The sequence below is a fragment of the Aquarana catesbeiana genome, linkage group LG06 (genome assembly GCF_042186555.1).
Source record: "Aquarana catesbeiana isolate 2022-GZ linkage group LG06, ASM4218655v1, whole genome shotgun sequence".
NCBI classification, from domain to species: Eukaryota; Metazoa; Chordata; class Amphibia; order Anura; family Ranidae; genus Aquarana; species Aquarana catesbeiana.
In genome coordinates, this window is record NC_133329.1 from 1,223,813 (window position 1) to 1,295,901 (window position 72,089).

General features: G+C 52.0%; 3 protein-coding genes across 3 annotated transcripts in view; all 3 read left to right on the top strand.

Moving 5' to 3' along the window:
- Nucleotides 1–2,137: 2,137 nt before the first annotated feature.
- Nucleotides 2,138–2,483, top strand: LOC141148114 (helicase SRCAP-like; the record flags this gene model as incomplete). The annotated part of the gene is given in 2 exon segments (XM_073635277.1): nt 2,138–2,299; nt 2,387–2,483. Coding segments are annotated over 2 exon segments (190 nt in total), but the record flags the coding sequence as incomplete, so codon positions are not given.
- Nucleotides 2,484–3,253: 770 nt separating this feature from the next.
- Nucleotides 3,254–17,766, top strand: LOC141148108 (uncharacterized). The gene is made up of 10 exons (XM_073635265.1): nt 3,254–5,325; nt 5,409–5,644; nt 5,866–6,069; nt 6,175–6,344; nt 6,857–7,053; nt 11,079–11,193; nt 13,214–13,339; nt 13,442–13,603; nt 13,687–13,770; nt 14,744–17,766. Exons 3-10 carry the CDS (start codon nt 5,937–5,939, stop codon nt 17,072–17,074), a joined length of 3,318 nt encoding a protein of 1,105 aa, XP_073491366.1. The 5' UTR covers nt 3,254–5,325; nt 5,409–5,644; nt 5,866–5,936; the 3' UTR covers nt 17,075–17,766.
- Nucleotides 17,767–70,155: 52,389 nt separating this feature from the next.
- TMEM265 (transmembrane protein 265) overlaps nt 70,156–72,089 on the top strand; it is an 11,157-nt gene continuing 9,223 nt past the window's right edge. Inside the window, exons 1-2 of the mRNA XM_073635278.1 lie at nt 70,156–70,688; nt 71,673–71,846. Coding sequence (XP_073491379.1) covers nt 70,632–70,688; nt 71,673–71,846 — 231 coding nt within the window. The 5' untranslated portion in view covers nt 70,156–70,631. The remainder of the gene's footprint in view (nt 70,689–71,672; nt 71,847–72,089) is intronic.

Consider the following 72,089-nt stretch of genomic DNA (forward strand, 5'->3'; position numbering starts at 1 on the left):
CCGGTCTCTCTCTCTCTCAGTAGTGAATGATCTCATTGCCGGTCTCTCTCTCTCTGTATTGAATGCTCTCATTGCCGGTCTCTCTCAGTAGTGAATGATCTCATTGCCGGGTCTCTCTCTCTCTCTCAGTATTGAATGCTCTCATTGCCGGTCTCTCTCAGTAGTGAATGCTCTCATTGCCGGTCTCTCTCTCAGTAGTGAATGCTCTCATTGCCGGTCTCTCTCTCAGTAGTGAATGCTCTCATTGCCGGTCTCTCTCTCTCTCAGTAGTGAATGAATCTCATTGCCGGTCTCTCTCTCTGTAGTGAATGATCTCATTGCCGGTCTCTCTCTCTGTAGTGAATGCTCTCATTGCCGGTCTCTCTCTCTCTCAGTAGTGAATGCTCTCATTGCCGGTCTCTCTCAGTAGTGAATGATCTCATTGCCGGGTCTCTCTCTCTCTCTCTCTCTCTCTCTCTCTCTCTCTCTCTCTCTCTCTCTCTCTCTCTCTCTCTCTCTCTCTCTCTCTCTCAGTATTGAATTCTCTCATTGCCGGTCTCTCTCCGTAGTGAATGCTCTCATTGCCGGTCTCTCCTCAGTAGTGAATGCTCTCATTGCCGGTCTCTCTCAGTAGTGAATGCTCTCATTGCCGGTCTCTCTCAGTAGTGAATGCTCTCATTGCCGGTCTCTCTGCAGTAGTGAATGCTCTCATTGCCGGTCTCTCTCAGTAGTGAATGCTCTCATTGCCGGTCTCTCTCTCAGTAGTGAATGCTCTCATTGCCGGTCTCTCTCTCAGTAGTGAATGCTCTCATTGCCGGTCTCTCTCTCAGTAGTGAATGCTCTCATTTCCGGTCTCTCTCTCTCAGTAGTGGAATGATCTCATTGCCGGTCTCTCTCTCTGTAGTGAATGCTCTCATTGCCGGTCTCTCTCTCTCTGTAGTGAATGCTCTCATTGCCGGTCTCTCTCTCTCTCTCTCTCAGTATTGAATGCTCTCATTGCCGGTCTCTCTCAGTAGTGAATGCTCTCATTGCCGGTCTCTCTCAGTAGTGAATGCTCTCATTGCCGGTCTCCTCTCAGTAGTGAATGCTCTCATTGCCGGTCTCTCTCTCAGTAGTGAATGCTCTCATTGCCGGTCTCTCTCTCAGTAGTGAATGCTCTCATTGCCAGTCTCTCTCAGTAGTGAATGCTCTCATTGCCGGTCCTCTCTCAGTAGTGAATGCTCTCATTGCCCGGTCTCTCTCTCAGTAGTGAATGCTCTCATTGCCGGTCTCTCTCTCAGTAGTGAATGCTCTCCTTGCCGGTCTCTCTCAGTAGTGAATGCTCTCATTGCCGGTCTCTCTCAGTAGTAAATACTCTCATTGCCGGTCACTCTCTCTGTAGTGAATGCTCTCATTGCCGATCTCTCTCAGTAGTAAATGCTCTCCTTGCCGGTCTCTCTCTCTCAGTAGTGAATGCTCTCATTGCCGGTCTCTCTCTCAGTAGTGAATGCTCTCATTGCCGGTCCTCTCTCTCAGTAGTGAATGCTCTCATTGCCGGCTCTCTCTCTCAGTAGTGAATGCTCTCATTGCCGGTCTCTCTCTCAGTAGTGAATGCTCTCATTGCCGGTCTCTCTCTCAGTAGTGAATGCTCTCATTGCCGGTCTCTCTCAGTAGTGAATGCTCTCATTGCCGGTCTCTCTCAGTAGTGAATGCTCTCATTGCCGGTCTCTCTCAGTAGTGAATGCTCTCATTGCCGGTCTCTCTCAGTAGTGAATGCTCTCATTGCCGGTCTCTCTCAGTAGTGAAATACTCTCATTGCCGGTCTCTCTCAGTAGTGAATGATCTCATTGCCGGTCTCTCTCTCCTCTCTCTGTAGTGAATGCTTCTCATTGCCGGTCTCTCTCTCTCTCTGTAGTGAATGCTCTCATTGCCCGGTCTCTCTCCAAGTATTGAATGCTCTCATTGGCCGGTCTCTCTCCAAGTATTGAATGCTCTCATTTGCCGGTCTCTCTCTCTCTGTAGTGAATGCTCTTATTGCCGGTCTCTCTCTCTCTGTAGTGAATGCTCTCATTGCCGGTCTCTCTCTCTCTGTAGTGAATGCTCTCATTGCCGGTCTCTCTCAGTAGTTAATGCTCTCATTGCCGCCTCTCTCTCTCCCGCAGTAGTGAATACTCCCGGTTGTGATGAAGATTGTGGTCAGACAAGCACCTAGAGAAGTTCAGTCCTCTCCTCAGCGCCCTCCACTGGCTCCTCAGGTACGGCCAGTTTCTCCCGGGTTCTGCCTAGTTGTGCACACCGGTGAGCAGATGACCCCCCCGGGATGGATCGGTGGACAGAGCAGGTATATATGTGATCTTCGGTGATGGATTCCAGCATAGCGTTCTCTTCTGTCTTTTTTATACTGATCCGGATTCTTCTCTCCTTACAGCTCCAGCTGTTGCCACCCTCTAACATAACGTTGGCCTCCAGTCCTCTCCTAATGGTCTCCAGCCCAACGATGACCTCAAGGCTTTCCTTCTCCGTGTTACCATTGTCCCGAGTACTGAGGATTCCCCCACCCCCCCTCTGTCTGGTGTTGCCTTACGCCTTGTGACAACGGGCCCATCCCCCACGGTACAACTGACAAACCACCACTCATCCCCCTACTGGACATTCTGCAATTCCAGCAATGACAAACTGCTCCCCCTTTTCCACCCTCGCCTCTGCCCCTTCTAATGGCGCTACCACCCAGCCCACGGTTTGGTTCAGACTCCTCCCCTATATTTCTGAAATCCTCCCAGAATCCGGAATTTGCCCTCCTGGATAGTCACCCCGTGCAGAATGGAAATGGCCTCCAGAACCAGTTGTCTGACCTCCTTACCACCTGCAGTACCCATGCCCAGTGTGCCTAGTACGGTGAACTCTCCTTCCCCGCCTGCCGCCAACATCCCCAAAGTGTCTCCTCCCACTTACAACCTGAGCTTAGTGCCGGCCCCTCATCGCCAACTCCGCCTCCTCCAATGCTGCTCGTTTCCTGACCAGTCCTCTCTCCCTCCTGGCTTTGTCTCCTCTGGCTTCTACGAACGCTGGCCCCACCCCAGTCATTTATAACCCCCCCAATGCAGCTGCCTTTCCCGCTCTGGCCGCCTCTTCCTTATCTGCCCCGTTACCCTCTGCCTCTGTGTCTGCCTCTCTGCCATTACTGCCTCCCCCGTCCTTATCCTGCCCCGCTACCATCTGTGTCTGCCTCTCTGCCCATTACTGGGCCGCCCCATCCTTATCGGCCCCGTTACCATCTGTGTCTTGCCTCTCTGCCATTACTGGCCGCCCCCATCCTTATCGGCCCCCGTTACCATCTGTGTCTGCCTCTCTGCCATTGCTATCTGCCCCGTTACCCTCTGCCCTCTGTGTCTGCCTCTCTACCATTACTGGCTGCCCAATCCTTATCTGCCCCATTAACCTCTGCCTCTCTGCCATTTCTATCTGCTCCTTCCTTATCTGCCCCATTGACCTCTGCCTCTCTGCCATTTCTGTCTGCCCCATTACCTTCTGCCTCTGTGTCTGCCTCTCTGCCATTTCTGTCTGCCCCATTACCCTCTGCCTCTCTGCCATTACTGGTTGCCCAATCCTTATCTGCCCCGTTGCCCTCTGCCTCTGTGTCTGCCTCTCTGCCATTGCTGGTTTCCCAATCCTTATCGGCCCCGTTGCCCTCTGCCTCTGTATCTGCCTCTCTGCCATTGCTGGCTGGCCCTGTGTCTGGCCAGCTGGCTTCATTTGCAGCTCCCTTACCCATTTCATCTGCCAGCCAGAACCCATTGACGGTGCCGCACCCGTCGGTAGGGATGCCATCCGCGGTCCCTGTGCTTTCATCTCCTGTATCTGCTCCCCTGCCGGCCCCTACTTCCAGCCCCTTACCGGTGCTGTCCACTCCGACTCCAGGAACCCTGCTGGCGGCCACCGCTTCTATGCTGGAGGCGTCCGGTAACCAGCCATTACTTTTGTCTCCGGACTCAGCCCCCATGCCTTTGCTAGACACTTCATTAGACACACTGCCCCCCCTTGTACTTAACACAGCTCTCAAATTACCCCCCACGGCTTCGGCTCCAATGCCCATACTGCCGGCTCCTGTATCTAATGCGTTTCCTTTATTGGCGGCAGCATCCGGTAAAGTCCCATTACTTTGTGTAACGTCTGCCTCTACCAACGTGCCATTACTTCCTGCATCCACTGCCACTCAGGCATCTTCTGTTCTCACCACCTGTGTCCCCAACCAGCCCACCGCAATGAGGGCCCAGGGGGCTGTGGCATCAGTAATGTACACCACGTCCGTGTCCTCTTTCACCAATTCCCCCCTCCCCCCTGCTGTCCACCTCCACTTCCTTTCCCTCTTTGCTGCCTAAACCATCAGCCCCTTTACTTACTGTCCAGGTCAAAGCCCCAACTCTGCTACCATCTGGATTGGTGGAAGCCCCCACCTCTATGGCTTCTGTACTCCCCGAGGTCCCAGCTTCGTGTTCCCTGTCTGCTGAGACCCCAGGGGCCATTACTCCCCGTCAGCTGCTTTGAAGCCAGCTGTGGTTTCCACATTGGTAGCGTCAGTGCCAACCCCGGGTTCAGCTCAGCCTGTCATGCCCATGGTACAAATCAAGGCACCAGCCCCCCTGCCTTCTCTTCCAGCCTCCACAGTAATCCCATCAATGCCCGCCTCAGCTCCGGCTCCTCTCCCATCACTGCCAGCCTCCACTCCTATTCCTTTACCTTTACTAACTGCCTCCACCCCCGCCCCTGTGTCCTCTCTGCCAGCCTCCTCACCAGACCCTTCATCTCTCTTACTGGTGTCGGGTCCGGCCCAGGCACCTGACTTATCTTCACCCATTCTGGCTTCGTCTGTGGACCATGCTCCGGTCTCACTGCTGCCCTCCTCTGGCACCAATCCCTTGGTCATCTCTGTGTCTGCTCCCTTAACGCTCACCGCTTCTTCCCCTTCCTTAGTGCTTTCTGCTCCCTCTCACATGCCTCTTCTCCCTTCTCAGCCAATGGATGCACAGCCCCCCGGGATAACTGTTCCTAAACCTGCCCCATCGCCCTCCCCTTTTACATCACATTCCAACCTATCAACCTCCCTGTCCCCCCTGACCAACACCCCAGACACGGCTTCCACACTTCCCACATCTGTCAATAGCCAGGAATCCAAGAATTTCCCAGAGTCCTCTCTGTCCCTCTCCATTGCTGGTCCTCCACCGGTCAGTGTCACCTTCAGTACAGCGTCCGAGTCAGAGATCACACTGGAAGGAGACGAGTCCCGTATTACTCACAGCGCCGCCATCAACACATGCGTCAGGCCGAGACGACTGCTGCCGCCCACCACCCCGCTCTCCCTTCTACTTGGTGAGAAATCTTAGGAGGCATTTACCAATGCTGAGCCTGTACCAGGAGAGATGTCTCTTCTTACATGTATGATCTTCCTGTAGGAACCTCTGGAGGAACGACGGAAAAAGCAGAAGATGGAGAGATTGGAACGGATATTCCACCTGAATGAGAGACGATGCAGCCTATCCCCGGTGTATGGCACCGAAGTCCTCAGTGTCTGTACTCTGCAGACGTCGCTTTCTGGGACTTACTGTACCTACCCTCAGACAGATGCTTTGAGGAGGTGTATCTTCACCCCAGAACAACGCCTGGAGCAGTTGCGTCAGACCATTGAGAGGTATGATGGTGATTGGGAGGAATGACGGCGTTTGAAGATTGGGTGGGGGGTTGATAGTGCAGTCAGGGTATGAGTTGGGGGGGATTGGAACCTTTGGTGTTCGTGCAGTTTGGGTATCAGGGGGGTGAAGGGAGTGTATTGTAATCTGGGAATTAGAGAGGGTATTATAGACTCGTGTAGGAGGAGCCCCCCCCTCACAGGCATCTTCTGTCTCCTCCCAGGTTTATCATCGCTATGCCTCCTGTGGAGGCCCCCCCAGATCACTCTGCACACCTCGCACCCTCCCCCCTCCATGCTTCTTCAGGAGTCCCTGTTCAGAGAGACGTTGTCCCGGGAGCTGACCTCTCACACTCGCTGTCTACATCGAATCATCTCCAACATGAGGACTCAGTTCCCAGACCTACGGCTCATACAGTATGACTGTGGTAAGTCTTCATTCCCAACCTTCAGTACGTATTCCGTATATTCCCATCCATAGAGTCGGTTGGTGCCGAGTCCGGGATCTTTGTAATACCCTGTGTCCCCAACAGGAAAGTTACAGACTATGGACCGCTTGCTGCGGGAGCTGAAATATGGAGGCCATCGTGTCCTCTTATTTACTCAGATGACCCGAATGTTGGATGTCCTGGAGCAATTCCTCAACTACCACGGACACATCTACCTGCGACTGGATGGATCTACACGTGTGGAACAGAGACAGGTAATAAGAGGGAGATGAGATCCCATCCCTCCTCCGCTGTGCTTTCTATTTCCCCTCCTCCGCTGTGCTTTCTATTTCCCCTCCTCCGCTCTGCTTTCTATTTCCCCTCCTCCGCTCTGCTTTCTATTTCCCCTCCTCCGCTCTGCTTTCTATTTCCCCTCCTCCGCTCTGCTTTCTATTTCCCCTCCTCCGCTCTGCTTTCTATTTCCCCTCCAACACTAATGAGCTGGGCAGATGTAAGCTTTCTTTTCTTTCTTTCTTTCTTTCTTTCTTTCTTTCTTTCTTTCTTTCTTTCTTTCTATCTATCTATCTATCTATCTATCTATCTATCTATCTTTCTTTCTATCTTTTCCCCTTACTCCTTCCTTCCCTCCCTCTTCCCTTTCTCCTCTTCTCCCTTCCTCTTCCCTTTCTCCTCCCTCTCTCTCACAGACTCCCTGTAGCCCCCCCCCCCATATATCTTCATCTCCTACATGTAGGTTCAGTCTTCATATATGTCTCTTTATTTATAGGTTTTGATGGAACGGTTTAACATGGACAAGCGCATTTTCTGTTTTATTCTGTCCACACGCAGTGGGGGTGTGGGTGTCAATCTGACCGGGGCAGATACAGTCATCTTCTATGACAGTGACTGGAACCCCACTATGGATGCACAAGCACAGGACCGCTGTCATCGCATTGGACAGACACGGGACGTACACATATACAGGTAATCAGTACACCCCGCTTCCTGTCATCCTACCCCACCCAACCCCATTCCTTCTTATCCTCTCACCATATTGGACAGACACGGGACGTACACATATACAGGTAATCAGTACACCCCGCTTCCTGTCATCCTACCCCACCCAACCCCATTCCTTCTTATCCTCTCACCATATTGGGCAGACACGGGACGTACACATATACAGGTAATCGGTACACCCTGCTTCCTGTCATCCTACCCTACCCAACCCCCCATTCCTTTTTATCCTCTCACCATATTGGCCTGGCTCTCGTTCCATGGCAGACTCTGAAGGGCAACTTGAATTATCGCTCTGTGGAGAACCGTGGTTGTCCAAGGGTGGGGTGGAGGAGATGATGCACCATTTCTTGCTTCAATGCCCCTTCAATATAGAAGTCTATAAGCGGGTAGGTGGGGCTCTGGGTATCTCTTTCCCACTGAAGTTATGCAGAATGGTTGTACAGGGGTTTTCAGACTCACCGGTGTTGTGATTTGCTGACACTTTTTCTACTCGGTTTTGTAGTCCTGTTTCTTCACATGAAATGCACAGTGTCAGATTTCTGCTTGGAAATAAGTCATTCCTGTGGAGCAGATGGTGCACGACATTCTGGTTAGCTTAGGAAGATTCGGGGGTCTTGAGAAGGACAGGTGGAGGAATGTCAGTCTGGGTGAGGTTGGGAAGATTGGGGGGGTCTTGAGAAGGACAGGTGGAGGAATGTCAGTCTGGGTGAGATTGGGGGTCTTGAGAAGGACAGGTGGAGGAATGTCAGTCTGGGTGAGGTTGGGGGGGTCTTGAGAAGGACAGGTGGGGGAATGTCAGTCTGGGTGAGGTTGGGGGGGTCTTGAGAAGGACAGGTGGAGGAATGTCAGTCTGGGTGAGGTTGGGAAGATTGGGGGGTCTTGAGAAGAACAGGTGGAGGAATGTCAGTCTGGGTGAGATTGGGGGGGTCTTGAGAAGGACAGGTGGAGGAATGTCAGTCTGGGTGAGGTTGGGATGATTGTGGGGTCTTGAGAAGGACAGGTGGAGGAATGTCAGTCTGGGTGAGGTTGAGATGATTGGAGATCTTGAGAAGGACAGGTGGAGGAATGTCAGTCTGGGTGAGGTTGGGATGATTGTGGGGTCTTGAGAAGGACAGGTGGAGGAATGTCAGTCTGGGTGAGGTTGAGATGATTGGAGATCTTGAGAAGGACAGGTGGAGGAATGTCAGTCTGGGTGAGGTTGGGAAGATTGGGGGGTCTTGAGAAGGACAGGTGGAGGAATGTCAGTCTGGGTGAGGTTGGGGTAGATTGGAGGTCTTGAGAAGGACAGGTGGAGGAATGTCAGTCTGGGTGGGGTTGGGAAGATTGGGGGGTCTTGAGAAGGACAGGTGGAGGAATGTCAGTCTGGGTGAGGTTGGGGTAGATTGGAGGTCTTGAGAAGGACAGGTGGAGGAATGTCAGTCTGGGTGGGGTTGGGAAGATTGGGGGGTCTTGAGAAGGACAGGTGGAGGAATGTCAGTCTGGTGGGGTTGGGAAGATTGGGGGTCTTGAGAAGGACAGGTGGAGGAATGTCAGTCTGGGTGGGGTTGGGAAGATTGGGGGGTCTTCAGAAGGACAGGTGGAGGAATGTCAGTCTGGGTGGGGTTGGGAAGATTGGGGGGTCTTCAGAAGGACAGGTGGAGAATGTTGGTCTGGATGAGGTTGGGAAGATTTGGGGGGGTCTGGAGAAGGACAGGTGGAGGAATTTCAGTCTGGGTGGGGTTGGGAAGATTGAGGGTCTTGAGAAGGACAGGTGGAGGAATGTCAGTCTGGATGAGGTTGGGAAGATTGGGGGGTCTTGAGAAGGACAGATGGAGGAATGTCAGTCTGGGTGAGGTTGGGAAGATTGGAGGTCTTGAAGGACAGGTGGAGGAATGTCAGTCTGGGTGTGGTTGGGAAGATTGGAGGGTCTTGAGAAGGACAGGTGGAGGAATGTGAGGTTGGAGTAGATTGGAGGTCTTGAGAAGGACAGGTGGAGGAATGTCAGTCTGGGTGGGGTTGGGAAGATTGGGGGGTCTTGAGAAGGACAGGTGGAGGAATGTCAGTCTGGTGGGGTTGGGAAGATTGGGGGTCTTGAGAAGGACAGGTGGAGGAATGTCAGTCTGGGTGGGGTTGGGAAGATTGGGGGGTCTTCAGAAGGACAGGTGGAGGAATTTCAGTCTGGGTGGGGTTGGGAAGATTGGGGGGTCTTCAGAAGGACAGGTGGAGAATGTCGGTCTGGATGAGGTTGGGAAGATTTGGGGAGTCTTGAGAAGGACAGGTGGAGGAATGTCAGTCTGGGTGGGGTTGGGTAGATTGGGGGTCTTGAGAAGGACAGGTGGAGAATGTCAGTCTGGATAAGGTTGGGTAGATTGGGGGTCTTGAGAAGGACAGGTGGAGGAATGTCAGTCTGGGTGAGGTTGGGAAGATTGGGGGTCTTGAGAAGGACAGGTGGAGGAATGTCAGTCTGGGTGAGGTTGGGAAGATTGAGGGTCTTGAGAAGGACAGGTGGAGGAATGTCAGTCTGGATGAGGTTGGGAAGATTGGGGGGTCTTGAGAAGGACAGGTGGAGGAATGTGAGGTTGGAGTAGATTGGAGGTCTTGAGAAGGACAGGTGGAGGAATGTCAGTCTGGGTGAGGTTGGGAAGATTGGGGGTCTTGAGAAGGACAGGTGGAGGAATGTCAGTCTGGGTGGGGTTGGGAAGATTGGGGGGGTCTTCAGAAGGACAGGTGGAGGAATGTCGGTCTGGATGAGGTTGGGAAGATTTGAGGGGTCTTGAGAAGGACAGGTGGAGGAATGTCAGTCTGGTGGGGTTGGGAAGATTGGAGGTCTTGAAGGACAGATGGAGGAATGTCAAGTCCCCGTAGCTGCTGTCTGTCAGTTTCTGGGGGTGCAGCTTTTCTTTCTGTCCTTTCACGTCCCCCAAAATTTTCACATAAGAGCGGATTATTGGAAAAAGGCCGCATGCATGGATTACATGTGTGATCGTTCTTTAGCCTGAGGGCGTGGTTAGGTGTGGGGGGGGGGGGGGGGGTTGTGTTGAGGTGCATTGTAATAATATTATTAGTAAAATAGATTTTGTTTGGTATATTTTTAGTTCTGGTATTTTCAGAAACAGCGGGCGGTCCTCTTTGAGATAAAAGTGGTCTTTGTGGTGGAATTGTCGCAAGATCACTTCTATCAGCGGCGGGAGAGTTGTTTCCCGTCACACTCCGGTCGTCTCCGCCGCTAACCTTAGCCATCGGTAGCGGGGGAGACAAACCGATCCTTTCCCGTGAGAGACATGGAGCAGAGTGAGGCAATGACGGCCCCACTTGGCTCCATAACATTGGATGATGGAAGCGACGTTAAAGGGGACATTTTTTATTGCATTTAAGTGTAAATGTGATTTGAGGTCTTTTTGATCTCACATTTAAAAGGTCCTGTGATGTTTTTTTCCTATTACAAGACGCTTTAATAAACAGATTGTATCAGGAGACCCCAGTATCAGGTTGGTTTTAGCTGATCATATTAACATCTTCTCTGAGTCTCATAGTCTAAAGCAGTTATTGCTGGTTTTGGTTATAAGGCCCCAAATCTGTATGCAGGTCCTAGATTCCCAGAGTCTGTGTGTCTTGGGGAGTCATGGACCCGAATCCAAAGCAAGACCACTCTAAGGAACTCCCAGGCACACACCTCCCAAGAATAGAGCCCCGTCAAAAGCCAGGACCCATAGTCAGTAGGCAATAGGTTCCCCTCCAAAAGCCCCCCCTGTCCTGGTTGGGACGGTCGCATGTCTTATCCGCTCACCATATTGGACAGACACGGGACGTACACATATACAGGTAATAATGGCTTCCTTCCCTCATCTACACCTCCCCACCCAGCTACCAAGGCTCGCTTGGTTCAGTATTTTCCCTTCCTCTAATTGGACAGACTTGGGATTTATAGGTAATTGACTCCTCCTACACTCCCACTGTGTGGTGTAGTCTCCGACCCCCTGACATCCCATAATTCCTATTTATTGATCTAGGCTGGTGAGCGAGCGGACGGTTGAAGAGAACATCCTGAAGAAAGCACAGCAGAAGAGGATGCTGGGAGATATGGCGATTGAAGGTGGAAACTTCACCACAGCATATTTCAAGCAGGTAATTCACTAGATTATGGAGCTGTATGTGATGTACCATGCTCTGCCTGACCTTCTGTCCCATGGTGGTATTGTCCCCCTACAACAGCTCTTATCAGCCTTTAGAACATGGAGAAATCCAGGAAATAACGTTTTCCTTTCGGGGAACCCCTTCTAATAATTACTGTATTAAGAACTCATGGGATGTAAACCTGATGGGCACTGGGAAGATTGTTTCCTATGTTGGTCTTCATTAAGGAACCCCCCCCCCCAATTACCGATGGCTAAAAAGATCAGCACTGATTGGTGTCAGCGATTTTACTTATCGGAGAGGCAGAAATTGCTCAAGTAGTCCCAACAATCTCTAGTGGAACCCCGAGGTTCTGCAGAACCCTGGATAAGAGGCTGATCTGGAATGTTAGCCCAGATATGTATGTGATTACTAACTAATCTTAAAGGAGTCAGATGTAGCCTGTCATGCGTTCTATTAGTCCAGAATTAAAAAATGTGTAGAAAACTGCGCCTATTCCCGTAGTCCCTAATACATTGCAGCTCAATTTCCGTGGGATTGTCCAGAAAAGAGTTCAGTTTCTGCCTGCAAGATGCTAGGCTATCACCATCACCAACCCCTCCACACGTGTAGAAGCGGGGGGGGGGGGGACGACTCACATACCCCCCTAATCCCCCCTTCAAATTGAACTCTTACCGAAATCAACTGAGTTACAGGCAAAAAGAAAACACGCACTGGTTTGATATCGGTTTCTAATCTTCTAGGGAAAGCTGCACAGGAGGGTCACACAGTGATCGGCTCCATTCAAAAAGAAAATGAACTCCATAGTCTAATCCCATTTTAAAACTATTTATTAGTTTCCACAAAAACACCCCCTCTTAGGAATTGCACTTACATCAACAAAATGGCAAACCAGCATAACATTAAACAAGGTCGTAGCAGCAGACCATACGGGGATAGTGCGGTGTCTCCTACCACATTCAGCTGCCTTTTCCAGCGGTGGTCAAGGCTGTGTCCCCGAGCGCAACACATGTATGTATGTGTATATATATATATATGTGTGTGTGTGTGTATATATGTATGTGTATATATATATATATATATATATATATATATATATATATATATATATATATATATATATATATATATATATATATATATACTCCTTTTAGTAATTTAATATTGTAATATTTATATCATATTATTAGAGTTTATGACACTGCCAGTGTTTGTGTGTGTGTGTGTGTGTATATTTGTTCTATTAGTCCAGTTGAGGAGAGAGACCCTCAAAGGTTTAGTCTTCCCCGTTCTGGGTTCTATACATCTCAGAGGTTTAGTCTTCCCCGTTCCGGGTTCCTTACATCTGAGGGGTTTAGTCTTCCCCGTTCCAGGTTCCTTACACATCAGAGGTTTAGTCTTCCCCCTTCCAGGTCCCTTACATCTGAGGGGTTTAGTCTTCCCCGTTCCAGGTTCCTTACACCTCTGGTTTAGTGTTCTCCATCCCAAGCTCTTTACACCTCAGTGGCTTAGTCTTATGTCCCATCCGTGTTCCTTACACCTCAGAGGTTTCGTCTTCCCCCTTCCAGGTTCCTTACATCTGAGGGGTTTAGTCTTCCCCGTTCTGGGTTCCTTACACCTGAGGGGTTTAATCTTCCCCGTTCCAGGTTCCTTACATCTGAGGGGTCTTTCCTGTTCCGGGTTCCTTACATCTGAGGGGTTTAGTCTTCCAGGTTCCTTACACCTCAGAGGTTTAGTCCTTCCCGTTCCGGGTTCCTTACATCTGAGGGGTTTAGTCTTCCCCATTCCGGGTTTCTTACACCTCAGGGGTTTGGTGTACTCCATCCTGAGTTCTTTACACCGGTGGCTTAGTCTTCTGTCCCATCCGTGTTCCTTACACCTCAGAGGTTTAGTCTATCACATTCCGGGTTTCTTGCACGTGCTCCGAAGTATGCGATGTGGTTGGCCCTTGTTCCATGCTGACCTGTGGGTTGCGTTAGTATCGGGGTTCTCATCTCTTTCTGTCTTCCAGCATACTATCCGGGAGCTTTTTGACATGGAAGATATTCCTCGCAAGGAAAGTGAAACGCGTGCAGTGTCGCCTGCGCAGAGCACGGAGGAAGGAGCGTCATTGCGGCAGAGTAATATCTTGGAGCAGGTACTAGCACTTTGTACTTCTCTGACCTCTTTGACCCAGGACCTTAGTCTATAGACTGTGTCCTGGTCTGCTCCCCCCTTCTCATATGGACGTGTTTTTCAGGCGCTGGGCCGAGCAGAGGACGAGGAGGACACCCTGGCTGCCTCTCTGGTCAAGGCTGAGCAGGTTGCTGATCTTGCAGAGTTTAATGAGAATGTTCCCCTGGAGCCAGAGGAAGAAGAGCAGAACCGGGTGGAGCAGGAGATCTCGGCACTAGTGGAGCAGGTAATGTGTGTTCAGAGTTACCATGATGTGTAGTCTGAGCTACGTCCAAGCCAAAACATTAACCAATAACATTGTCTTCCTAGCTGACTCCAATTGAACGATATGCCATGTACTTCCTGGAAGCCTCTCTGGAGGAAGTCAGCAGAGAGGAACTGAAACAGGCCGAGGTAAGGATTGCTCTACCATGGGAATCTCTGCAAACACCTGTGTGATAAAGCCAGAATGGAAGCTTGGGTTTCAAGTACTGGCTCTGGGGCAATGAAATGTTTGCTATTCACAGTCTTTGCATTCCACAAGGCAGGCTTCCACACTACATGGTCAGATTTACAATGAACCACCCCCCCCCCCCCCCCCATTGATGGAGTTCAGGTGTCTCCAGTGAAGGGTCCTGGTAATACTCCATCCTACAAAGACATTGTAGACAAAGATAATTGTGTTCTTCCAACCTTGTGGTAACAGTTTGAAGACCTTTTTCTGTTCCAGTATGACTGTGCCCCCCCGTGTACAAAGCCAGCTCCATAAAGACATGGTGTGACCAGTTTGGTGTGGAGGAACTCCAGTGTCCTGCACAGAGCTCTGACCTCATCCCTACTGATCACCTTTGGGATGAATTGGAATGGCGATTGTGAGTCAGGTCTTTTTTCTTTGGCGCCCAACATGTGAGTCGGATCTTTTTTTTTGGTGCCCAACATGTGAGTCAGGTCTTCTCATCCAACATCAGTGCTTGACCTCACAAATTCCCACAGACACCCTCCAAAATCTTGTGGAAAGTCTTCCCAGAAGAGTGGATGAAGGGGGACGACTTCATATTAATGGGGGAGTGGTAACTCTGTTGGTTATTGGAGGGAGGTGTGGCAATTCTGTATTCATGTCCATAGATCAGGAATGGGATGTCCAACAAGCTCATAGGTGTGGTGGTCAGGGGCACTCCCAACTTTTAAGCTCATAGGTGTGGTGGTCAGGGGCACTCCCAACTTTTAAGCTCATAGGTGTGGTAGTCAGGGGCACTCCCAACTTTTAAGCTCATAGGTGTGGTGGTCAGGGGCACTCCAACTTTTGGGTATGTGGTGTATTTTTTTTTTTCACATGGGTACATTTTAAGTGTGGTTGTCACCCCTTTCCAATCTGTCTTCATTGCAGGAACAAGTAGAAGCCGCCCGCAAGGATCTGATCCTAGCCAAAGACGAGAGTGGTCAGAGTATTGAAGAAAAATGGGATGAAGAAATAAGAAAAAACCGCAGGGTGCGAACACCCACACCGGCCCGAACACCTGGAGAACGTGTCGGCATTAGAATGAGCGAAAGACTGAGAGGAAACAAGGCGGCTGAGCCCACAGACATCGCAGAGAGCTTAGCCGTTTCAGATGTTCCTCTCTCTGCCCAAGAGGACCATTGTGAAGTCTCCACCCAGACACTTGAAGTGCCCCCCGTTCCGGATGTGGAAGACGGCGGCCATGATGCGGAGACATCTTGTAGTACTGCTGTCACATCAGAATCCACCATGTCCCCTATAGCGCCCCCAGTCCCTCAGACAGAGGAAAGTACCACAGAGACTGTTAAACAAGAAGCAGAGGATGAAGGCCCAGCTCCGGTGGAGGAGGAGGAAACTGTGTGTGCGCCAAGTACAGAGCTTACTCCAGGCAGCCCTGTGACTTGTGGACAGGCCCCCGGCAGCCCTGTGACTTGTGGACAGGCCCCCGGCAGCCCTGTGACTTGTGGACGGGCCCCCGGCAGCCCTGTGACTTGTGGACGGGCCCCCGGCAGCCCTGTGACTTGTGGACGGGCCCCCGGCAGCCCTGTGACTTGTGGACGGGCCCCCGGCAGCCCTGTGACTTGTGGACGGGCCCCCGGCAGCCCTGTGACTTGTGGACGGGCCCCCGGCAGCCCTGTGACTTGTGGACAGGCCCCCGGCAGCCCTGTGACTTGTAGACAGGCCCCAGGCAGCCCTGGGACTAGTCCGCAGGAAGAACCCACTCCACCCCGCACACCTCGGAGGAAAGTCACTGCAGACTGTGAGATTCTGCTGGCTGGAGCTAGTGACAACTCCCCAGCCGCGAAAGTGCTGAGGCGATTGCCTGGACGTCTGGTTACTGTGGTACAAGAGAGGCTTCCTGCTGCTCGCCGCCACACTAAGGTAAAAGGAGAGCAAGCTTCTTTAGACAATGGAGTACTCAGTCCAAATGTTCCTGAGTATCAGAGTCCTCCCCGTGATCTCCTGTCTGAGGACTCCTCTGAGACTGGAAGTCCCCCACCAAAGAGAAAAAGAGGAAGACCCCCCAAGATTAGTGTAGACATATCCTCCCCCACTGCAGTCCCTGACCTGCCTCTGGAAGACAAGCCTCCTGAGCCCCATCCTCCTCCTCCCCCGGCAGTCATTTCTGAGTTATCTCCCCCCTGCCCTGGCCAGACTCCCGCTAGTCCCAGCTCTTCCTCCAAGTTGAATTCAGAGAGTGAAAACAGTTCTGCTGAGAAGAGGAAGAGAGGACGACCCCCAAAGCGACGAGAATCCTCTCCAGCTGCCTCGTCTACGTCCCCTGCGGCCTCACCCCTTAGAGTTTTGCGGTCCCCGATTGTAGTCTCTCCAGTTGGTGTGCTGCCTCCATCTCCCATTTGTGCATCACCAAGGTCTCCTGTTATAGCTTCACCTACACCCCCTGCCTCTGTTGTTGGAGATGCTGCACGCAACCGTTCTCAGGTGCACACTACAGAAGCAAAATCCTTCTCTGATGATCGAAGACGCAGCGATACCCTTTTGTCAGCTCTTTGTGATCCCACCACTAAATCTACCATTCCTGTTGTTTCTTCCAACATTCCCTCAGTGGGCGGGGAGGCCACGAGCAGCAGTGGTGCTGATGAGCCAGTCACACCGTCTAAGCGTAGACGTGGCCGGCCACCCAGGTCACAGATGGTCCCTAAAACGAACTGTAGTCTGACATCGCACAATTACAAATTGGACAGTTCTCCTGACAGGAGTCCCAGTCCTCAGATGACTACAAGGGCCTGTCAGAGGAAGCCACTGAAAGCAGAAACCACCGATTCTAAGGAGCAGAATTCTTCTCTCGCTGACACCGATGACTCCTCAGAAGACGAGCAGATAAGGACTCCTTTAACCCGCAGCGCCAGGACTCGATTGGAGACCAGCCAGACTCCTCTTCTAGTCTCCAAAAACTCTGGAGTATCATCTCCCAAAGCCCAGCGTGGGCGTTCTCCCCGTGTTACTCCTACTTCAGAAAAATCTGCCACCAAAAAACGCAAACCCCCCAGTGAAAGCTCCCCCAGCCCAACCTCCTCCTCCCCCAATGGTAGCTCCAGTGGCAAACAAAAAGGGGCAAGAAAAAAACGTCATTGTTCCCCAGCAGAACGGGTTTTGCGCAGTTCCCTTACTGCCAACCCCGCCAGTAACACACGCTCGTCACGCAGTCAACTTCAATATTTTCCCAGCAGCAACAGAGGTAGAAAGGCCAAAACGTGAGGTGGAGCTCGTGGAGAGCAGGCTTTTGTCCTTGTCAGGATGGGGAGCAGGGCGCTGAGGACTGTCCCAACCATTCCGGGGGCTAGCTAGGGGCCCCAATATTGAGACACACAATCTATGCAAAGAGAACCGAAAGAACAGCAGTCGGCATCCGCTAAAGGTGGAAGGGATGTTTCTGCTGAGGAGCCGAAGGATTTCCTGCTGGATTGGCTGAGTATTGGATGGGAATCCGCAGGAGTGACCTAAGCCCCGAGTTCCTGGACATTAGACAGGAATCTGCAGGAGTGACCTGAGCCCCGAGTCTCCGGACATTAGACAGGAATCTGCAGGAGTGACTTGAGCCCCGAGTCTCCGGACATTAGACAGGAATCCGCAGGAGTGACCTGAGCCTGAGCCCCGAGTCTTTGGACATTAGACAGGAACCCACGGGAGTGGCCTGAGCCCCGAGTCTCCGGATGTTTCTACACAAGTTCCTGTAATTCTTTCATGAAAATAAAGTGTTAAGTGTATAACGTTTAATGAGACGCGTCTGTACGAATGAGTGGCATGGCTGGAGCACACAGCGTCTTGTTAAAGGGAATCTATCATGAACTGTTTGTATAGTTTTATTATTATTATTTTAGCTAGCAATGCACATAAAGCTCTCTATTTTTGTCTTGTATTGTTGGAATAAAGCTCTTAATAGTGTTGCATTTCTCTCACCATCCTCTTCTGTGAAGTGCTGGAAGCCATCAGCTGGCTGAACGTGTCCACTATTGGTATCGGCGTCACCTCTGGGCAGTGCTGGGAACCGATGATTGGGTGAAGAGAGAGTAGGGCGGTGGAGCTGCTGGAATCTGCAGTGACTGTGATTGGCCCTTCAGTCTCCTTGTGCTAAATACAGGACACGTGTTTGACCCTTAGGCCTTGTTTATATGGGGCCTATCAATGTGTGCGCCATGGGAGGGCCGTGTTTACCTGCACAGGTGTTCTGTGCATCCCCATGCGGGTAGCCAGTTGGGATGCAGCGGCTGCACATACTCGGAAGCTCTGACATCTGTGCGGGTGCAAGGCCCTCTATGGCCCCATGAGAGCGAGGCTTAAGAAGCACATTCTGTGCTAGGAACTCAGCATTGCTTTCATGATAGATTCCCTTTGCCCGTGATATTAAACCTGCTTCATGTTCCATCCTAACATTTCATGAGAGTAAAGTGAAGGGACCATATGGCTGAGATATGGCCACCTCCCTATTGCTCTAATTAAAGGGTCACTTGATGGCAAACCTTGGCTTCACCCATGCAGCACAATGCAACCCTTCCCCCCCCCTCCCTCGTAGCACATGCTGTACTCCCCTTTTCTTTTCCCCCCCTTGCTCCATTCAGCCACCAGGAGAAATGACCTGGGTATGGTGGAGGATGCCATTCTCTCCCGTGCCTGTCATGTGACAATGTAGTGATTGGCTCAGCACTGTCCACTGGGTTCAGGAAGTGAGTCTTCCAAGTGGCTCCAGCTGTGTTTCTCTCTCCCAGTGGCTGAATGGAGCAGTGAGTGAAAAAACGGTTCAAGAAGGGGCATTACAGTGACCCTGTATAGGGCAAATCTAAAAAGAAACCAAGTGTACTTCTTACAGCCGAATGACCTTGAGCAATGGTGGGTGGTTAAGTGAAGTAACAGATGGTGACATCAATCATACAGTCCAAAATCCAAGACCTCACCAGCACACTGCTTTAGAAAAAAATATTTTATACATTGATTCCCAAACACATATATGGCAGAAAGGCAGAGGAAATGTATCACATATGTGATGGCAAATAAATGTCTGACTTCTGTTTTCTCACCGTACTGTGCTGGCGGGATCTTGGTGTGGGCAGTATCTTTGTCACAGTGGCATGTTGGGGGCATCTTGGGTTTTGTCTTGTATAGGGGCAAGCACAGGTTTGCTTCAAAGGACCCCCTGTGTCAAAGAGCAGACAGAGTTAAGGCTGCACTAAATTACGTGATCTGGGATACTAATGGATAGAATTGGGATTTCGTTCTCGTTCATTGAGGGGCATGGGTCAATCCAGAAAAGATTTTCACTCCTCCGAAAAATCCTTTGTGACCTCTTGCCAGTGGGAAATTTGTTCACAAAGAAATGGTCTGTTCTGGTAGTAGATCTTGCAGTCTCGCTCCTAACACTCACTGTGCCAATAGAAGATGTTTATACTTTTAAAGATTCTGCTGATGGAAAGTTTGCTCTTTAAGGCTTGCCTTTATTGGCAGGCCCAGCTCTGCAACCAGCTATTGCTGCAATTTCTAACTGCAGCTAACTAGATGGGGACAATGAACAGCCAAAGTGAGCCTGTCTTCCAGGGCTGTTATTTAACTGAGTAATTACAGCAGTTACTTTCTGCTTTGTTCTTCTGGTGTTGATGCTCTAGAACAGCCTTTCTCAACACACAGGAATCCTTGAAATAAATTTCCGGTCTCAGTGAGCCCTGCTAAAAATGACTATCTACATCTCATGACACATTAGTGTGATGGTCAGTGGGAAGAATTCTCCCTTTACAGAGAGTTACATAGTTACATAGTAGGTGAGGTTGAAAAAAGACACAAGTCCATCAAGTCCAACCTATGTGTGTGATTATGTGTCAGTATTTCATTACATATCCCTGTATGTTGCGGTCATTCAGGTGATTATCTAATAGTTTCTTGAAGCTATCAATGCTCCCCGCTGAGACCACCGCCTGTGGAAGGGAATTCCACATCCTTGCCGCTCTTACAGTAAAGAACCCTCTACGTAGTTTAAGGTTAAACCTCTTTTCTTCTAATTGTAATGAGTGGCCACGAGTCTTATTAAACTCTCTTCTGCGAAAAAGTTTTATCCCTATTGTGGGGTCACCAGTACAGTATTTGTATATTGTGGGGTCACCAGTCCGGTATTTGTAAATTGAAATCATATCCCCTCTCAAGCGTCTCTTCTTCAGAGAGAATAAGTTCAGAGCTCGCAACCTTTCCTCATAACTAAGATCCTCCAGACCCTTTATTAGCTTTGTTGCCCTTCTTTGTACTCGCTCCATTTCCAGTACATCCCTCCTGAGGACTGGTGCCCAGAACTGGACGGCATACTCCAGGTGCGGCCGGACCAGAGTCTTGTAGAGCGGGAGAATTATCGTTTTATCTCTGGAGTTGATCCCCCTTTTAATGCATGCCAATATTCTGTTTGCTTTATTAGCAGCAGCTTGGCATTGCATGTCATTGCTGAGCCTATCATCTACTAGGACCCCCAGGTCCTTTTCCATCCTAGATTCCCCCAGAGGTTCTCCCCCCAGTCTATAGATTGCATTCAGATTTTTGCCACCCAAATGCATTATTTTACATTTTTCTACATTGAACCTCATTTGCCATGTAGTCGCCCACCCCATTAATTTGTTCAGATCTTTTTGCAAGATTTCCACATCCTGCGGAGAAGTTATTGCCCTGCTTAGCTTAGTATCGTCCACAAATACAGAGATTGAACTGTTTATCCCATCCTCCAGATCGTTTATGAACAAATTAAATAGGATTGGTCCTAGCACAGAACCCTGGGGGACCCCACTACCCACCCCTGACCATTCTGAGTACTCCCCATTTATCACCACCCTCTGAACTCGCCCTTGTAGCCAGTTTTCAATCCATGTACTCACCCTATGGTCCATGCCAACGGAGCTTATTTTGTACAGTAAACGTTTATGGGGAACTGTGTCAAATGCTTTTGCAAAATCCAGATACACCACGTCTACGGGCCTTCCTTTATCTAGATGGCAACTCACCTCCTCATAGAAGGTTAATAGATTGGTTTGGCAAGAACGATTCTTCATGAATCCATGCTGATTACTGCTAATGATATCATTCTTATTACTAAAATCTTGTATATAGTCCCTTATCATCCCCTCCAAGAGTTTACATACTATTGATGTTAGACTAACTGGTCTGTAATTCCCAGGGATGTTTTTTGGGCCCTTTTTAAATATTGGTGCTACATTGGCTTTTCTCCAATCAGCTGGTACCATTCCAGTCAGTAGACTGTCTGTAAAAATTAGTTGCAAAGATCATTGGTGTCAATGGGAACTTATCTGAGAAACAGGAATTGCTCACGGCACCCCTAACATCCTCTGGAGGAATCCTGGGGTTCCATGGAATGCTAGTTGAGGAACCCTGATCTAGAACAAGTAATGACACAAGTATCCAGAATGGCTCTGATTCCTATTCAAATGATTGTGTGGCTCAAAGCCTGGCCAGCTGAAGTTTGGTGAGGCACTTTTATAAGTTAACAGATTATGGCACAGAAGAGAAGGTTCTTTTTCCAAAACAAAGTTATAATCCCCCCCCCCCCCCCCCCCCTCCACAGAAGCCTCTACCTCCTCAAAGCGCAGAGCACGCCATCCTTTTCTTGGCCCTCAAAGCCCTCTTCCCCAAGAAGGGGAAGCCCTCAGTCCTAATAGTGGGGACGTCTGTTTCAGTTTGCATAACTCCTGGTCACAGACCTGTGGGTTCAATCAGTTTTAAATGAGTACAAAATAGGGTTCAAAACTCTACCCCCCCTCACTGTTTACTTATCTGGTCACAGTACCAAAGCCTATCTTGGATGTAAGATCCTGACACAAATGCCTTTTTTAAATTTCCAAAATTTCAGATGGAATCCAAGATTATTCCCCTCATCTCAGAGAGGCATGCGTAGACATCCAAGACACGTATGTGTGTATCCCTGTTAATCCTCATCAGAGCTTTCTATGCTTTGCAAGAGGATACGGTCATTTTCCAGTTTGTTGAACCGCCCTTTGGTCTGTTTTCTGTTCCCAGAGTATTCACAAAGGTCCTAGCACCTCTTCTTGTCCTCAGAATTCAGGGTATCCAGGTCACAGGTTATCTTCACCAGCAGTCGCAAACCACTGATCCATGAGAAAAATTTGGTGGTCCCCAGGGGTTCGGCCACAAATCAACTTTGTGGTCAATGTATAACACCTGATGTTCTCAATGTGCATTAAAAGTCAATACTGTAGGTGTGCATTAATAACTGATGCCTTCTATTTGTATAAGGCAGCGGTGTGATCGGGGGGCAGAGCGCCAGATCATTGTATGTATAAGACATGTAAAATACATGTCAGAGGACAATAGGATTCAAAATTGTTAGTTTAGTGCAGTGTTTATCAACTCCAGTCCTCAAAGCGCCCCAACAGGTCATGTTTTCAGGATTTCCCTCAGAAGAAACAGCTGTGGTAATTACTAAGGCAGTGAAACTGATCAAATCACCTGTGCAAAATAATGGAAAGCCTGAAAACATGACCTGTTGGGGCGCCTTGAGCACTGGAGTTGAGAAACACTGGTTTAGTGCTCCAAAAGGTCAGCAGCCACTGTTCTAGACCAGTGGTTCTCAACTTCAGGCCTCAAGTACCCCCACCAGGCCATGTTTTGGGAATTTCTGAAATAGCTTTCCAAAATACCTAGCCATTGACTCTGATTTAAAGCACCTGTGCAAGATAAAGCAAAAGCTGCAAACAAGGCCTGTTGGGGATACTTGAGGACTGAGGTTCAGAACCACTCTACTAGACAACCTGCTTCTGAAGGAGTTATCTCCTTTCTGGCTCTCTGCAAACACCCACAAGGCAATGCTCCAAGTTTTTGGTTGGTCAATTTCCACAAATCTGCTCTCCATTCTTCTCTTCACCTGGAATAATTGGGTCTGATCCTGCCCAAGCAAGTCTTCCTTCCAGAGAACAAAATTTGCTATCTTAGAAGTTCTGAGCCTCATGGTGTTGTCCTAGGACAGTCTGCATCTCCCCATGGTAATATTTAAAATCTGGCCTGTTAGCGGGTCCTGAGGACAGGAGTTGAAAACCACTGTCCTAGGATGTCCCATTCCCCTAATTTCTTTTCAGACTGCGTCCAGACAACATTCTGTTGCTCCTTCCTTCTGTTGATCTACCTATGATTCTCTTATCCAGCCTGGCACTTCCTAGCTGGCTGGATTTCCAAACATGCCTTGACAATGGGGAAGCTGTTTCTGCCATCTTACTGGAAAGTAATAATGTCAGATTCCAGTTGCTCTGGCTCTCACAGTTCAGGAAACATGGTCACCAGAGGAAGCCAAGCTTCCACATCAACCAAATGGAGCTCAGGGCAATAAGGATGGCTCTTCAGCAATGGACTTTACTTCTACAGGGATACTCAATCAGGGTGCAATCAGACAATGATACGGCTGTGGCCTGTATCATTCACCCAGGGCATCATGCAGCCTTGAAGGAAGCCAGCCAGCTCATCATATGATGGATGGAGGAACACTGTCCAGTGATCTCAGCTGTCCACATTCCAGGCGTGGACAATTGGAATACAGGTTTTTTTTTTCAGCTGTTACTGCCTGAACTAAAGGGAATGTGCCCTTCACCATGACATCTTCAGACTGATGTGTCAGAGATGGGAGACTCCAGATGTGGATATTTTTCTAAGGTATTATTCTACTATGCAAATTCTGCCTTACAACCTGCCATTTCCACCATGTGCATTTGCTAGTTTCTGGCGAAGGGTCCTGTCAAGGGATCCTGGTTCTAGCCTAACAGATCTTCTGTCATACAGCAGCAAGAGTGAATGCCTCTAGCCCTAGTCTATGGTGTTGATGGGCTTGTGGATATATTATGCCAAATATTCAGCATGGTTCTTCATTTGGTATACAGGTGGAGAACCCTTAAGTTCAAATGTTGCCCTGCCAAAGATCAGGATCAGAAACACCCCTTGCATATGCCCTGTAAAGGAGGGTACCTCTTTGGGGAATTCCTTGACAATGTCATCAAAAAGATCACCACAAGGATGATATACTTGCCTCAGAAAAAGAAGGCAAAATGTCCATTTGGCCACCCTTTACTAGGCAGGCTAAAAGTTTATTTTCGCTTAGGCAGGAATAGTCTTTTGAACTTTGTTCTGCCATAAGCTATGGACCCCCAAGTCCTTCATATCTCTGAGCATGTCTTCCTCGCACTGAGAAAACACCCCTACTTGTCAAGGGGGAAATGTCTGGCCTTTGTGTCCATCAAGATTGTTGTATTAATTGGAAAAACAAAAAACAACTTTCGTGGAACAATCTGTTCACTCTTTCCAAACAAAAGGGAGCATCTGCCCGGGGTTCAAAATTCTGCATGGAATCTGCCAACTTGGGTCATTGATTTCCTTCCATACAAGACACCTTCTGGCTGTGGTGGACATCAAGGATGTCTACTTGCATGTCCCCATCTTTTCAGCACATTAGGGCTGCCTGCATGTTGTGCTAAGGTCATGCAATGTTGCTGTTCTATTTGCCCTGTCCACTGCACCTTGGGTCTTCACCAAGGTGCTACACCCTGTTCTTGTTTTCCTTATCTTCTCAGACGGTCATCCAATCAGCCAATGTCCAATGGACTGTGCAGACTCTACAAAAATGCAGGTGGATCCTAAATTTCCAGAAATCAGCACTGGAACTCTTTCATCACTTTTGTCCCGATCGGAGATACTGCCCTGTCCAAGGTAATCCTTCCCCTGAACAATCTCGAGACTCTCCACTTCCATGCCCAGGAGCCCAACCACCCTCTGATTTTTGCATGTGGGTTTCAGGCTTAATGGTGTCCTTGTTTGAGGCAGTCCCATGTGCCTAATTTTTCTTAAATCCTTTGTAATGCAACTTTCTGTCAGGGTGGGACAGAAGGGCGCACAGTCTCTGGATTGTCCTATAGACCGGACAAGTACAACCAAGTTTGCCCTGGTGTTGTGGGTCACAAGTTTGCCACTAGAATCTGAGACATCCTTCCTCCTTAAGATTGAGAATGTTCTCATAGATACCAGCCAATCGTTGGAGTCCTAGATAGCCTCTCGACTAGATATAATTTCATATGATAAAGTATATAAAAGTACGACCAGTAATAATAGGAGGCAGGGGCAATTAAGGATGGGTGCAGACCCCATGCCACTCTCACTACTGTAGCTGATGATGAGAGTCTGAGAAGGAGGGACTCACCGCTGGCATCATCCACAAGGAACTTTATTGGAGGCAGAAGATATTTCAGCCATGGCATTCTGTCTAAGCTGTCAGTGGAGTGCTACCCACACCATTAGAATTATTCTCATAATATTTCTAAGTCCAAAGCACCCCCCCCCTGTGTCTTCACATATCAATAGTCCCTCCACCATCAGAACACAAGTCTCCACCCTCCCTTACCTTGTGCTGCTCCCAGAAAGAATCTGAAAAGCAGGGTCTGGAGGAGGATCAGAGAGGGGCTGGAGTCTGCTGAATGCAAGACCAGGGGAGATGGAGATGGAGTTCTGTCGTCCTCTCTGCTGTCGAGACAAGGTGGAGGCGAAGACAAGGGTAGTGCTGCAGAAAGGTGCGACGGACACATGAAATGGTCTGGCGGGCCGAGTGTTTGACACGTGTCAGAACAATTATATAAAACACAAGAAGACCTAATAATAGGGGTTGCATCTGTAGTTCTAAAACTAGAATAAGTCATCGGAAGGATTTTGCACCAATCATATAACATGACAGCCGTCCAGCACAATTAACTTTCTGTTTGGTGAGAAATGACACCGGGCCGAGGAACAACACCGCAGCCGGATGTGTGCCAGAACGGGAATGTGGGAGGAATGACAGGCGAGAACGCCACATAAGGTACAATCCACACACTACCAGACACTGCCACATGGGGGAGCAATCCACACACTACCAGACACCGCCACATGGGGGAGCAATCCACACACTACCAGACACCGCCACATGGGGGAGCAATCCACACACTACCAGACACCGCCACATGGGGGAGCCATCCACACACTACCAGACACCACCACATGGAGGAGCAATCCACACACTACCAGACACCACCACATGGGGGAGCCATCCACACACTACCAGACACCACCACATGGGGAGCAATCCACACACTACCAGACAGTGCCACATGGGGAGCAATCCACACACTACCAGACACCACCACATGTGGAGCAATCCACACACTACCAGACACCGCCACATGGGGGAGCAATCCACACACTACCAGACACCGCCACATGGGGGAGCCATCCACACACTACCAGACACCACCACATGGGGAGCAATCCACACACTACCAGACAGTGCCACATGGGGAGCAATCCACACACTACCAGACACCACCACATGTGGAGCAATCCACACACTACCAGACACCACCACATGTGGAGCAATCCACACACTACCAGACACCACCACATGGGGGAGCAATCCACACACTACCAAACACTACCACATGGGGGAGCAATCCACACACTACCAGACAGTGCCACATGGGGAGCAATCCACACACTACCAGACACCACCACATGGGGGAGCAATCCACACACTGCCACATGGGGAGCAATCCACACACTACCAGACACCGCCACATGGGGGAGCAATCCACACACTACCAGACACCGCCACATGGGGGAGCAATCCACACACTACCAGACACCGCCACATGGGGGAGCAATCCACACACTACCAGACACCGCCACATGGGGGAGCAATCCACACACTACCAGACACCGCCACATGGGGGAGCCATCCACACACTACCAGACACCGCCACATGGGGGAGCCATCCACACACTACCAGACACCGTCACATGGGGAGCAATCCACACACTACCAGACACAGCCACATGGGGAGCAATCCACACACTACCAGACACCGCCACATGGGGAGCAATCCACACACTACCAGACACCGCCACATGGGAGAGCAATCCACACACTACCAAACACTGCCACATGGGGGAGCAATCCACACACTACAAGACAGTGCCACATGGGGAGCAATCCACACACTACCAGACACTGCCACATGGGGAAGCCATCCACACACTACCAGACACTGCCACATGGGGGAGCCATCCACACACTGCTACAAGAGGAGAAATCCAAACTACCAAACACTGCCACATGGGAGAACCATCCACATGCTGCCCGACACTACCACATGGAGCCATCCGCACACTACCAGACACTCCAGATTGCTCCCCATGTGGCAGTGTGTGGATTGCTCCCCCATGTGGTGGTGTCTGGTAGTGTGTGGATTGCTCCCCATGTGGCACTGTCTGGTAGTGTGTGGATTGCTCCCCCATGTGGTAGTGTTTGGTAGTGTGTGGATTGCTCCCCCATGTGGTGGTGTCTGGTAGTGTGTGGATTGCTCCCCCATGTGGTGGTGTCTGGTAGTGTGTGGATTGCTCCCCATGTGGCACTGTCTGGTAGTGTGTGGATTGCTCCCCATGTGGCAGTGTGTGGATTGCTCCCCCATGTGGTGGTGTCTGGTAGTGTGTGGATGGCTCCCCCATGTGGCGGTGTCTGGTAGTGTGTGGATTGCTCCCCCATGTGGCGGTGTCTGGTAGTGTGTGGATTGCTCCCCCATGTGGCAGTGTCTGGTAGTGTGTGGATTGCTCCCCCATGTGGCGGTGTCTGGTAGTGTGTGTATTGTACCTTAGGTGGCGTTCTCGCCTGTCATTCCTCCCACATTCCCGTTCTGGCACACATCCGGCTGCGGTGTTGTTCCTCGGCCCGGTGTCATTTCTCACCAAACAGAAAGTTAATTGTGCTGGACGGCTGTCATGTTATATGATTGGTGCAAAATCCTTCCGATGACTTATTCTAGTTTTAGAACTACAGATGCAACCCCTATTATTAGGTCTTCTTGTGTTTTATATAATTGTTCTGACACGTGTCAAACACTCGGCCCGCCAGACCATTTCATGTGTCCGTCGCACCTTTCTGCAGCACTACCCTTGTCTTCGCCTCCACCTTGTCTCAACAGCAGAGAGGACGACAGAACTCCATCTCCATCTCCCCTGGTCTTGCATTCAGCAGACTCCAGCCCCTCTCTGATCTGTCTGGAAGTGTGTGCATTGCTCCCCCATGTGGCGGTGTCTAGGAGTGTGTGGATTACTCCCCATGTGGCACTGTCTGGTAGTGTGTGGATTGCTCCCTCATGTGGCGGTGTCAGGATTTTTCCCCCATGTGGCAGTGTCTGGTAGTGTGTGGATTGTTCTCCCATGTGGCAGTGTGCGGAATGCTCCCCCATGTGGCAGGGTCTGGTAGTAAGTGGATTGCTCCCCCATGTGGCAGGATCTGGGAGTAAGTGGATTGCTCCCCCATGTGGCGATGTCTGGAAGTGTGTGGATTCCTCCCCCATGTGGCAGTGTCTGGTAGTGTGTGGATGGCTCCCCCATGTGGGGTGTCTGGTAGTGTGTGGATTGCACCCCATGTGGCGGTGTCTGGTAGTGTGTGGATTGCTCCCCATGTGGCAGTGTCTGGTAGTGTGTGGATTGCTCCCCCATGTGGCAGTGTCTGGTAGTGTGTGGATGGCTACCCCATGTGGTAGTGTATGGTAATGTGTAGATTGCTCCCTCGTGTGGCACAGTCTGGTAGTGTGGGGATGGCTCCACATGTGGCGGTGTCTGGTAGCGTGTGGATGGCTCCCCCATGTGGCAGTGTCTTGTAGCGTGTGGATGGCTCCGCATGTGGTGGTGTCTACTACCAGACACCGCCACATGGGGGAGCAATCCACACACTACCAGACACCGCCACATGGGGGAGCAATCCACACACTACCAGACACCGCCACATGGGGGAGCAATCCACACACTACCAGACACCGCCACATGGGGGAGCCATCCACACACTACCAGACACCGCCACATGGGGGAGCCATCCACACACTACCAGACACCACCACATGGAGGAGCCATCCACACACTACCAGACACAACCACATGGGGGAGCCATCCACACACTACCAGACACCACCACATGGGGAGCAATCCACACACTACCAGACAGTGCCACATGGGGGAGGAATCCACACACTTCCAGACATCGCCACATGGGGGAGCAATCCACTTACTCCCAGATCCTGCCACATGGGGGAGCAATCCACTTACTACCAGACCCTGCCACATGGGGGAGCATTCCGCACACTGCCACATGGGAGAGCAATCCACACACTACCAGACACTGCCACATGGGGGAAAAATCCTGACACCGCCACATGAGGGAGCAATCCACACACTACCAGACAGTGCCACATGGGGAGTAATCCAAACACTCCTAGACACCGCCACATGGGGAGTCATCCACACACTACCAGACACCGCCACATGGGGGAGCCATCCACACACTACCAGACACCGCCACATGGGGGAGCCATCCACACACTACCAGACACCGTCACATGGGGAGCAATCCAAACACTACCAGACACCGCCACATGGGGAGCAATCCACACACTACCAGACACCGCCACATGGGGAGCAATCCACCCAATACCAGACACCGCCACGTGGGAGAGCAATCCACACACTACCAAACACCGCCACGTGGGAGAGCAATCCACACACTACCAAACACCGCCACGTGGGAGAGCAATCCACACACTACCAAACACCGCCACATGGGGGAGCAATCCACACACTACCAGACAGTGCCACATGGGGAGCAATCCACACACTACCAGACACCACCACATGGGGGAGCAATCCACACACTGCCACATGGGGAGCAATCCACACACTACCAGACAGTGCCACATGGGGAGCAATCCACACACTACCAGACACCACCACATGGGGGAGCAATCCACACACTACCAGACACCGCCACATGGGGGAGCAATCCACACACTACCAGACAGTGCCACATGGGGAGCAATCCACACACTACCAGACACCACCACATGGGGGAGCAATCCACACACTGCCACATGGGGAGCAATCCACACACTATCAGACACTGCCACAGGGGAGAGCCATCCACACTACCAGATACCAACACATGGGGAGCCATCCACACGCTACAAGACACTGCCACATGGGGGAGCAATCCGCACACTACCAGACACCGCCACATGGGGGAGCAATCCACACACTACCAGACACCACCACATGCGGAGCCATCCACACGCTACAAGACACTGCCACATGGGGGAGCCATCCACACGCTACCAGACACCGCCACATGGGGAGCCATCCACACACTACCAGACTGTGCCACACGAGGGAGCAATCTACACATTACCAGACACTACCACATGGGGTAGCCATCCACACACTACCAGACACTGCCACATGGGGGAGCAATCCACACACTACCAGACACTGCCACATGGGGAGCAATCCACACACTACCAGACACCGCCACATGGGGTGCAATCCACACACTACCAGACACCCCACATGGGGGAGCCATCCACACACTACCAGACAGTGCCAAACGAGGGAGCAATCCACACATTATCAGACACTACCACATGGGGTAGCCATCCACACACTACCAGACACTGCTACATGGGGGAGCAATCCACACACTACCAGACACCGCCACATGGGGGAGCCATCCACACACTACCAGACACTGCCACATGGGGGAGGAATCCACACACTTCCAGACATCGCCACATGGGGGAGCAATCCACTTACGCCCAGATCCTGCCACATGGGGGAGCAATCCACTTACTACCAGACCCTGCCACATGGGGGAGCATTCCGCACACTGCCACATGGGAGAGCAATCCACACACTACCAGACACTGCCACATGGGGGAAAAATCCAGACACCGCCACATGAGGGAGCAATCCACACACTACCAGACAGTGCCACATGGGGAGTAATCCAAACACTACCAGACACCGCCACATGGGGGAGCAATCCACACACTACCAGACACTGCCACATGGGGGAGCAATGCACACACTTCCAGACACTGCCACATGGGGGAGCCATCCACACACTACCAGACACTGCCACATGGGGGAGCCATCCACACACTGCCACAAGAGGAGAAATCCAAACTACCAAACACTGCCACATGGGAGAACCATCCACATGCTGCCCGACACTACCACATGGAGCCATCCGCACACTACCAGACACTGCCACATGGGGGAGCCATCCACACACTGCCACATGGGGGAGCCATCCACACGCTATCAGACACTGCCACATGGGGGAGCAATCCACACACTACCAGACACTGCCACATGGGGGAGCAATCCACACACTACCAGACACCGCCGCATGGGGGAGCAATCCGCACACTACCAGACACTGCCACATAGGGAGCAATCCACACACTACAACACACCGCCACATGGGGAGAAATCCACACCCTACCAGACACAGCCACATGGGGGAGCCATCCACACGCTATCAGACACTGCCACATGGGGGAGCAATCCACACACTACCAGACACTGCCACATGGCGGAGCAATCCACACACTACCAGACACTGCTACATGGGGGAGCAATCCACACACTACCAGACACTGCCACATGGCGGAGCAATCCACACACTACCAGACACTGCTACATGGGGGAGCTATCCACACACTACCAGACACTGCCACATTGGAGAGCAATCCACACACTACCAGACATCACCACATGGGGGAGCAATCCACACACTACCAGACATCACCACATGGGGGAGCAATCCACTTACTACCAGACACTGCCACATGGGGGAGCAATCCACACACTACCAGACATCACCACATGGGGGAGCAATCCACTTACTACCAGACACTGCCACATGGGGGAGCAATCCACACACTACCAGACATCACCACATGGGGGAGCAATCCACTTACTACAACACACCGAGGAGAAATCCAAACTACCAAACACTGCCACATGGGAGAACCATCCACATGCTGCCCGACACTACCACATGGAGCCATCCGCACACTACCAGACACTGCCACATGGGGGAGCCATCCACACGCTATCAGACACTGCCACATGGGGGAGCAATCCACACACTACCAGACACTGCCACATAGGGAGCAATCCACACACTACAACACACTGCCACATGGGGGAGCCATCCACACGCTATCAGACACCGCCACATGGGGGAGCAATCCGCACACTACCAGACACTGCCACATAGGGAGCAATCCACACACTACAACACACCGCCACATGGGGAGAAATCCACACCCTACCAGACACAGCCACATGGGGGAGCCATCCACACGCTATCAGACACTGCCACATGGGGGAGCAATCCACACACTACCAGACACTGCCACATGGCGGAGCAATCCACACACTACCAGACACTGCTACATGGGGGAGCTATCCACACACTACCAGACACTGCCACATTGGAGAGCAATCCACACACTACCAGACATCACTACATGGGGGAGCAATCCACACACTACCAGACATCACCACATGGGGGAGCAATCCACTTACTACCAGACACTGCCACATGGGGGAGCAATCCACACACTACCAGACATCACCACATGGGGGAGCAATCCACTTACTACCAGACACTGCCACATGGGGGAGCAATCCACACACTACCAGACACCACCACATGGGGGAGCAATCCACACACTACCAGACACCGCCACATGGGGGAACAATCCACACACTACCAGACACCGCCACATGGGGGAACAATCCACACACTACCAGACTGGCACATGCGGGAGCTATCCACACACTACCAGACACTTCCACATAGGAGAGCAATCCACACACTGCCACATGGGGTTAGCCCTCTACACACTACCAAACACTGCCACATGGGGGAGCCATCCACACACTACCAGACACTGCCACATGGGGGAGCAATCCACACACTACAAGACACAGCCACATGGGGGAGCAATCCGCACACTACCAGACACTGCCACATAGGGAGCAATCCACACACTATCAGACACTGCCACATTGGAGAGCAATCCACACACTACAACACACCGCCACATGGGGAGAAATCCACGCCCTACCAGACACCGCCACATGGGGGAGCCATCCAGACACCGCCACATGGGGGAGCCATCCACACGCTATCAGACACTGCCACATGGGGGAGCAATCCACACACTACCAGACACTGCCACATGGGGGAGCAACCAACACACTACCAGACACTGCCACATGGGGGAGCTATCCACACACTACCAGACACTGCCACATTGGAGAGCAATCCACACACTACCACACACCGCCACATGGGGGAGCAATCCACACACTACCAGACATCACCACATGGGGGAGCAATCCACTTACTACCAGACACTGCCACATGGGGGAGCAATCCACACACTACCAGACACCGCCACATGGGGAAGCAATCCACACACTACCAGACACCGCCACATGGGGAAGCAATGCACACACTACCAGACAGTGCCACATGGGGGAGCAATCCACACACTACCAGACACCGCCACATGGGGGAGCAATCCACACACTACCAGACAGTGCCACATGGGGGAGCAATCCACACACTACCAGAAACCGCCACATGGGGGAGCAATCCACACACTACCAGACACCGCCACATGGGGGAGCAATCCACACACTACCAGACACCGCCACATGGGGAAACAATCCACACACTACCAGACACCGCCACATGGGGGAACAATCCACACACTACCAGACACCGCCACATGGGGGAACAATCCACACACTACCAGACTGCCACATGCGGGAGCTATCCACACACTACCAGACACCTTCACATAGGAGAGCAATCCACACACTGCCACATGGGGTTAGCCCTCTACACACTACCAAACACCGCCACATGGGGGAGCCATCCACACACTACCAGACACTGCCACATAGGGAAGCCATCCACACACTACCATACACTGCCACATGGGGGAGCCATCCACATGCTACCAGACACCGCCACATGGGGGAGCAATCCACACACTACCAGACACCGCCACATGGGGGAGCAATCCACACACTACCAGACACTGCCACATGGGGGAGCCATCCACACACTACCATACACTGCCACATGGGGGAGCCATCCACATGCTACCAGACACCGCCACTTGGGGGAGCCATCCACATGCTACCAGACACCGCCACTTGGGGGAGCAATCCACACATTACCAGACACCGCCACATGGGGAGCAATCCACACACTACCAGACACCGCCACATGGGGAGCAATCCACACCCTACCAGACCCTGCCACATAGGGGAGCAATCCACACACTACCAGACACTGCCACATGAGGGAGCAATATACACATTACCAGGCACTACCACATGGAGCCATCCGCACATTACCAGACAATGCCACATGGGGAGAAATCCACACACGACCAGACACTGCCACATCGGGGAGCAATCCACACACTGCCAGACACTGCCACATGGGGGAGCAATCCACACACTACCAGACAGTGCCACATGGGGAGCAATCCACACACTCCTAGACACCACCACATGGGGGAGCAATCCACACACTACCAGACACTGCCACATGGGGGAGCAATCCACACACTACCAGACACTGCCACATGGGGGAGCAATCCACACATTACCAGGCACTGCCACATGGGGGAGCCATCCACACACTATCAGACACCGCCACATGGGGAGCAATCCACACACTCCTAGACAATGCCACATGGGGGAGCAATCCACACACTACCAGACAGTGCCACATGGGGGAGCAATCCACACACTACCGGACACTGCCACATGGGGGAGCCATACACACACTACCGGACACTGCCACATGGGGGAGCCATCCACACACTACCAGACACCGCCACATGGGGGAACCATCCACACACTACCAAACACTGCCACATGGGAGAACCATCCACATGCTACCTGACACTACCACAATTAGCCATCCGCACGCTACCAGACACTGCCACATGGGGGAGCCATCCACACGCTATCAGACACTGCCACATGGGGAGCAATCCACACACGACCAGACACCGCCACACGTGGGAGCCATCCACACGCTACCGTACACTGCCACATAGGGGAACCATCCACATGCTACCAAACACCACCACTTGGGGGAGCAATCCACACGCTACCAGACAAAGCCACATGTGGAGCCATTCACACACTACCAGACACTACCACATGGGGGAGCAATCTACACATTACCAGACACTGCCACGTGGGGGAGCAATCCACACACTACCAGACACTACCACATGGGGGTGCAATCTACACACTACCAGACAGTGCCACATGGGGAGCAATCCACACACTACCAGACACCGCCACATGGGGGAGCAATCAACACACTATCAGACACTGCCACATTGGGGAGCAATCCACTTACTACCAGATCCTGGCACATGGGGAAGCAATGCAGATACCGCCACATGGAGGAGCAATCCACTTACTACCAGACCCTGCCACGTGGGGGAGCATTTCGCACACTACCACACACTACCAGACACTGCCACATGGGGGAAAAAATCCTGACACCGCCACATGAGGGAGCAATCCACACACTACCAGACAGTGCCACATGGGGAGCAATCCACACACTATCAGACACCGCCACATGGGTAGTCATCCACACACTACCAGACACCGCCACAGGGGGAGCCATCCCCACTACCAGACACTGCCACATGGGGGAGCAATCCACACACTACCAGATCCTGCCACATGGGGGAGCAATCCGCACACTACCAGACACCACCACATGGGGGAGCAATCCACACACTACAAGACACTGCCACATGGGGAGCAATCCAAACACTACCAGACACCGCCACATGGGGGAGCAATCCACACACTCCTAGACACCGCCACATGGGGGGAGCAATCCACACACTACCAGACACTGCTACATGGGGGAGCAATGCACACACTACCAGACACCGCCACATGGGGGAACAATCCACACACTACCAGACACCGCCACATGGGGGAGCAATCCATACACTACCAGACACCGCCACATGGGGGAGCAATCCACACACTACCAGACACTGCCACATGGGGGAGCCATCCACACACTACCAGACACTGCCACATGGGGGAGCCATCCACACACTGCCACAAGAGGAGAAATCCAAACTACCAAACACTGCCACATGGGAGAACCATCCACATGCTACCAGACACTACCACATGGAGCCATCCACACACTACCAAACACTGGACTGCCACATGGGGAGCTATCCACACACTACCAGACACCGCCACATGGGGGAGCAATCCATACACTACCAGACACCGCCACATGGGGGAGCAATCCACACACTACCAGACACTGCCACATGGGGGAGCCATCCACACACTACCAGACACTGCCACATGGGGGAGCCATCCACACGCTATCAGACAGTGCCACATGGGGGAGCAATCCACACACTACCAGATCCTATAACATGGGAAGCAATCCACACACTACCAGACACTGCCACATGTGGGAGCCATCCACACGCTACCGTACACTGCCACATAGGGGAACCATGCACATGCTACCAAACACCGCCACTTGGGGGAGCAATCCACACGCTACCAGACAAAGCCACATGTGGAGCCATTCACACACTACCAGACACCGCCACATGGGGAGTCATCCACACACTACCAGACACCGCCACAGGGGGAGCCATCCCCACTACCAGACACTGCCACATGGGGGAGCAATCCACACACTACCAGATCCTGCCACATGGGGGAGCAATCCGCACACTACCAGACACCACCACATGGGGAGCAATCCACACACTACAAGACACTGCCACATGGGAAGCCATCCACACACTACCAGACACTGCCACATGGGGGAGCAATCCACACATTTCCAGACACCACCACATGGGGGAGCAATCCACACACTACCAGACACTGCCACATGGGGGAGCAATCCGCACACTACTAGACACTGCCACATGGGGGAGCAATCCGCACACTACTAGACACCGCCACATGGGAAGCCATCCACACACTACCAGACACCGCCACATGGGGGAGCCATCCACACACTGCCACATGGGGGAGCCATCCACACGCTATCAGACACTGCCACATGGGGGAGCAATCCGCACACTACCTGACAGTGCCACATGGGGGAGCAATCCACACACTACCAGACACTGCCACATGTGGGAGCCATCCACACACTATCAGATACTGCCACATGGGGGAGGAATCCACACACTATCAGACACTGCTACATGGGGAGCAATCCACACTACCAGACACTGCCACATGTGGGAGCCATCCACACGCTACCATACATTGCCACATAGGGGAACCATCCACATGCTACCATACACCGCCACTTGGGAGAGCAATCCACACGCTACCAGACAAAGCCACATGTGGAGCCATTCACACACTACCAGACACCGCCACATGTGGGGGCAATCCACACACTACCAGACACCGCCACATGGGGAGCAATCCACACACTACAAGACACCGCCACATGGGGGAGCAATCCACACACTACAAGACACTGCCACATGGGGAGCAATCCAAACACTACCAGACACTGCCACATGGGAAGCCATCCACACGTTACCAGACACTGCCACATGGGGGAGCAATCCACACACTACCAGACACCGCCACATGGGGGAGCAATCCACACACTTCCAGACACCACCACATGGGGGAGCAATCCACCCACTACAAGACACTGCCACATGGGGAGCAATCCAAACACTACCAGACACTGCCACATGGGGGAGCAATCCATACACTTCCAGACACCACCACATGGGGGAGCAATCCACACACTACAAGACACTGCCACATGGGGAGCAATCCAAACACTACCAGACACCGCCACATGGGGGAGCAATCCACACACTACCAGACACCGCCACATGGGGGAGCAATCCACACACTTCCAGACACCGCCACATGGGGGAGCCATCCACACACTACCAGACACCGTCACATGGGGGAGCCATCAACACACTATCAGACACCGCCACATGGGGGAGCAATCCACTTACTACCAGATCCTGCCACATGGGGGAGCAATGCAGAAACCACCACATGGAGGAGCAATCCACTTACTACCAGACCCTGCCACGTGGGGGAGCATTTCGCACACTGCCACACACTACCAGACACTGCCACATGGGGGAAAAATCCTGATACCGCAACATGAGGGGGCAATCCACACACTACCAGACAGTGCCACATGGGGAGCAATCCACACACTCCTAGACACCGCCACATGGGGGAGCCATCCACACACTGCCACATGGGGGAGCCATCCACACGCTATCAGACACTGCCACATGGGGGAGCAATCCGCACACTACCAGACAGTGCCACATGGAGGAGCAATCCACACACTACCAGACACTGCTACATGGGGGAGCAATCCACACACTACCAGACACTGGATTGCCACATGGGGAGCAATCCACATACTACCAGACACTGCCACATGGGGAGCAATCCACATACTACCAGACACTGCCACATGGGGAGCCATCCACACGCTACCATACACTGCCACATAGGGGAACCATCCACATGCTACCAAACACCGCCACATGGGGGAGCAATCCACACACTATCATACACCGCCACATGGGGAGTCATCCACACACTACCAGACACTGCCACAGGGGGAGCCATCCCCACTACCAGACACTGCCACATGGGGGATCAATCCACACACTACCAGATCCTGCCACATGGGCGAGCAATACGCACACTACCAGACACCACCACATGGGGGAGCAATCCACACACTACAAGACACTGCCACATGGGGAGCAATCCAAACACTACCAGACACCGCCACATGGGGGAGCCTTCCACACACTACCAGACACATGTCACATGGGGGAGCAATCAACACACTATCAGACACCGCCACATGGGGGAGCAATCCACTTACTACCAGACCCTGCCACGTGGGGGAGCATTTTGCACACTGCCACACACTACCAGACACTACCACATGGGGGAAAAATCCTGACACCGCCACATGAGGGAGCAATCCACACACTACCAGACAGTGCCACATGGGGAGCAATCCACACACTCCTAGACACCGCCACATGGGGGAGCAATCCACACACTACCAGACACTGCTACATGGGGGAGCAATCCACACACTACCAGACACTGGACTGCCACATGGGGAGCAATCCACATACTACCAGACAGTGCCACATGGGGAGCAATCCACACACTCCTAGACACCGCCACATGGGGGAGCAATCCACACACTACCAGACACTGCTACATGGGGGAGCAATCCACACACTACCAGACACTGGACTGCCACATGGGGAGCAATCCACATACTACCAGACACCGCCACATGGGGAGCAATCCACACACTATCAGACACTGCCACATGGGGGAGCAATCCGCACACTATCAGACACTGCCACATGGGGAGCAATCCGCACACTACCAGACCCTACAACATGGGGAGCAATCCACACACTACCATACACTGCCACATAGGGGAACCATCCACATGCTACCAAACACCGCCACTTGGGGGAGCAATCCACACGCTACCAGACAAAGCCACATGTGGAGCCATTCACACACTACCAGACACCGCCACATGTGGGGGCAATCCACACACTACCAGACATCGCCACATGGGGAGCAATCCACACACTATCAGACACCGCCACAGGGGGAGCCATCCCCACTACCAGACACTGCCACATGGGGGAGCAATCCACACACTACCAGACACTGCCACATGGGGGAGCAATCCACACACTACCAGATCCTGCCACATGGGGGAGCCATCCACACACTACCAGACACATGTCACATGGGGGGGCAATCAACACACTATCAGACACCGCCACATGGGGGAGCAATCCACTTACTACCAGATCCTGCCACATGGGGGAGCAATGCAGACACCACCACATGGAGGAGCAATCCACTTACTACCAGACCCTGCCACATGGGGGAGCATTTTGCACACTGCCACACACTACCAGACACTGCCACATGGGGGAAAAATCCTGACACCGCCACATGAGGGAGCAATCCACACACTACCAGACAGTGCCACATGGGGAGCAATCCACACACTACCAGACAGTGCCACATGGGGAGCAATCCACACACTCCTAGACACCACCACATGGGGGAGCAATCCACACACTACCAGACACTGGACTGCCACATGGGGAGCAATCCACATACTACCAGACACCGCCACATGGGGAGCAATCCACACACTACTAGACACTGCCACATGGGGAGCAATCCGCACACTACTAGACACCGCCACATGGGATAGCCATCCACACACTGCCACATGGGGGAGCCATCCACACACTGCCACATGGGGGAGCCATCCACACGCTATCAGACACTGCCATATGGGGGAGCAATCCGCACACTACCTGACAGTGCCACATGGGGGAGCCATCCACACACTACCAGACACTGCTACATGGGGGAGCAATCCACACACTACCAGACACTGGACTGCCACATGGGGAGCAATCCACATACTACCAGACACTGCCACATGGGGAGCAATCCACATACTACCAGACACTGCCACATGGGGAGCCATCCACACACTACCAGACACTGCCACATGGGGGAGCCATCCACACACTATCAGACCCTGCCACATGGGGGAGCCATCCACACACTACCAGACACCACCACATGGGGAGCCATCCACACACTACTAGACACCACCACATGGGGAGCCATCCACACGCTACAAGACACCACCACATGGGAAGCCATCCACACGCTACATGACACTGCCACATGGGGAGAAATCCACACACTACCAGACACCGCCACATGGGGGAGCCATCCACACGCTACATGACACTGCCATATGGGGAAGCAATCCGCACACTACCATACACTGCCACATGGGGGAGCCATCATCACACTACCAGACACCACTACATGGGGGGGGGGCAATCCACACACTACCAGACACCGCCACATGGGGAGAAATCCACACACTACCAGACACCGCCACATGGGGGAGCCATCCACACACTGCCACATGGGGGAGCCATCCACACGCTATCAGACACTGCCACATGGGGGAGCAATCCGCACACTACCAGACACTGGACTGCTACATGGGGAGCAATCCACACACTACCAGACACCACCACATGGGGAGCAATCCACACACTATCAGACACTGCCACATGGGGAGCAATCCACACACTACCAGACACTGCCACATGGGGGAGCCATCCACACACTACCAGACACTGCCACATGGGGGAGCCATCCACACACTACCAGACACTGCCACATGGGGGAGCCATCCACGCACTATCAGACACTGCCACATGGGGGAGCAGTCCACTTACTACTAGATCCTGCCACATGGGGGAGCAATGCAGACACTGCCACATGGGGAGCAATCCACACACTACCAGACCCTGCCACGTGGGGGAGCAATCCGCACACTAAGAGACACCGCCACATGGGGGAGCAATCCAGACAGCACTGCATGGGGAGCAATCCACACACTACCAGACACCGCCACATGGGGGAGCAATCCACTCACTATCAGACACTGCCACATATGGAGCAATCCACACACTACCAGACACCGCCATATGGGGGAGCCATCCACACACTACCAGACACCGTCACATGGGGGAGCAATCCACTCCCTATCAGACACTACCACATGGGGGAGCAATCCACACACTACCAGACACTGCCACATGGGGGAGGAATCCACACACTACCAGACACCACCACATGGGGAGCAATGCACACACTACCAGACACCGTCACATGGAGGATGCAATCCATACCCTACCAGACACTGCCACATGGGGGAGCAATCCACACACTACCAGACACTGCCACATGGCGGAGCAATCCACACACTACCAGACACTGCTACATGGGGGAGCTATCCACACACTACCAGACACTGCCACATTGGAGAGCAATCCACACACTACCAGACATCACCACATGGGGGAGCAATCCACACACTACCAGACATCACCACATGGGGGAGCAATCCACTTACTACCAGACACTGCCACATGGGGGAGCAATCCACACACTACCAGACATCACCACATGGGGGAGCAATCCACTTACTACAACACACCGAGGAGAAATCCAAACTACCAAACACCGCCACATGGGAGAACCATCCACATGCTGCCCGAAACTACCACATGGAGCCATCCGCACACTACCAGACACTGCCACATGGGGGAGCCATCCACACGCTATCAGACACTGCCACATGGGGGAGCAATCCACACACTACCAGACACTGCCACATGGGGGAGCAATCCACACACTACCAGACACCGCCACATGGGGGAGCAATCCGCACACTACCAGACACTGCCACATAGGGAGCAATCCACACACTACAACACACCGCCACATGGGGAGCCATCCACACTACCAGACACTGCCACATGGGGGAGCAATCCACACACTACCAGACACCACCACATGGGGGAGCAATCCACACACTACCAGACACCGCCACATGGGGGAACAATCCACACACTACCAGACACCGCCACATGGGGGAACAATCCACACACTACCAGACTGGCACATGCGGGAGCTATCCACACACTACCAGACACTTCCACATAGGAGAGCAATCCACACACTGCCACATGGGGTTAGCCCTCTACACACTACCAAACACCGCCACATGGGAGAGCCATCCACACACTACAAGACACAGCCACATGGGGGAGCAATCCGCACACTACCAGACACTGCCACATAGGGAGAAATCCACACACTATCAGACACTGCCACATTGGAGAGCAATCCACACACTACAACACACCGCCACATGGGGAGAAATCCACGCCCTACCAGACACCGCCACATGGGGGAGCCATCCAGACACCGCCACATGGGGGAGCCATCCACACGCTATCAGACACTGCCACATGGGGGAGCAATCCACACACTACCAGACACTGCCACATGGGGGAGCAACCAACACACTACCAGACACTGCCACATGGGGGAGCTATCCACACACTACCAGACACTGCCACATTGGAGAGCAATCCACACACTACCACACACCGCCACATGGGGGAGCAATCCACACACTACCAGACATCACCACATGGGGGAGCAATCCACTTACTACCAGACACTGCCACATGGGGGAGCAATCCACACACTACCAGACACCGCCACATGGGGAAGCAATCCACACACTACCAGACACCGCCACATGGGGAAGCAATCCACACACTACCAGACACCGCCACATGGGGAGCCATCCACACTACCAGTCACTGCCACATGGGGGAGCAATCCACACACTACCAGACAGTGCCACATGGGGGAGCAATCCACACACTACCAGAAACCGCCACATGGGGGAGCAATCCACACACTACCAGACACCGCCACATGGGGGAGCAATCCACACACTACCAGACACCGCCACATGGGGGAACAATCCACACACTACCAGACACCGCCACATGGGGGAACAATCCACACACTACCAGACACCGCCACATGGGGAGCAATCCACACCCTACCAGACCCTGCCACATAGGGGAGCAATCCACACACTACCAGACACTGCCACATGAGGGAGCAATATACACATTACCAGGCACTACCACATGGAGCCATCCGCACATTACCAGACAATGCCACATGGGGAGAAATCCACACACGACCAGACACTGCCACATCGGGGAGCCATCCACACACTGCCAGACACTGCCACATGGGGGAGCAATCCACACACTACCAGACAGTGCCACATGGGGAGCAATCCACACACTCCTAGACACCGCCACATGGGGGAGCAATCCACACACTACCAGACACTGCCACATGGGGGAGCAATCCACACACTACCAGACACTGCCACATGGGGGAGCAATCCACACATTACCAGGCACTGCCACATGGGGGAGCCATCCACACACTATCAGACACCGCCACATGGGGAGCAATCCACACACTCCTAGACAATGCCACATGGGGGAGCAATCCACACACTACCGGACACTGCCACATGGGGGAGCCATCCACACACTACCGGACACTGCCACATGGGGGAGCCATCCACACACTACCAGACACCGCCACATGGGGGAACCATCCACACACTACCAAACACTGCCACATGGGAGAACCATCCACATGCTACCTGACACTACCACAAGGAGCCATCCGCACACTACCAGACACTGCCACATGGGGGAGCAATCCACACACTACCAGACACCGCCACATGGGGGAGCCATCCACACACTACCAGAAACTGCCACATGGGGGAGCCATCCACACACTACCAAACACTGCCACATGGGAGAACCATCCACATGCTACCAGACACTACCACATGGAGCCATCCACACGCTACCAGACACTGCCACATGGGGGAGCCATCCACACGCTATCAGACACTGCCACATGGGGAGCAATCCACACACGACCAGACACCGCCACACGTGGGAGCCATCCACACGCTACCGTACACTGCCACATAGGGGAACCATCCACATGCTACCAAACACCACCACTTGGGGGAGCAATCCACACGCTACCAGACAAAGCCACATGTGGAGCCATTCACACACTACCAGACACTACCACATGGGGGAGCAATCTACACACTACCAGACACTACCACATGGGGGTGCAATCTACACACTACCAGACAGTGCCACATGGGGAGCAATCCACACACTACCAGACACTGCCACATGAGGGAGCAATCCACACACTTCCAGACACCGCCACATGGGGGAGCAATCAACACACTATCAGACACTGCCACATTGGGGAGCAATCCACTTACTACCAGATCCTGGCACATGGGGAAGCAATTCAGATACCGCCACATGGAGGAGCAATCCACTTACTACCAGACCCTGCCACGTGGGGGAGCATTTCGCACACTACCACACACTACCAGACACTGCCACATGGGGGAAAAAATCCTGACACCGCCACATGAGGGAGCAATCCACACACTACCAGACAGTGCCACATGGGGAGCAATCCACACACTATCAGACACCGCCACATGGGGAGTCATCCACACACTACCAGACACCGCCACAGGGGGAGCCATCCCCACTACCAGACACTGCCACATGGGGGAGCAATCCACACACTACCAGATCCTGCCACATGGGGGAGCAATCCGCACACTACAAGACACTGCCACATGGGGAGCAATCCACACACTACCAGACACCGCCACATGGGGGAGCAATCCACACACTCCTAGACACCGCCACATGGGGGGAGCAATCCACACACTACCAGACACTGCTACATGGGGGAGCAATCCACACACTACCAAACACTGGACTGCCACATCGGGAGCTATCCACACACTACCAGACACCGCCACATGGGGGAGCAATCCATACACTACCAGACACCGCCACATGGGGGAGCAATCCACACACTACCAGACACTGCCACATGGGGGAGCCATCCACACACTACCAGACACTGCCACATGGGGGAGCCATCCACACACTGCCACAAGAGGAGAAATCCAAACTACCAAACACTGCCACATGGGAGAACCATCCACAAGCTACCAGACACTACCACATGGAGCCATCCACACACTACCAGACACTGCCACATGGGGGAGATATCCACACGCTATCAGACACTGCCACATGGGGGAGCAATCCACACACTACCAGATCCTATAACATGGGGGAGCCATCCACACACTACCAGACACTGCCACATGGGGGAGCCATCCACACACTGCCACAAGAGGAGAAATCCAAACTACCAAACACTGCCACATGGGAGAACCATCCACATGCTACCAGACACTACCACATGGAGCCATCCGCACACTACCAGACACTGCCACATGGGGGAACAATCCACACACTACCAGACACTGCTACATGGGGGAGCAATCCACACACTACCAAACACTGGACTGCCACATGGGGAGCTATCCACACACTACCAGACACCGCCACATGGGGGAGCAATCCATACACTACCAGACACCGCCACATGGGGGAGCAATCCACACACTACCAGACACTGCCACATGGGGGAGCCATCCACACACTACCAGACACTGCCACATGTGGGAGCCATCCACACGCTACCGTACACTGCCACATAGGGGAACCATGCACATGCTACCAAACACCGCCACTTGGGGGAGCAATCCACACGCTACCAGACAAAGCCACATGTGGAGCCATTCACACACTACCAGACACCGCCACATGGGGAGCAATCCACACACTATCAGACACCGCCACATGGGGAGTCATCCACACACTACCAGACACCGCCACAGGGGGAGCCATCCCCACTACCAGACACTGCCACATGGGGGAGCAATCCACACACTACCAGATCCTGCCACATGGGGGAGCAATCCGCACACTACCAGACACCACCACATGGGGAGCAATCCACACACTACAAGACACTGCCACATGGGGAGCAATCCAAACACTACCAGACACCGCCACATGGGAAGCCATCCACACACTACCAGACACTGCCACATGGGGGAGCAATCCACACATTTCCAGACACCACCACATGGGGGAGCAATCCACACACTACCAGACACTGCCACATGGGGGAGCAATCCGCACACTACTAGACACTGCCACATGGGGGAGCAATCCGCACACTACTAGACACCGCCACATGGGAAGCCATCCGCACACTACCAGACACCGCCACATGGGGGAGCCATCCACACACTGCCACATGGGGGAGCCATCCACACGCTATCAGACACTGCCACATGGGGGAGCAATCCGCACACTACCTGACAGTGCCACATGGGGGAGCAATCCACACACTACCAGACACTGCCACATGTGGGAGCCATCCACACACTATCAGATATTGCCACATGGGGGAGCAATCCACATGCTACCAGACAAAGCCACATGTGGAGCCATTCACACACTACCAGACACCGCCACATGTGGGGGCAATCCACACACTACCAGACACCGCCACATGGGGAGCAATCCACACACTATCAGACACCGCCACATGGGGAGTCATCCACACACTACCAGACACCGCCACATGGGGGAGCAATCCACACACTACAAGACACTGCCACATGGGGAGCAATCCAAACACTACCAGACACTGCCACATGGGAAGCCATCCACACGCTACCAGACACTGCCACATGGGGGAGCAATCCACACACTACCAGACACCGCCACATGGGGGAGCAATCCACACACTTCCAGACACCACCACATGGGGGAGCAATCCACACACTACAAGACACTGCCACATGGGGAGCAATCCAAACAATACCAGACACTGCCACATGGGGGAGCAATCCATACACTTCCAGACACCACCACATGGGGGAGCAATCCACACACTACAAGACACTGCCACATGGGGAGCAATCCAAACACTACCAGACACCGCCACATGGGGGAGCAATCCACACACTACCAGACACCGCCACATGGGGGAGCAATCCACACACTTCCAGACACCGCCGCATGGGGGAGCCATCCACACACTACCAGACACCGTCACATGGAGGAGCCATCAACACACTATCAGACACCGCCACATGGGGGAGCAATCCACTTACTACCAGATCCTGCCACATGGGGGAGCAATGCAGACACCACCACATGGAGGAGCAATCCACTTACTACCAGACCCTGCCACGTGGGGGAGCATTTCGCACACTGCCACACACTACCAGACACTGCCACATGGGGGAAAAATCCTGACACCGCCACATGAGGGGGCAATCCACACACTACCAGACAGTGCCACATGGGGAGCAATCCACACACTCCTAGACACCGCCACATGGGGGAGCCATCCACACACTGCCACATGGGGGAGCCATCCACACGCTATCAGACACTGCCACATGGGGGAGCAATCCGCACACTACCAGACAGTGCCACATGGAGGAGCAATCCACACACTACCAGACACTGCTACATGGGGGAGCAATCCACACACTACCAGACACTGGATTGCCACATGGGGAGCAATCCACATACTACCAGACACTGCCACATGGGGAGCAATCCACATACTACCAGACACTGCCACATGGGGAGCCATCCACACACTTTCAGATACTGCCACATGGGGAGCCATCCACACGCTACCATACACTGCCACATAGGGGAACCATCCACATGCTACCAAACACCGCCACATGGGGGAGCAATCCACACACTATCAGACACCGCCACATGGGGAGTCATCCACACACTACCAGACACTGCCACAGGGGGAGCCATCCCCACTACCAGACACTGCCACATGGGGGATCAATCCACACACTACCAGATCCTGCCACATGGGCGAGCAATACGCACACTACCAGACACCACCACATGGGGGAGCAATCCACACACTACAAGACACTGCCACATGGGGAGCAATCCAAACACCGCCACATGGGGGAGCCTTCCACACACTACCAGACACATGTCACATGGGGGAGCAATCCACTTACTACCAGACCCTGCCACGTGGGGGAGCATTTTGCACACTGCCACACACTACCAGACACTACCACATGGGGGAAAAATCCTGACACCGCCACATGAGGGAGCAATCCACACACTACCAGACAGTGCCACATGGGGAGCAATCCACACACTCCTAGACACCGCCACATGGGGGAGCAATCCACACACTACCAGACACTGCAACATGGGGGAGCAATCCACACACTACCAGACACTGGACTGCCACATGGGGAGCAATCCACATACTACCAGACAGTGCCACATGGGGAGCAATCCACACACTACCAGACACTGGACTGCCACATGGGGAGCAATCCACATACTACCAGACAGTGCCACATGGGGAGCAATCCACACACTCCTAGACACCGCCACATGGGGGAGCAATCCACACACTACCAGACACTGCTACATGGGGGAGCAATCCACACACTACCAGACACTGGACTGCCACATGGGGAGCAATCCACACACTATCAGACACTGCCACATGGGGGAGCAATCCGCACACTATCAGACACTGCCACATGGGGAGCAATCCGCACACTACCAGACCCTACAACATGGGGAGCAATCCACACACTCCTAGACACCGCCACATGGGGGAGCCATCCACACACTGCCACATGGGGGAGCAATCCGCACACTACCAGACAGTGCCACATGGAGGAGCAATCCACACACTACCAGACACTGCTACATGGGGGGAGCAATCCACACACTATCAGACACTGCCACATGGGGAGTAATCCACACACTATCAGACACTGCCGCATGGGGAGCAATCCACACACTACCATACACTGCCACATAGGGGAACCATCCACATGCTACCAAACACCGCCACTTGGGGGAGCAATCCACACGCTACCAGACAAAGCCACATGTGGAGCCATTCACACACTACCAGACACCGCCACATGTGGGGGCAATCCACACACTACCAGACATCGCCACATGGGGAGCAATCCACACACTATCAGACACCGCCACAGGGGGAGCCATCCCCACTACCAGACACTGCCACATGGGGGAGCAATCCACACACTACCAGACACTGCCACATGGGGGAGCAATCCACACACTACCAGATCCTGCCACATGGGGGAGCCATCCACACACTACCAGACACATGTCACATGGGGGGCAATCAACACACTATCAGACACCGCCACATGGGGGAGCAATCCACTTACTACCAGATCCTGCCACATGGGGGAGCAATGCAGACACCACCACATGGAGGAGCAATCCACTTACTACCAGACCCTGCCACATGGGGGAGCATTTTGCACACTGCCACACACTACCAGACACTGCCACATGGGGGAAAAATCCTGACACCGCCACATGAGCGAGCAATCCACACACTACCAGACAGTGCCACATGGGGAGCAATCCACACACTACCAGACAGTGCCACATGGGGAGCAATCCACACACTCCTAGACACCGCCACATGGGGGAGCAATCCACACACTACCAGACACTGGACTGCCACATGGGGAGCAATCCACATACTACCAGACACCGCCACATGGGGAGCAATCCACACACTACTAGACACTGCCACATGGGGAGCAATCCGCACACTACTAGACACCGCCACATGGGGGAGCCATCCACACACTGCCACATGGGGGAGCCATCCACACACTGCCACATGGGGGAGCCATCCACACGCTATCAGACACTGCCATATGGGGGAGCAATCCGCACACTACCTGACAGTGCCACATGGGGGAGCCATCCACACACTACCAGACACTGGACTGCCACATGGGGAGCAATCCACATACTACCAGACACTGCCACATGGGGAGCAATCCACATACTACCAGACACTGCCACATGGGGAGCCATCCACACACTACCAGACACTGCCACATGGGGGAGCCATCCACACACTATCAGACACTGCCACATGGGGGAGCCATCCACACACTATCAGACACTGCCACATGGGGGAGCAATCCACACACTACCAGACACCACCACATGGGGAGCAATCCACACGCTACAAGACACCGCCACATGGGAAGCCATCCACACGCTACCTGACACTGCCACATGTGGAAGCAATCCGCACACTACCATACACTGCCACATGGGGGAGCCATCATCACACTACCAGACACCACTACATGGGGGGGCAATCCACACACTACCAGACACCGCCACATGGGGGAGCCATCCACACACTGCCACATGGGGGAGCCATCCACACGCTATCAGACACTGCCACATGGGGGAGCAATCCGCACACTACCAGACACTGGACTGCTACATGGGGAGCAATCCACACACTACCAGACACCACCACATGGGGAGCAATCCACACACTATCAGACACTGCCACATGGGGAGCAATCCACACACTACCAGACACTGCCACATGGGGGAGCCATCCACACACTACCAGACACTGCCACATGGGGGAGCCATCCACGCACTACCAGACACTGCCACATGGGGGAGCAGTCCACTTACTACCAGATCCTGCCACATGGGGGAGCAATGCAGACACTGCCACATGGGGAGCAATCCACACACTACCAGACCCTGCCACGTGGGGGAGCAATCCGCACACTAAGAGACACCGCCACATGGGGGAGCAATCCAGACAGCACTGCATGGGGAGCAATCCACACACTACCAGACACTGCCACATGGGGAGCCATCCACACACTACCAGACACCGCCACATGGGGGAGCAATCCACTCACTATCAGACACTGCCACATATGGAGCAATCCACACACACTACCAGACACCGCCATATGGGGGAGCCATCCACACACTACCAGACACCGTCACATGGGGGAGCAATCCACTCCCTATCAGACACTACCACATGGGGGAGCAATCCACACACTACCAGACACTGCCACATGGGGGAGGAATCCACACACTACCAGACACCGTCACATGGAGGAGCAATCCATACCCTACCAGACACTGCCACATGGGGGAGCAATCCACACACTACCAGACCCTACAACATGGGGAGCAATCCACACACTACCAGACACCGCCACATGGGGGAGCAATCCACACACTATTAGACCCTACAACATGGGGAGCAATCCACACACTACCAGACACCACCACATGGGGGAGCCATCCACACACTACCAGACCCTGCCACATGGGGGAGCAATCCACACACTACCAGACACCACCAAATGGGGAGCAATCCACGCACTACCAGACACCGCCACATGGGGGAGCAATCCACACACTACCAGACCCTACAACATGGGGAGCAATCCACACACTACCAGAGCCCGCCACATGGGGGAGCCTTCCACACACGACCAGACCTTACAACATGATTAGCAATCCACACACTATCGAACACCGCCACATGGGGGAGCAATCATCACAAGACCAGACAGTGCCACATGGGGAGCAATCCACACACTACCAGACACCGCCAGATGGGGGAGCAATCCACACACTACCAGACACCGCCAGATGGGAGAGCAATCCACACACTACCAGACACCGCCAGATGGGGGAGCAATCCACACACTACCAGACACCGCCACATGGGGAGCAATCCACACACTACCAGACACCGCCACATGGGGGAGCAATCCACACACTACCAGACCCTACAACATGGGGAGCAATCCACACACTACCAGACCCTACAACATGGGGAGCAATCCACACACTACCAGACACCGCCACATGAGGGAGCCATCCACACACTACCAGACCCTACAACATGGGGAGCAATCCACACACTACCAGAAACCACCACATGGGGAGCCATCCATACACTACCAGACACTGCCACATGGAGGAGCAATCCACACACTACCAGACACCGCCACATGGGAGAGCAATCCACACACTACCAGACCCTACAACATGGGGAGCAATCCACACACTACCAGACACCGCCACATGGGGGAGCCTTCCACACACGACCAGACCCTACAACATGAGGAGCAATCCACACACTATCGGACACCGCCACATGGGGGAGCAATCATCACAAGACCAGACAGTGCCACATGGGGAGCAATCCACACACTACCAGACACCGCCACATGGGGGAGCAATCCACACACTACCAGACCCTACAACATGGGGAGCAATCCACACACTACCAGACACCGCCACATGGGGGAGCCTTCCACACACGACCAGACCCTACAACATGAGGAGCAATACACACACTATCGGACACCACCACATGGGGGAGCAATCATCACAAGACCAGACAGTGCCACATGGGGAGCAATCCACACACTACCAGACACCGCCACATGGGGGAGCAATCCACACACTACCAGACCCTACAACATGGGGAGCAATCCACACACTACCAGACACCGCCACATGGGGGAGCCTTCCACACACGACCAGACCCTACAACATGAGGAGCAATACACACACTATCGGACACCGCCACATGGGGGAGCAATCATCATAAGACCAGACAGTGCCAGATGGGGGAGCCATCCACACACTACCAGACACCGCCAGATGGGGGAGCAATCCACACACTACCAGACACCGCCAGATGACGGAGCAATCCACCCACTACCAGACACCGCTACATGGGGAGTAATCCACACACTACCAGACACCGCCACATGGGGGAGCCATCCACACACTACCAGACACTGTCACATGGGGAGCTATCCACACACTACCAGACACTGCCACATGGGGAGCAATCCACACACTACCAGACACTGCCACATGGGGATCAATCCACACACTACCAGACACCGCCAGATGGGGGAGCAATCCACACACTACCAGACACTGCCACATGGGGAGCAATCCACACACTACCACATGGGGACCAATCCACACACTACCAGACCCAACAACATGGGGAGCAATCCACACACTACCAGACACTGCCACATGGGGAGCAATTCACACACTACCAGACACTGCCACATGGGGAGCAATCCACACACTACCAGACCCTACAACATGGGGAGCAATCCACACACTACCAGGACACTGCCACATGGGGGAGCAATCCACACACTACCAGACAGTGCCAAATGGGGGAGGATTCCACACACTACCAGGACACTACCACATGGGGGAGCAATCCACACACTATTAGACCCTACAACATGGGGAGCAATCCACACACTACCAGACCCTACAACATGGGGAGCAATCCACACACTACCAGACCCTACAACATGGGGAGCAATCCACACACTACCAGACCCTACAACATGGGGAGCAATCCACACACTACCGGACCCTACAACATGGGGAGCAATCCACACACTACCGGACACTGCCACATGGGGAGCAATCCACACACTACCAGACACCTCCACATGGGGAGCTATCCACACACTACCAGACCCTACAACATGGGGAGCAATCCACACACTACTAGACAGTGCCAAATGGGGGAGCAATCCACACACTACCTGTCACGTACCTGGTGGTGGAGCCCAGAATGCAGGGAATGGCCTCTCGTGTGCCTCTGGCTCAAGAACCCCTGATAGAGGAAACAGGGACTCAAGAGCACAGGGGGCCACAAGTGCCTGGCAAGTGGCAGATGTCTCTGAAGTTCAACTGGAACACCGGAACAGCAGACTGTAAGAAGATGCACTGGAGAGCTGTCTGGAACACTGGAACCACTGGTCGTAAGAAGAAGCACTGTAGCAAGCAGGAACTCTGGAACAGCAGGCAACAGGGAGGTGTTCTGTAGTTCAGCTGGGACACTGGAACAGCAGGCTGTAGGAGGATGTACTGGAACTTCTGGCAGGAACACTGGAACCACTGGCTGTGAGAGGTGCACAGGCAGGAACTCTGGAACAGCAGGCAACAGGGAGGTGTTCTGTAGTTCAACTGGAGCACAAGCAGAATCAGACAGACCGGATCAACACTGGCAGGCAAGCGGGCACCAAACGGAGGCAGAAGAATAGTCAGGATACAGTCCGGGTTGGCAACAGGCGGGCAACAGATAACCGTAGGAGGAGGCAGGAGAGTAGTCAGACGAGCCGGGGTCAGGGACTGGCAGCAAACAAGAATAGTCAGGAACAGGCCGGATAACAGGAAGCAGGTAAGCAGGTATTCAGGTAGCTTAGGGTCACAGGGAACGCTGTAGACCGGACAGCAAGGAAGCGTGCTGACAGGCTCCTTTAAATAGGCCTAATGGCGCCAAACGCTGTCACACTGCATGTTTGCGCGCATCCACGTGCACTCGTGCACGCCCGTGTACCGGTCGTACGTGCCCATTCGTACCATCGTGCACCCGCGTACACCCGTTCGTACGAGCGCGCACCCGCCCGCGTCCGTTCGTGCCAACGCGCCTCCGAATGCGTTCTCTGGCTCTAACAACAGTGGTTCTGTTAAACGATCTTCCGCCGACGGTCGTGCTGACAGGACGCCTTTCATGACATTGCCCCCCCCAAGGGGCAGCCTCCGGATGCCCAACTGAGCCATCTTACTTGGATGAGACCTTTTAAAGGCAAGAATCAGTCTCCTCCCATGAATGTTGGACTCCGGCTCCCAGGAGTTCTCCTCAGGCCCGTACCCCTTCCATTTAATTAAAAACTGGACTTGGTTACGTCTCTTCCTGCAATCCAGAATGGACTCAACCTCATATTCGGTTTCTCCGTCAACGATTACAGGTTCAGGGGGATCAACCCTCCGGTTGGCAAAAGGATCAGGAACCGTGGGTTTGAGTAGAGCCACGTGAAAGACCGGGTGCATCCGGAATGACTCCGGTAACTTCAGTTCATAGGCCACGTTATTAATCTTCCTTAGAACTGGGAAGGGACCCACAAATTTAGGGCCCAATTTTTTGGAAGGACATGCCAGTTTTAAATTCAGAGTAGATAGCCAGACCTGATCCCCGGGCTTGAGGTCAAGTTCCCCTCTTCTCCTTTTGTCAAACACCTCTTTGTTGTAATTCTGAGTCCTTGCCATAGTCTCCTGCAAGAGTTTACAATTTGACTCAAAGAAGTCTAGATTCTCCTGGACAGCTGGTACTGGGCACTCCGGGATGTTACTGGACAGGAACAGAGGGTGGAAACCATAATTTGCAAAAAACGGTGACTGCTTCGTGGCGGAATGGACAGAATTATTGTAGGCAAATTCGGCAAGAGGTAGGAGCGGAGCCCAATCATCCTGGGATAAAGAAGAAAAACAGCGCAGATACTGCTCCAGCGTCTGATTTGTTCTTTCCGTCTGGCCATTTGTTTGGGGGTGATAGGCAGAGGAGAAAGAAAGGTCAATTTTCAAGGATCCACAAAGTGCTCTCCAGAACTTGGATGTAAATTGCACCCCCCGATCTGAAGTAATATTTGCAGGAATGCCATGAAGCCTCACCACCTCCTTGATAAACGTCCTTGCAGTCTCAGCAGCAGTAGGTATGCCCTTCATTGGTAGGAAATGAGCCATTTTTGATAGTCTATCCACCACTACAAAGATTGTAGTGTAGCCTTCAGAAGGTGGCAGCTCGACAATAAAATCCATGGAGATCATCCTCCATGGCTTCTCCAGAACAGGTAATGGTTTCAACAGACCCCAAGCCTTACACTTGCTGCCCTTGTTTTGAATGCAAGTGGCACATGCTTCCACATAGTCCCTGCAATCTTTCCTTAACTGCGGCCACCAGAATGTGCGCTGAAGGAGTTCAGATGTTTTGTGCACACCAAAATGGCCAGCCAACATGTGGTCATGACAGGAACTAAGAACTGCCGCTCGCAACTCCTGGGGTACGAAGATCCTATCTTTGAACCAAAGAAGCTCGTCTCTGGATTGTAGAGCTAAATCAGGTGGAGCAGAGGCATCCCTAGAAGCTTGCTTGATCTGTGAGAGTAGATCCCCTTGGAGCAGCAGAAAGTTTCCTGAGGATAAGATGGTGTCTGGGGATGGAGATGCTTCAGGTCCGTTGTACATTCGAGACAGTGCGTCAGGCTTGATGTTCTTTGATCCGGGGCGGTAGGTTATATGGAAAGAAAATCTGGTAAAGAAAAGTGCCCACCTGGCCTGTCGTGGTCTTAACCTCTTGGCAGTCTTTAAATATTCCAAATTCTTGTGATCTGTATAAACAAGATTTGGATGAGCTGCTCCCTCCAGGAGATATCGCCACTCTTCAAGTGCGGCTTTGATTGCCAACAATTCTCGATCGCCCACATCATAATTTCTCTCCGCTTCGGATGATTTGCGAGAAAAGAAAGCGACTGGATGCAAAAGAGCCCTAGGCCCCTGTCTCTGGGAAAGCACTGCACCAACCGCTATTTCCGAGGCATCCACCTCCAAAATGTATGGTAATGTAGGATCCGGGTGCTTTAAGACTGAGGCTGAAACAAACAGATCTTTTAGCGTTGTGAAGGCCGCCTGAGCTTCAGTAGACCAATGGAACTTGAGGCCCTGCTTAGTTAACTTTGTGATAGGAGAAATGATGGTTGAGAATCCTCTGATGAATTTCCTGTAGAAATTTGCAAATCCTACAAAACGTTGGATTCCCTTCTTATCGGTGGGAGCGGGCCAGTCCAGAATAGCCGAGACCTTCTGAGGGTCCATCTTAATACCCTCTACAGAGATGATTAGCCCAAGGAACTGGATACTCTCTTGTTCAAAGACACACTTCTCAGGTTTGGCGTAGAGACCATGTAGCCGTAGTCGGGTCAAGACATTTCTGACATGTTCACGATGCTCAGCTAAGGAAGAAGAAAAGATCAGGATATCATCCAAATAGATAATAACAAACAGGTCAAGATAGTCTCTGAAGATGTCATTCACAAAGTGTTGAAATGTAGCGGGAGCATTGCACAGTCCAAAGGGCATGACTAAATACTCAAAGTGCCCAAATCGGGTACGGAAAGCCGTCTTCCATTCGTCTCCTCTACGAATGCGGACAAGGTTGTAGGCACCACGAAGATCCAGCTTGGAAAACACTACTGCAGACCCTAGTGTTTGAAAAAGTTCGGGCACCAAGGGTAAAGGATATCTGTTTTTAATTGTGATTTTATTAAGTGCCCGATAATCCACACAAGGGCGTAGAGAATGGTCTTTCTTCTCCACAAAGAAGATTCCTGCTCCTGCCGGGGACGTGGAGGGTCGGATGAACCCTTTCTCCAGATTGTCATCAATATAAGTCTTCAATGCCCCTAGTTCTAGTTCTGACAAAGGGAAGATTCTCCCAAAAGGAATCTCTGCTCCTGGGAGAAGTTCGATTGGGCAATCGTATGGCCGGTGGGGAGGAAGGATCTCAGCCCCCTTTTGACTGAAAACGTCCAAGAAGCTGTGGTAGGCTTCAGGTACAATTTGGCAGGTTTCGGCATCAGTTTCCATGCAGAGTAGGGAAGAAGGGACATCGGTGACTTCTGGAAGACAGTGTTGCTGGCAGTAAGAGGATACAAACTCAATCTTCCCTGAGGTCCAATCAATCTGCGGATTATGTGCCTTTAGCCACGGCATGCCTAGTATGATGGGGAATAGAGGAGACTCAATGACATCTAGACAGAGTGCCGGCAATGGTGGTATGCAGAGGTACAGTCACCTGAATTACTGGCCCCGATCTGAGGGTAGAGCCATCGGCCAAATATACAGAAAGTCCTTTCACTCTGGGCCGAAGGGGAATGTGATGTCTGGAAGCAAAGGACAAGTCTATGAAACCGCTGCAGGCCCCGGAATCAATGATAGCGCTGGTTGAGAGGTTCCCTCCTGGGAGCTGTAAGAGAATCGGAAAAGCCAGATGAGAAACGTCATTCAGTACAGCAGGAGTAAGAGCAGGGGAGATAGAAAAGCACTTACGAAGCTTCGCCGGGCATGTCCGTACAAAATGTCCAGATTCCCCGCAGTACATGCACAAGTTACCGGCCCGACGGCGTTGACGCTCTTCAGGAGTAAGTGAAGGGCGTAAGAGGCCCAACTGCATCGGTTCTGGGGTGTCTGAGGTAACGGTGGTTGAAGCTGGTGAAGCGGATTGGGAAGAGCTAGGCACATGGGGCAACATCCAGACAGGACGAGAAGGACCAGAGGATCGCTCCGTACGCCGTTCCCTCAGGCGTCTGTCTATCTGGATAGAGAGGTCTATGAGCCCCTCTAGAGTCTCTGGAATGCCCACTTGGGCCAGTTCATCTTTTAGGGATTCTGAAAGGCCCATACGGAACTGGTACCGTAAGGCAGCATTATTCCAGTTCGTGTCGGAACTCCAACGTCTGAATTCCGACACGTAGTCCTCCACAGGCCGGCGGCCTTGTTGTAGAGCATGCAAGGCTGCTTCTGCAGTGGCTGTTAATTGAGGATCCTCATATAGTGATGACATGGCCTGAAAGAAGTCATTTAAGGTGTCAAGTGAAACATCCTTCTTTTCTAGAAGACGATGGGCCCAGGACTGAGGTTCGCCAGACAACAGCGAGATCACAAACCCCACTTTAGTAGCTTCCAGGGAAAAAGTCCTTGGCTGAAGAGCAAAAAAAAGTTCACATGAATTACGAAAAGTCCTGAATTTACTCCGGTTGCCCGAAAATCTTTCAGGCGTGGGGACCCTGGGTTCAGGCGGCAGCATCACCACTGAAGGTGCAGCAGGAGTCACGGAAGCAGGAGGTGAGGAAACTGCTAAAGCTTGGACTCGGCCTTCCAGTTGGGTATAGCCTTCTTGTAGGCTCTTTACTGCTTGGGTAAGTCCAGCAAGATGACGGCAGAGCTCGTCCATGGGAGAGGCTCCCAGCGTGGGCTCAGACATGGCTGTCCGGTACTGTCACGTACCTGGTGGTGGAGCCCAGAATGCAGGGAATGGCCTCTCGTGTGCCTCTGGCTCAAGAACCCCTGATAGAGGAAACAGGGACTCAAGAGCACAGGGGGCCACAAGTGCCTGGCAAGTGGCAGATGTCTCTGAAGTTCAACTGGAACACCGGAACAGCAGACTGTAAGAAGATGCACTGGAGAGCTGTCTGGAACACTGGAACCACTGGTCGTAAGAAGAAGCACTGTAGCAAGCAGGAACTCTGGAACAGCAGGCAACAGGGAGGTGTTCTGTAGTTCAGCTGGGACACTGGAACAGCAGGCTGTAGGAGGATGTACTGGAACTTCTGGCAGGAACACTGGAACCACTGGCTGTGAGAGGTGCACTGTAGCAGGCAGGAACTCTGGAACAGCAGGCAACAGGGAGGTGTTCTGTAGTTCAACTGGAGCACAAGCAGAATCAGACAGACCGGATCAACACTGGCAGGCAAGCGGGCACCAAACGGAGGCAGAAGAATAGTCAGGATACAGTCCGGGTTGGCAACAGGCGGGCAACAGATAACCGTAGGAGGAGGCAGGAGAGTAGTCAGACGAGCCGGGGTCAGGGACTGGCAGCAAACAAGAATAGTCAGGAACAGGCCGGATAACAGGAAGCAGGTAAGCAGGTATTCAGGTAGCTTAGGGTCACAGGGAACGCTGTAGACCGGACAGCAAGGAAGCGTGCTGACAGGCTCCTTTAAATAGGCCTAATGGCGCCAAACGCTGTCACACTGCATGTTTGCGCGCATCCACGTGCACTCATGCACGCCCGTGTACCGGTCGTACGTGCCCGTTCGTACCATCGTGCACCCGCGTACACCCGCTCGTACGAGCGCGCACCCGCCCGCGTCCGTTCGTGCCAACGCGCCTCCGAACGCGTTCTCTGGCTCTAACAACAGTGGTTCTGTTAAACGATCTTCCGCCGACGGTCGTGCTGACAGGACGCCTTTCATGACACTACCAAACCCTACAACATTGTGGAACAATCCACACACTACCAGACACCTCCACATGGAGAGCAATCCACACACTACCAGACACTGCCACATGGGGAGCAATCCACACACACTACCAGACACCTCCACATGGAGAGCAATCCACACACTACCAGACACTGCCACATGGGGAGCAATCCACACACTACCAGACACCTCCACATGGAGAGCAATCCACACACTACCAGACACTGCCACATGGGGAGCAATCCACACACACTACCAGACACCTCCACATGGAGAGCAATCCACACACTACCAGACACTGCCACATGGGGAGCAATCCACACACACTACCAGACACCTCCACATGGAGAGCAATCCACACACTACCAGACACTGCCACATGGGGAGCTATCCACACACTACCAGACACCACCACATAGGGGATCAATCCACGCACTACCAGACACTGCCACATGGGGAGCAATCCACACACTACCAAACACTGCCACATGGAGAGCAATCCACACACTACCAGACACCGTCACATGGGGAGCAATCCACACACTACCAGACACCGCCACATGGGGATCAATCCACACACTACCAGACACTGCCACATGGGGGAGCAATGCACACACTACCAGGCACCTCCACATGGGGAGCAATCCACACACACTACCAGACACTGCCACATGGGGAGCAATCCACACACTACCAGGCATCTCCACATGGGGAGCAATCCACTTACTACCAGACCCTGCCAAATGGGGGAGCAATCCACACACTACCAGGACACTGCCACATGGGGAAGCAATCCACACACTACCAGACACCGCCACATGGGGGAGCAATCGACTCATTACCAGACCCTACAACATGGGGAGCAATCCACACACTATCAGACACCTCCACATGGGGGAGCAATCCACACACTACCAGACACTGCCACATGGGGAGCAATCCACACACACTACCAGACACCTCCACATGGAGAGCAATCCACACACTACCAGACACTGCCACATGGGGAGCAATCCACACACACTACCAGACACCTCCACATGGAGAGCAATCCACACACTACCAGACACTGCCACATGGGGAGCAATCCACACACACTACCAGACACCTCCACATGGAGAGCAATCCACACACTACCAGACACTGCCACATGGGGAGCTATCCACACACTACCAGACACCACCACATAGGGGATCAATCCACGCACTACCAGACACTGCCACATGGGGAGCTATCCACACACTACCAGACACCGTCACATGGGGAGCAATCCACACACTACCAGACACTGCCACATGGGGAGCAATCCACACACTACCAGACACCTCCACATGGGGAGCAATCCACACACTACCAGACACTGCCACATGGGGATCAATCCACACACTACCAGACACTGCCACATGGGGGAGCAATGCACACACTACCAGGCACCTCCACATGGGGAGCAATCCACACACACTACCAGACACTGCCACATGGGGAGCAATCCACACACTACCAGACACCGCCACATGGGGGAGCAATCGATTCATTACCAGACCCTACAACATGGGGAGCAATCCACACACTATCAGACACCTCCACATGGGGGAGCAATCCACACACTACCAGACACTGCCACACGGGGAGCCATCCACACACTACCAGATACAGCCACATGTGGAGCAATCCACACACTACCAGACACCGCCACATAGGGGAGCAATTCACACGCTACCAGACACGGCCACATGGGGAGCCTACCAGGTATCGCCACATGGGGAGCCTACCAGACACCGCCACATGGGGGAGCAATCCACACACTACCAGACACTGCCACATGTGGAGCCAGCCACACAATACCAAACACTCCCACATGGGGCAGCCATCCACACAATACCAGACACCACCACATGGGGAGCCTACCAGACACCGCTACATGGGGAGCCTACCAGACACCGCTACATGGGGAGCCTACCAGACACTGCCACATGGGGGAGCAATCCACACACTATCAGACACTGCCACATGGGGAGCCAGCCACACAATACCAAACACTCCCACATGGGGCAGCCTTCCACACACTACCAAACACCACCACATGGGGAGTAATCCAGACAATGCCCCATGGGGGAGTAATCCACAACTGGAGGACAAGATGATCTGAGTTTTAGGCTTGGTTCACACTGCTGTGATGTGGGATCTCCCTTGTGAGACCCCAAGTCACATGACATGTCAGAGTCAATGGTTCCCTATAAGAGCCGTCTTAACTGATACTACAAAAGTCACTCTGACTTTAGAAAAGGTTCCTGCACTACTTTGGTCTGACTTGGATGCTATTTCAGGGCCTGTGCAAGGGTTGAAATCGCACCCAAGTTGGATCAAGTCAGAAGGAAGTCGCAGGGCAAAGTCGTACATCTTCGCAGCAGTGTAAACCAAGCCTTCAAGAGAACATTGAGGCATTTTATGGTCTACATACTGATCATTGTCCACCCATCAGATATCTGTCTCTATATTTAGGATAGATCTCCAGTATAGTCCAGTGGTCGGTAGTTTAGCTCCCCATAGATGCCTCTAATCTGGCTGCTCCTATCCCCTCCTGGTAGCATAGATCGGGAATGGAGTAATTGGAGATTCTTCCACCATGTTGAGGCCTTTGATCTTCAAGATGTCCAGCTGTGAGCTCTCTTATCTGGTTTCCTTTGTGCTCCTAATCTCAATGAAGTCTCTCTAAAGCTTCCTACACACCATCAGATTGTAGGCAGGGGATTGTCTGTTGACAGACTGTTGTCCTAAAATCTGACCGTTAGTACGCTCCTTTTGACAATTGTTGTCCAACTTTCTGCCAACAAATGTTGGATGACAGGCTAGTAAATTTTCGGGGGACAGTGGTCTGGTGTCAGATTTTCTGATGGTCAGTACACAAATCTGTCACACAAAAATCGAAAAGTACAAACACGCATGCTCGGAATCAATACTCACCAACCACGAAATTAGCTGAAGGGGCTCAAAGGGTGGCACTCAAGAGCTAAAATTCCTCGTAGTACATCACTACATTCGTGTTTGTTGACCGACAATTGTGTACCGTTAGTATGCAAGACAAGATCCAAAAAGTGTAGCGCTATATTCAAATGAAATCACATCTAAAATGTGAAGGTGATACCGGAGGGGTCTATAAATAGGCCACCTCTACATAAAAAATGTGAGTGATTATAACAATAGCAGATAAGTAAATATCTACAAGTCATATAAAAGGGTCTCATTAAAGATTCTAGAGAACTGTTTAACCAATATAATGAATCAACAGTGAAGTGTTAACACACACAAAAAATGTTGCCACATGAATACAGCCCCAAGAAGAACTCAAATCTTATGTTTTATCCCTATAAACCTCTGGGGACATATTCACATATAACCATACGTGAAAAGATAACATAAATACAAAGTGATCCAAAGATGGCCGATATAAATAAATGGACTCAAAAGTCTCTGGGGGTTAACAGTTCTTTAATCGTGGAGGTGATTCAAAGACTTGTATTCATATCTCACACGGCTATATACATGTTAAGCCCAGGATGGATCTTCATCCTGAATTCTTGTTTTCAACTGGTGGGGATGAAAATCCATTGCTGGAAGGGTACCGGGAAGAGCTTCATGACCTTAGTGCTCCTAGGTACCCTTCCAGCATTGGAGGCATCATTAACCCTACTGCCCAGACGGTAAAAGCCTGTGTGACTTACCGCCAACGGCCAGCGAGTCCATCTTTTCTGGTAAGGGCATTTTATTTTCATCCCCACCAGTTGAAAACAAGAATTCAGGATGAAGATCCATCCTGGGCTTAACATGTATATAGCCGTGTGAGATATGAATACAAGTCTTTGAATCACCTCCACGATTAAAGAATTGTTAACCCCCAGAGACTTTTGAGTCCATTTATTTATTTATCGGCCATCTTTTTGATCACTCTGTTTTTATGTTATCTTTTCACGTATGGTTATATGTGAATATGTCCCCAGAGGTTTATAGGGATAAAACATAAGATTTGAGTTTTATGTTCTTCTTGGGGCTTTTTTCATGTGGCAGCATTTTTTTGTGTGTTAATAACACTTCACTGTTGATTGATTATATTGGTTAAACAGTTCTCAAGAGTTCACAAGAGTCTTTAATGAGACCCTTTTATATGACTTGTAGATATTTACTTATCTGCTATTGTTATAATCACTCACATTTTTTATGTAGAGGTGGCCTATGTATAGACCCCTCCGGTATCACCTTCACATTTTAGATGTGATTTCATTTGAATATAGCGCTACACTTTTTGCTTTTTATTTCTATACACAATTTGTCTAATTGTTAGCGTTGGCTGCTTTCTATATTTGAGTTGGCGCAGCAGTTCTTTCTTGTTATTTAAGACAAGATCCAGGCACACGCTCTTTTGACAAAAGTCAGACGCTTGGTTGGCCAACAATCTGATCATGTGTACCAGGCTTAAGAGAGAGAGTCATTGTGTGACTTAAATACACAGAACAGCCCCAGAGACCCTCACTCACCCCCACCCTTCCCCCTCCCTAGAAATATCCCAGCAGCTCCCTTTGGAGAGGTTGGATATACAAAGTCCACAGCCCCGTGTGTGAGACACTCAGTGTTCCTGGCAATATAGCTCATGACTACTCCAGAGATGGTGAACAAATGCAGGTCTGAACAATGGCGCCCCAATTACCAGAAATGGGGAAGAGGAGCCCATTTACTTGGATTTAAATACCGGACACCCCTAAGCTCCCTAATACTAAAGAAAAAGCCATGGAGGAAGCAAACAAGAGCATCAGATTGGAGATGGGGGTCCATACTGACTCCTGGGAAATGGATGGAAGACGGGAAATGGATGAAGCAACGGATCCAGGTTCTATCTCCAATGCTGAGCAGTATCGTCTCCAAGCCACGTTGGGCTGCGCCACAGAAAACCAAGGTGCGTTTTCATCAAACAATTGTTAGAAATTCCACAGAACCTGTTTTACCTGAAATCTTTATTGCAGACGTCTAAGTCAGGAAGACGAATGTTTCCTCTAATGGTGCCCTGTGGAAGTCTGACCCAGTTGTGCACAAGGGGTGATAAGGTGGCAAAATGTGGGGAGTCTATGGTGGAGGACTCAGACTGGTGACCCCTCCGTCCTGGTGATGACTCCTTCTTCTTCTCCGGTCTATTGTGGGGGTTGGAGGTCTCATCTCTTCTACTGATGACTGCTGAGATGACACTATTTGTGCAATCCCTATATAAATCCCCTCTGAGGGGTTCTGTGTGTGTCCAGGCTGTGGTGACCTCTGGTGCCAAACCTGAAGCCATTTGGTACTTGTGTGGCCCTTGGACCCCAGCAGCCAAGAGTGGGCACATTGACTCATAATGATAGTGTTCTCTGGCAGACTCATGTACTCTGTGCCCAGGCAGTTTTCAGTCACCAACCAACACAGCATGTTGTCACTGACCTGTCTTGTGTCTTGTTTGAGCTTGTATCAATGGCATCTATTTAAGACACTTCCAAGGAAAACTGGAAATGCAAAACTCCCTTGAAGCGAACAAAAGGCCATTGACACAGACCTTTACATATGCTGAATATTATGTGTGGCCCCTTGGTGACATCAGGGGTGAAAATTGAGGCTCCCTCTATCTCATACACCGATTTTTACTCGTGTGGACAGTTGAGGCCTCCTATATCTCATACATTCACTATCACTGGTGTGGACGGTTGAGGCCTCCTATATCTCATACATTCACTATCACTGGTGTGGATGGTTGAGGCCTCCTATATCTCATACATTCACTATCACTGATGTGGAAGGTTGAGGCCCCCTATATCTCATACATTCACTATCACTGGTGTGGACGGTTGAGGCCTCCTATATCTCATACATTCACTATCACTGGTGTGGATGGTTGAGGCCTCCTATATCTCATACACCGATTTTTACTCGTGTGGACAGTTGAGGCCTCCTATATCTCATACATTCACTATCACTGGTGTGGACAGTTGAGGCCTCCTATATCTCATACATTCACTATCACTGGTGTGGAAGGTTGAGGTCTCCTATATCTCATACATTCACTATCACTGATGTGGAAGGTTGAGGCCCCCTATATCTCATACATTCACTATCACTGGTGTGGAAGGTTGAGGTCTCCTATATCTCATACATTCACTATCACTGATGTGGAAGGTTGAGGCCCCCTATATCTCATACATTCACTATCACTGGTGTGGACGGTTGAGGCCTCCTATATCTCATACATTCACTATCACTGGTGTGGACGGTTGAGGTCTCCTATATCTCATACATTCACTATCACTGATGTGGAAGGTTGAGGCCCCCTATATCTCATACATTCACTATCACTGGTGTGGACGGTTGAGGCCTCCTATATCTCATACATTCACTATCACTGGTGTGGACAGTTGAGGCCTTCTATATCTCATACATTCACTATCACCAGTGTGGACAGTTGAGGTCTCCTATATCTCATTCATTCACTATCACTGGTGTGGACAGTTGAGGCCCCCTATATCTCATACATTCACTATCACTGGTGTGGATAGTTGAGGCCCCCTATATCTCATACATTCACTATCACCGGTGTGGACAGTTGAGGCCTTCTATATCTCATACCTATATCTCATACATTCACTATCACCGGTGTGGACGGTTGAGGCCCCCTATATCTCATACATTCACTATCACTGGTGTGGACGGTTGAGGCCTCCTATATCTCATACATTCACTATCACTGGCGTGGACGGTCAATGTCTCCTATATCACATACATTCACTATCACTGGTGTGGACGGTCGAGGCCTCCTATATCTCATACATTCACTATCACTGGTGTGGACAGTTGAGGTCTCCTATATCTCATACATTCACTATCACCGGTGTGGACAGTTGAGGCCTTCTATATCTCATACATTCACTATCACTGGTGTGGACGGTTGAGGCCCCCTATAGCTCATACATTCACTATCACTGGTGTGGACGGTCGAGGCCTCCTATATCTCATACAATCACTATCACTGGTGTGGACGGTCGAGGCCCCCTATAGCTCATACATTCACTAGCACTGGTGTGGACAGTTGAGGTCTCCTATATCTCATACATTCACTAGCACTGGTGTGGACGGTCGAGGTCTCCTATATCTCATACATTCACTATCACTGGTGTGGACGGTCGAGGTCTCCTATATCTCATACATTCACTATCACTGGTGTGGACGGTCGAGGCCTCCTATATCTCATACATTCACTATCACTGGTGTGGACGGTCGAGGCCTCCTATATCTCATACATTCACTATCACTGGTGTGGACGGTCAATGTCTCCTATATCTCATACATTCACTATCACTGGTGTGGACGGTTGAGGCCTCCTATATCTCATACATTCACTATCACTGATGTGGAAGGTTGAGGCCCCCTATATCTCATACATTCACTATCACTGGTGTGGACGGTTGAGGCCTCCTATATCTCATACATTCACTATCACTGGTGTGGATGGTTGAGGCCTCCTATATCTCATACACCGATTTTTACTCGTGTGGACAGTTGAGGCCTCCTATATCTCATACATTCACTATCACTGGTGTAGACAGTTGAGGCCTCCTATATCTCATACATTCACTATCACTGATGTGGAAGGTTGAGGCCCCCTATATCTCATACATTCACTATCACTGGTGTGGACGGTTGAGGCCTCCTATATCTCATACATTCACTATCACTGGTGTGGACAGTTGAGGCCTTCTATATCTCATACATTCACTATCACCAGTGTGGACAGTTGAGGTCTCCTATATCTCATTCATTCACTATCACTGGTGTGGACAGTTGAGGCCCCCTATATCTCATACATTCACTATCACTGGTGTGGATAGTTGAGGCCCCCTATATCTCATACATTCACTATCACCGGTGTGGACAGTTGAGGCCTTCTATATCTCATACATTCACTATCACCGGTGTGGACGGTTGAGGCCCCCTATATCTCATACATTCACTATCACTGGTGTGGACGGTTGAGGCCTCCTATATCTCATACATTCACTATCACTGGCGTGGACGGTCAATGTCTCCTATATCACATACATTCACTATCACTGGTGTGGACGGTCGAGGCCTCCTATATCTCATACATTCACTATCACTGGTGTGGACAGTTGAGGTCTCCTATATCTCATACATTCACTATCACCGGTGTGGACAGTTGAGGCCTTCTATATCTCATACATTCACTATCACTGGTGTGGACGGTCGAGGCCTCCTATATCTCATACAATCACTATCACTGGTGTGGACGGTCGAGGCCCCCTATAGCTCATACATTCACTAGCACTGGTGTGGACAGTTGAGGTCTCCTATATCTCATACATTCACTAGCACTGGTGTGGACGGTTGAGGTCTCCTATATCTCATACATTCACTATCACTGGTGTGGAAGGTTGAGGTCTCCTATATCTCATACATTCACTATCACTGGTGTGGACGGTCGAGGTCTCCTATATCTCATACATTCACTATCACTGGTGTGGACGGTCGAGGTCTCCTATATCTCATACATTCACTATCACTGGTGTGGACGGTCGAGGCCTCCTATATCTCATACATTCACTATCACTGGTGTGGACGGTTGAGGCCTCCTATATCTCATACATTCACTATCACTGGTGTGGACGGTCAATGTCTCCTATATCTCATACATTCACTATCACTGGTGTGGATGGTTGAGGCCTCCTATATCTCATACATTCACTATCACTGGTGTGGACGGTTGAGGCCCCCTATATCTCATACATTCACTATCACTGGTGTGGACGGTTAAGGTCTCCTATATCTCATACATTCACTATCACTGGTGTGGACAGTCAAGGCCTCCTATATCTCATACATTCACTATCACTGGTGTGGACAGTTGAGGCCTCCTATATCTCATACAATCACTAGTGTGGACGGCCGAGGCCTCCTATATCTCATACATTCACTATCACTGGTGTGGACAGTTGAGGTCTCCTATATCTCATACATTCACTATCACTGGTGTGGACAGTTGAGGCCTCCTATATCTCATACATTCACTATCACTGGTGTGGACGGCCGAGGCCTCCTATATCTCATACATTCACTATCACTGATGTGGAAGGTGGAGGCCCCCTATATCTCATACATTCACTATCACTGGTGTGGACAGTTGAGGTCTCCTATATCTCATACATTCACTATCACTGATGTGGAAGGTGGAGGCCCCCTATATCTCATACATTCACTATCACTGGTGTGGACAGTTGAGGTCTCCTATATCTCATACATTCACTATCACTGGTGTGGACAGTTGAGGTCTCCTATATCTCATACATTCACTATCACTGGTGTGGACAGTTGAGGCCTCCTATATCTCATACATTCACTATCACTGGTGTGGACAGTTGAGGTCTCCTATATCTCATACATTCACTATCACTGGTGTGGACAGTTGAGGTCTCCTATATCTCATACATTCACTATCACTGGTGTGGACGGTTGAGGCCTCCTATATCTCATACATTCACTATCACTGGTGTGGACGGTTGAGGCCTCCTATATCTCATACATTCACTATCACTGGTGTGGACAGTTGAGGTCTCCTATATCTCATACATTCACTATCACTGGTGTGGACAGTTGAGGTCTCCTATATCTCATACATTCACTTTCACTGGTGTGGACGGTTGAGGCCTCCTATATCTCATACATTCACTTTCACTGGTGTGGACGGTTGAGGCCTCCTATATCTCATACATTCACTTTCACTGGTGTGGACGGTTGAGGCCTCCTATATCTCATACATTCACTTTCACTGGTGTGGACAGTTGAGGCCTCCTATATCTCATACATTCACTTTCACTGGTGTGGACAGTTGAGGCCCCCCTATATCTCATACATTCACTATCACTGGTGTGGACGGTTGAGGCCTCCTATATCTCATACATTCACTATCACTGGTGTGGACAGTTGAGGTCTCCTATATCTCATACATTCACTATCACTGGTGTGGACAGTGAGTGAACTGCCAGAATCCCCACTGGAAAGTCCCTAGATACAATTGTAGACGTAGCGGGAGTGTCCTCACTTATGTGTGTCCCAGCACGGAGACTCTGGTATCACTTCCACCCACTCTACAGGCTGGGAAGTTTGAGGAATGTCCTGACATTCTGAACTCTGTGAGTCACAGCCAGAGAATCCACACCTACTGCAGGTATGACATTCCTCTCCGCCTGCGTCACACCATCTACAATGTACAGAGGGGACCGAGAGCCTCAACACACATAGGAGTGCCAGCAGAAGATCCTACAAGACTCCATATAGGACGGTACACACCGGGGACCCTACCCTCAGGACTATACACACCAAGGACTATATAATAGGAGCTGCACTCGCAGGACTGTATACTCCAAGTTCCCTAAACTTAGAACTATATAAAAAGGGATTGCCCTGTAGGGACTGTATACACCGAGGACCATACAGGAGGGACTCTACAACCTCTACGAGGACTGCGCACACACAGACTACAATCTGTACTTGTCCTCTGATGAAAAGAATTTGGGAATAATGTCATCAGCCATTGAGTCTCAAGCAGAGGGAAAGTTGAACATACTAGAGATGAAGGTAAGTGGGACCAGTCAGTCCCTAATGCTATTGTGCTGGAAAACTTTCATTTGCCCTCTCAGGACCGCACATGACCTCCGACAGAGACGTTACGCGCGACGTGACCTCCGACAGAGACGTTACGCGCGACGTGACCTCCGACAGAGACGTTACGCGCGACGTGACCTCCGACAGAGACGTTACGCGTGACGTGACCCCCGACAGAGACGTTACGCGCGACGTGAACTCCGACAGAAACGTTACGCGCGACTTGACCCCCGACAGAGACGTTACGCGCGACGTGACCCCCGACAGAGACGTTACGCACGACGTGACCCCCGACAGAAACGTTACGCGCGACTTGACCCCCCGACAGAGACGTTACGCGCGACTTGACCCCCCCGACAGAGACGTTACGTGCGACTTGACCCCCCGACAGAGACGTTACGCGCGATGTGACCCCCGACAGAGACGTTACGCGCGACGTGACCCCCCGACAGAGACGTTACGCGCGACGTGACCCCCCGACAGAGACGTTACGCGCGACGTGACCCCCCGACAGAGACGTTACTCGCGACGTGACCCCCGACAGAGACGTTACTCGCGACGTGACCTCCGACAGAGACCTTCCGCGTGATCTTCTACTTAGAAAAATGCATAGAAACATTTGTCTTTATCAGTCAAACCTCAGTGACAGGCAGTAATGAAAGCCTGAATCTTATTGGTTGCTGGGGGTGACACAGACGGGTGTGATTGGAGGAGCTCTCTGATACGCTCCTTGAAATCGATCTGATTGTTGGTGTCACCTGTTTGTGTTCTTCATGGATCTCCAGGAACAGGAAGTGAGAGAAATAACCCCCATGGCTCAGAATTTGATATTCCAAATTCCATCCAAAACTAGAAAAGTGACTTCTACTTTCAGACAACTGGCTCTCCAGATTGACCCGAGACATCTGACGCTCCACCATAAATCCATCTCATCCTTCTCTTATCTTCTCCCTTCAGGAACATCCAAACCCCGCAGACCGAAATATCCAGAATGGCTCATTGCAGGAAGTACTCATCGACAAGAACCAACGCCGGTCATCTCCATCCTGCAGCCTTCGAAGACTGGCCATTATGAGTATTGTGTGCGGCATCTCCTGTGTGGGCATCAAAGCCTTACTCCTGGCTCTGCGGGTGAGTCCCATCATCCTCTGCCTCACCCATCTTTTACCATCATCTTCTGCTTCCCCATCCACTCCCATCATCCTCTGCTTTCCCATCCACTCCCATCATCCTCTGCTTCCCCATCCACTCCCATCATCCCTCGCCTCACCCATCTTTTACCATCATCTTCTGCTTCCCAATCCACTCCCATCATCCTCTGCCTCTCCATCCACTCCCATCATCCTCTGCCTCCCCATCCACTCCCATCATCCT

Coding starts and splice junctions, on each gene's coding strand:
- LOC141148108 (XM_073635265.1), top strand. CDS start 5,937: ATGCTTCTTCAGGAGTCCCTGTTCAGAGAGACGTTGTCCCGGGAGCTG. Junction 11,194..13,213: donor CCACAGCATATTTCAAGCAG/GTAATTCACTAG, acceptor TCTGTCTTCCAG/CATACTATCCGGGAGCTTTT. Junction 13,340..13,441: donor AGAGTAATATCTTGGAGCAG/GTACTAGCACTT, acceptor CGTGTTTTTCAG/GCGCTGGGCCGAGCAGAGGA.